Genomic DNA, 72,089 nt, shown 5'->3' with positions numbered 1-72,089 from the left:
AAGGCTAAGCTCTTTAATAATTCATTCTACGCGTCGTGTTTAGTAACAGAAAAAATGTCCTCACGGTGCCTTAGTACTTTATCGAGATCGAGATGTGATAGCCGCGTTACTCTGGCATGCTGCTGGTATGTCGATTTTATTTCATCTGCTAGTGATTTCACATTTTTTACAAAATATATTTGAATGTACGCCGTTACGTTAGCTTTTCCGCAGAATTCTGAACTGCGTCTTCAAGCGGCCGTTCAAAAATAGCGAAGGAAAACTGAACGCTGATCCATCCTTTTGATAACCACACCACAGGAACCGGAATAACTACTGGTAATGAAAAGATAGGTTATAAGGTTTTCAATCCTGACTGCCTGCATATTACTCTTGTCCTTAATGGGAGCGTAATGCAACTTAAAAGGAAATTTTATCATTAAATCAGCGCTGTGAACGATAAGAATAGCCATATAGTCCAGGGGTCAGCATTAATGTCAGCCCACGGGAGTCCAGTATAACTTCAGTAAAGGTTGGTTAATACACCTCAATTGTATAAAACATTACTTGGACGAAAAAAATACCCAGGACATGACTCGGCGACGAAGGCTGCAGGAAAAATGGGCAAACTAAAGCTGCAGAGCGACGCGGACGCGCGGTAGGTCGTCGTCTCTCAGCTGTGCGTCTTTCTTAGTTCGAAAACACCACATGACAAAGTGTAATGGAATGACAATTCTCTGGGTCGTAGATTTGGTAGGTGCTTCCAACTGGGCCTTGCCATTAAAATTTTAGGTTGAGATCCAACGCGGCGCTCTGCGTAAAGACATAAAAATTGTGGTTAGTAATAAGGCGACATATGAAAAAAGAAAGCTGAAGATCGAAATGAGTATGGTTCCCAAAACATTAATGAACAGTGACGTCATTTTTCGTAATTTGTAAACAAATGATGGCTATTATCGTCGAAAGATACTCCAAGGCGAGTAATGCGGCCCAAAATGGCTCTCATATCTTGGAGCCTAACATGGCTACAGCGCAAATGAGTCGACCGAACAATAGAGTTCTAAATCTCAATTTCAGTTTACCTCCAATGCGCTATGCGCTTTGCCAACAATAGCCACTAGCATACTCTCCTAAAGTATCAGTGTGTCAGAATTACTAGGCCATTTCATACCGCCCTCTAATGTCGAATGCGCCTTGCCTGCAGGTGCTAGTACTACTTCCCTCATAATTGTATGTGCATTGTTTGTGCGCATTACGAAGAGAAAACGTAAAGCGCGGTGAGCTCCAATGGCCAGCTGTTGCCTTCACACCAGGAACCAATCACAGTAGGGTTACGGATGACGCATCATACGGATGAAGTGGAGCACGCGAGTAGTCAACCAACAAACAATGAGCTGCATTAGCCTAACCATACGATGCCGCTGCTAAACATTGGAGTGCCTATATAGCTAAAGGTGGAAATGTCTGGCCCGTATTAAAGAAAAGTAATAATTGACGTGTATAATTTTGAAGCGGCAGCTTCACTACTTGGGGTCTCTTCGGCGTTCACTGCCTATGAACGTCAAGGCTAAGTCAAGGTCAAACCTTAAGTTTATATGTTTGGAGAACTACTGGATGGTCAAAGGTCAGGTCAATAGTCAAAACATTGCACATATCAAGGGCCGAGGTCAAAGCCAAAGTTCAAAGTTCAAGTTAATTTTAAGGTCTAATCAAGGCCAAGCTGGAGACGTAAAGGTCACTTCAAGGCCACTTTAAGGTCAACCAAAATCTGTTAATGTGATCGACTCTTAGCTCGCTGACAAGCCGAAACGTGGCATTTACGTGATAGGGCGTGACATCACGACATGCTATTTGGAGTACATGACAGAAGGACCGCCGGCGCCTAGGAATAAATCGACACCTGGTGTTCACATGCTAGGCCGTGCCGTCAAGGCCTAAGCGGCGGCGCCCCTTCCGACGAAATCCACATGTGGTGTTCATGCGCTAAGGCGTGAAGTCATGCGTTAAGGCGAGCATAAATAGCAGCTGCTGAGATGCCTAGCAGTCAGAGCCATGGAGTAAGGTGGTGAACAACTGTGTCACCACGCGAGATACAGCCGGCGCTTAGCCTCGTCTGACGATTCGGACAGCATCGGGATTCGCCAGGAGAGCCTACGGAAAGTTCATGAACGGAAGAGGGTGAAGAGAGCAGGAAGAGTCAGAAGAATGTCTCGCTAATCGACGCAGCTAGGCGGGAACGCCGCACGGTAGAATCGATGGGCGCTGTCTCTACATCTGAGACGCCGCCTGAACAGCAAGGAAGTTCCGAACGAGAGTTGAATGAAGAGCAAGAAACTAAGGGGGAGACGGTACGCAGGACCAACATTGCCATCCCACGTAGGGAGTTCATAGCCTCTTGAGACGACATCTCGATAGCGAACAACATAAGAGGACTTTGCAAGGCTAAACCATCGCGAAGCTAGCGTTTCCCACCAAGTTTAACCGAATCTGAACCACCGCTACCTTTTCTTTTTTTAAACACTACAAGAGAGCTGATTCATACTTTAGTGGTGGTAAACTGTCGTTATCTTTGTATATGTCCTTTGACGACAACTCTCAGACGCCGCGCTTTGCTACTGTTTCTAGCTTCAAAGCAAAGGTTATCTGTTGGGATAAAAAAGCTGTACAACATGGTCTTGGGCAAGCAGCGAGTGGTCCCAAGTTTTTTCCCCTTCTCAAAATAAATGTGGAAAGAGAGATATAATTCGTTCTGTGATTTTAACCCCTTCCAATTTATTTACGTTTCAAGCGTATCGAAGTATAAGTGCACAACGTAAAAGCTTGCAACAAATTTCCCCATAAGGCGTGAAACTTCGCCTGACAACTTTTTCAAAGCTCGGTTACGTCGGTCCCCTCTCAATATATTTGAGTCTAAATTGAATCAAGATAAACTAATGATGTGGGGCAGGGTCTATCATGAAGTTGTTCTGAAGAGCTCGTCGACAGGGTGTTTGTTGTGTGTAGATGATGATGCCAGTGCTGCGCACAAGCCTAATCTCCCGTCGGCTTTCGGGCCGCTCCTCGGGGCTCAATCCTATTAGTCAACCAGCCGTAAGGCGAGATGAGCAGCTCTACCAGCCGTGCCGACGAATCAATAGCCTCGTGCGATTGCGTGAACGAAGGTGACCGGCGCCGCCTCGGGGCCCCAGATCCGAGGCCGGTTGCCGATGCTGGAGGAGAGACCGGAATAGATCCGGTTGCTTCGAACCTACGCCACGCTCGACCGGATAGAGTGCCGAAAGATAGGGACGAACGAAAGCCTCCCACCTAACGACCCTACGTTTTCACCGACCGCATGACGTGCAGTCGATGTCTGCGAGCTCCAGTTCCGGGCTCAGCTAAAGCTTCGGGACCAATATCGAGAAAGAGTGCATGGATGCTGGTCGAATAAGGAAGCATGTCAGTTGGGAAAACGCAGAGGCAACGATGCTGATGAAGTGGTTCAGCCAGACAACATAGGCGCCTTGCTGCTCGTGTTGAACACGTAGTAGGGGCTATTTGCTGCCCACCGGTCAACGAATAGATTTCATTCTATAAAGGAAACGTTTACCTGCAATGGTCAGCTTAGTGTCATTTCCCTTTAACTACTGTTATGAGCAGTTTGCTAAACCTAAAACATCACCATAGAGCTTTACTGTTTTATCTACTTATTTGTTGTGTCCTGTTATGGCCTTAGACATTAGAGAATGGAGTGCCTAAAGACATGAAAGGAAACGTAACAGAAACAAAAATGAATAGCGGAAATGGTATTAAACTGTCACAGACGTGTCTACTCAAAGAATATTTACAAGGACGTTCATGAAAAGTTTGTAATATTTGATGGTTGCGGTCTGTGCTGAAAGGCGATTCCGCACACGACTCAAACAGGCTTGAGGAAGCAGGCTAGAAGAATGCAGATCATGAATGTTGAGAGACAGGAAGCGTACTGAATGGGTGAAGTAAAAAAAAAAAAGCGATATACTGGCATTCTGGTCGAAATCAAGAATAACACACGACAGGGGCAGGGCATATAATCAGAAGACGAGGTAACCGATAGCCGCCAAGGGTGATAGAGTGAGACCCAAGGAAGCAAAATGTATCAGGGGGAGGTAAAAACTTAGGGGGGAGGTTGAGATCGGGAAACTTGCGGGGGTAAGTGGATGCAGCAGGCACAGAGCAGGGGATATTGGAGAGGCATTCACACTACATGGATGACGTGAGACACATGATGATGATGATGATGATGATGATGATGATGATGATGATGATGACTCCAAACTCTTCAGCCAGAAAAGGTAGACTGATTGAGTGGATATTTAATACTTTATTATGGTACGTTTAAGCCACACGGCAACTATCGCAAACCTAAGAAAAGGTGTAGGTGAACGTCCAGGGATTATTCTGTTCCTGCGGTCGTTATTGCCAACTTCCGTCGCATTCCTTTACTATTTGTATGTGGCTAAGCGTAGAAAGGACGTTTACCACCTTACAAAACCACGATCTCATGGCAAAGTAGCTTATTCTCCCTTCTTTGACGATTTCGGTCCTGCTGCTCCTACACAGAGTGAAGACAGCAACACAACCTGTATCCATACCATCCGCCCCCAACACAATCGTTGTGTGAGCCTCGAATCAGCTAACAGACCACTTGGCTTCATTGACTGTGACGCCGGACTTCTTAGACTCATCATGCCGATTAATTATTTATTAATTTTTTTATTACCTACAACGCTTTGTGCGGACTTGAGGCCAGGAAAGAAGGACAGCTTAACAAATTTTACACTTGTCCACTTAAGAAATTGACGACAAAACAATTATCAAAAAATGCAGAGAAAGAGCATCAACAGACATAACAGGAAAGGACAAAAGCGACCTCTCTAGCCAATATGAAAAAAAAAAATAAAAAGGTCCACCAAAGCATATCCAAATACAGCAACGTGATAATACGCCGAGAAAACACGGTACTGGACAAATATACATATAAGAAAACATCCTTACTCCACACTGATCTGTTTTGTCCGACATTTCCACTGACATAGGCGAAAAACTACGAAACAATATATCCCTTTATCTTCCTCTCTGTGTCGCTCTGTCTTGTTCAATTTCCAACTTTGCCACAATTTGAGACGGATTTTTTTTTTTTTTAAGAATTCTATGGTCTTCTTAGTGTGAAGAAATGCAGGTACCATGCGAAGACTCCGCAGTACTTAAACAAAATCATGACATGCGGACTCCTGACAAGGCCTTTAGAAAGCAGCTAATCGCTTCTACAATAATATCTGGGCTCGCATTATTCGATAACCGTGATAATCCTTGTTCACCAGGTTGACCAAACCAAGGTCATCGTTAACCCAACTTGTCGACCGCACGTTGCAGTGTTAGCTGATGATATAGCAGCGTCTGTTAGCGGAAAGTTCGAGTCGGCTTCCAAATGCAAAAAAAAAAGCACACGATGCGGTGAATTTCAATAACGTACACTTTGAGCACTAAATCGCGATCTAGAGCAACACATAAAATTCGCAGTACCTAGAGACCCGTTCGACGAAGCTTTTATATAAACTTGGCGTATCGCCTACAGACGCCTCAACAGTGTACTGAACGTCCATGTCGTCTTTGTAGCTCCATTCGCGTGGCATGTTCGATATAATTAGAAGCAGATTCAGCCTAAGCCGCGTCATGAACATAAAAAACCTCGCAGCATCTGTTGCACTGAATTTACCGCTGCAGACGACGGAGCTCAGGTCGCACGCTCTACTATCCTGTATAGTTGCTAGGTCTAAATTTATTTCGCATTGAATCCAGGCTAATTGGCGCTCTTGAATTCGGTGTTGTACTAGTAAATGGCTACATGGGGCTGCTGTAACAGGAACCCATTTTCTCATAACAGAATTAAGATGTGGATGAGTTAGCAATGCCTCAGGAACAGAGGTATAGCGTAGAAGTTGACCGGGTGAGCCTCGCAGCACCGGCAGCAGCTGCTATGCGGCTGTGAGCAAAAACTTTCCCGTACTGTAGCTCCCAGTTTCTCAGCTACTCGCTTTGAATCAGCGATCCTCAAGTAAGATTCATTTATTACTCTACTTTTTCCAAGGGGTTCTTTACGAGAACTGCAAACTGTATGTATATACCGCGCTTTCCCTACAACGCCGCGTAGAATAAATGTTGACTTGACGTGGATGGCCTGTTAAAGGCGGTGCAAAAGAGGCCGTGCTTCTCTCACACGCACTACAGTGCCCTGTTGTCGAGCTATCAGATGGCTTTCTAAACATAGCGCTACAAATAACTATTTTAAATAACTTGCAAAACAGTTTTCCCTCCGGCGATGAGCGTATCAGTTCGTCTGTTGCATCCAAGGGGCCATTGGTTGGACCAACCGAGAACGGTTGTGGTCTGTGTGACAAGAGCGCACCACGATTGGAAAATACCGCTGTTGAGTTCGGTAGCAGAGTATAGATTGCTCTGAGGTATGACTAACCTCGCACCGGCAGCACGCCAGCATCAGCAGCTGTGCTACGCTACAAGTGATTTGCGGTACATGGCATGTCTGTGCCCACTGGCGCCGAGGTTCACACTCTCGGCCAGTGTATTTTTCTTGCCCCGCTCCAAACATAAAGCGGCCTGATTATTCGCGAAAGACAAACTCGGTCCGATCAATTAGCGGGACAGCGTCGAGGGAATTAAACCCCGCGGCGTGGACACACTGAAAGCACCGTGGTCTGCTCCCGCGCGGCCTGCCCTTGTTCCGCCAAACAGCCACACTTGAAGGGGGAGACAGAAGGTATTTGAGCGTCTTCTCAACGTTGCAAAAATTACCGTAACCGCAGTGCACCTGTCTGACAGTGCGAAAAAATGCACAGTGCTTGACCGATCGCATATTATTTTTTTTAAACGAAGAAACATCGCAGGTGCATACCTAACTTTGCTCTCCCTGTTTGTTCATACGCGACCGTGAGGGCAGTGAGGCCAACTCGTGCTGTATTTTATGACTATGACAAAGTAGTTATCACTGCTTAGAAAATCTACATAGGCAACGATATGAGTGTAACATGTGTGGCAAAAATTGAAAAATAAAGTAAAGCGTGTGAAATATCTATGAACGTCCCTGCAGTTGTTAACAGAACTTCTCGATAGTTCAGAAGAATGATATCGAGCTGCACTTAAAAAAAGCCCACTTCATTACATACTTCAATGGTGTGATGAGCTAGCGCAAAAAAAAAACGAGGACAAAGACAAAAGAGGTCCAACTTCCTCCGCATTTTTTACTCTGTTTCATCAAAGAGAACCAAGTAGCTAGCCCGCCATGCAACCCTTGATGTGATGATCGAGCAAGTGGAGCCTACCAGCAATCGGGAATGAGATAATCGGTGTTCCTGGGTCGGGAAAATATTATGTGAAATCTATAAAGGGCCCTAAATCTTGCCTGTAAAAAAAAGCGCTCTTACATTTCGCTGCATGTCTCCCGCTTGTGTTTCCCAGTTTTCACGGAAATATATTTCAGACGTGGCTTGTTCGTATTTGTTATCTGAGGGAAGTATTGGAAAAAACGCAAAAAAAAAGGAAGATGACGCAGATATGAATGAAATGTGATTAAGCAGGCCGTTAACGAGTGTGTGAATAGAAGCTACCCGTACGAACAAGCTCGGCATTAATGACGGCATAAGAAAACAAATAGTCTAGTCGCAAATCTACCGAAAGGGCAGCCACGGGAACGTTCAAAGGAACAGCGCTTCCGGTGGCAATAGAAAATGACAAACATCTCCCGTCCCATTGTCACGTTCGCCAACGGCGCTCATCTGAGTGGAACGGCCATGGCGAACCGAGCTGGTGTCGTCCAGAGAATGCCCGGCTTTGCGGAGAGCACGCGTAGAGGGAGGCCCGAGGGGAAGCAGCCTCGTTACGCCGTTCCGTCGTCACGGGCTGGCCCTAAGCTGTGGGCAGCCGTGCACGACCTTAAAGTGTGCAGGACAGCCGCAGGGTGGCGCCATCGTGGCGAGGAGGGAAATCCGCTCGTTGAGACCATGAGGAACGATGGTGGCAAGCAAGTGGTGACAGCTGGTTACGCTCCACGAAACGGCGCACACCAGAGCGCCAACTATAGAGTGTTTAGAGTTCTGTCTGTTGGCATTACCCTTTGGCCACAAATCTAGACCGTACGTCCAGATTGTGGTTGCGTTGCGTTTTTATGCCAACAGAGTAATTAGGTGTAATTAGGGAGTAATTAGACAAACAGACCGTCCAGCGGAAACGTAGACCTATGTGTCGTAAATGAAAAATCGCAAACGAGAGGCTCTACATGCGGCGGCTCATTCCAGAAGAAACGGTCATGTTTAGGTTTCGCTTTACAAGAGCGGTAATTGTGACTGGGCTACGCTCACAATCGTTCTGTGTGGCACAAACTCTCCGACGTGCGGAAAGATTGCCGGCTTGTTTTTAAAGCTTTACAATCTCATTCACCATGGGGATGATAAACTTTCTCGTTTGTGGGTAGTCATGAGTACATTGGAGATGATAAAACTATCCTCGTTTGTGGATAGTCATGAGTACATTGCCAGAGAGCCCTTGATTAAGCACTTTTTTCGAAACCTCCATGGACTTTCGAAACTACTGCTAATCCCTAAGTGGAAAACGCAGAAAAAGAAAGATGTGGTATAGGTGGTTCAGCTTCCCAAGGCTACACTAGCTATAACGTTGTTGTCTTTGTCTGAAGGACGTTGTTTTGGGGTCCAACATTAGGCAGCCAAAATCTGAGACGTTTAGCTGGTCAAAGAAAACCACTTCTGGTGCACAGTTCCCAGAAATGGTCGCGAGAAGGCTCAAAATAATACTGATGATCGAATACTGACAATTTATCAGAGCAGGACTAGTTTTAGTCTTTCTTCAGTTTCGCTTTATGTAGAAGCTACGAATTCATGTGAACACACCCCCCTCCTCATCCCACTATTTCCGAGAACAGCGGGATGAGAATGGGGGTACCACTTTTTCGTACACACAGGATCATTAAGGCGCAAGATATATATACGCATAAATTACTTTGCACCTATAAACGGGCCATTAAAGGTACCTTAGACCTATTTTTATATTTAGCCCAACTAACTAAATCTTCCAGTAACTATTGTTTTTGTAATCCATCAACTTGGCTGGTTCCGTCAACACGAATTAATTATGGAAATATTATGACTCAACATATGTTACCAACACTACTAAATCAGTACGATGCGCTTCAGATTGATTTCGCACAACTGTTGTAAAAGGGTATTGCTGAACTGTTTATATAGTGTCGTTTACTGCCCCCGTATATAATCTATTGTGCTATAATATACTATGTGTGTCCTAGTAATTCGAGTCTTTGATCATGTACACCTTTTTACTTATGTATTTTGCATGTTCATTTTTCTGTATTATGTATAATTAATGTAGTAAAATTATGTATAAACGCAAATAGTGCATCGTTCGTCAATGCTTCTGGGCGACTGGAGCTGTCAAGCTGCAATAAAAGCAGCTTTTTCTCCTGTCACCCTTTTCCGCTGTACATTGTATGCGAAAATAAACTCATTGATTGATTGATTGATTGATTGATTGATTGATTGATTGATTGATTGATTGATTGATTGATTGATTGATTGATTGATTGATTGATTGATTGATTGATTGATTGATTGATTGATTGATTGATTGATTGAATAGGCTCCGACAGCCGAGCCTGGCTAACCCAACCAACTAGTTGAGGCTGATCGGCTGAGCCAAGCAAAACGTGGAGGCTAGAGGGCTCCTGTACCGCTGAGGACACTTCGTGGGTATTACAAGAGCGATAATCGTTGAACGCTGTTCTTTCTCCTCTTTTTCTCTCTCTGCAGAGACAGAGTTAAGGCTATGTGCATGCCTCTCAACTTAAGAAGCAGCTTTTCACTTGTATGAGGAACCTCAGAGCTCCAAGGTGGTGTTCTTTATTCTTCATCTCCTCATGTTTTCCGCGTGATGTACTGCCTCCAATACCAGCAGACACTTCGACTTCTATCCTTGCTTACATTTCAAATTATGATGACTATGAATTTCTGTGGCCGAATTCGGACAGCCTTGGTCAGTGACTACCTGACAACCGGCAATTTTCTTTGCACAGAGTGGGGCAGAAGACTGATGTCAGACTCACCTCAGATAAGCCGAGCAGGCCTGGAAAAGCTTGGGCCCACTGCAACACCGGTGGCCACGCGGCATGGCCACCCGGCATGCAATCAATGCGTGTATTAACTTTATTTCATGCAATGCGTTTCCTCAGCGGGAATGCTCAAAAGTAACTCATTTCGCAAACGGCAGCTAGAACAAAAGCGACAGTGTGATACCCACTTTGGCTTCGCACGTCGTTACTCTGCGCGGATTATCTGAAACAAAGCTTGTTGGGAATATTGGATTACTGAGATTGCAAGTTCTTTGCATACCTTAACACCTACACTCGTTTCTAAATTGCTGGATTCTAAATTGCCGAAAAGACGCTTCACGCCAGCCAAATGGTCCATGTAAAAATCGCCTTCTAATTTCATGGGGAGGCTAGCCTACTCCGAACACCTGCTTAATTTTATTGTATTGAAGGACAGCTTGCGACTCAAGTAATGGTTCGATGCACGTCCGAGGGATACAGGATTCATCGTCCTCAAGTGCAACACTGATTGCGTAAATATTTTAGGACGCCATTTCCTTCCTTTCAGCCCTTAACTGCGCACGAATTCCGCTTAAATTGCCGTTCCTGTTCTACGTAATGCTAATACATGATATATTTCACACCACCTGAAGCCATGCCTAGAAAAAGACGCTTCAGCTGGCTCTTCAGGGCCTGGGCATTACACTCACGCCATCGAGACGTTACAGAGATATACACCCTTCAAGAATACACGTTGCTGCAATAAATATGTGATCCCCCACTGAGCGGTTGCGCCGAGTACGGTCTTTAGTAGCCAGCGTGCATATATATTGCCTGAGTCGGATGGTGCTGAGGAATGCGTCGACGTATAAGCCGGAACGCTTGTTATGCGGAAGCCTGCGGAAGCCATTGGGCCATTCCGAGTTGTGGCACAATTCCGGGAAGCTGAACCCAATAAGACATTGCCATTTTTCCCTTCCTTCGAGTAAAGCGTTGCTAAATTACAGTTCCCATCCGCCAACAGATTAATGTCCCAGTCGTTACCGGTGCTCGTGCACAGATAGCAACGCAACAAAAGAAAATGAAATGTGAGTATTATATGCGAAAGTCTAAACCAACTGTACCGGACGTAAGGCGCTCCTCTCAAGAGCGCGAACTTATGTGCGTACGAACAATGATGTTCACGAGCGCGCAATTCGTCTCATGCTTCACAAGCCAATTATAAGTTTTAGGCTTCTCGCTTGCCTGTACATCTGATCATATTAACTCCTTAAGGTGTGCAACAAAGCCACCATGTGAGAGGGCTGTACAACCCGGGCACATACGTATGAGTCGCTCTTGAAGGAGATGCTGCATATGAACCATCTGCTATTTTCTTTGAGGGAGAGGAGGGGGGGGGGGGGGGGGGGGTTACGTTTGAGGAAAAAAAAAAGATGTGCTACGAGCGCTTTTTTCTATGTTATACTTTTTAGCTTTAGGAGGCTTACCGCTCCTCCTTAATTCAGCCGTCTCCTTAAATCTGTTTCTCTTAAGATAGAGACTTGCATTAGATGGTTAAAACTGCACTGGTCTGATGGTTGCCCCACCAATCATGTGACAGCTTACACAGCAAGTAATGCACTTCTGGGATGAATTGTTATATATTTGTAGCATGCCTTAAGAGTAACGTGATGATAAGTGACGAGTTCAGCCGTATAATAATTGGGCATGAGAAAACGGCATCGTCCTCCATACGGAAAGCATGGCACTGAAACAAGCCTTTTCTATGACAATGGACGGAGTTTGGCCCTACAGCTCACGTTTTAGTTTTTTGACAGTCTCGACTGCTGAGCTTCTTCAAGAACTCCAGTGACTTTTACCTATTAACTAAATACGCTTTTTCTCAGGCCATCTACAACGACATGCTGAAACGGGTACAAAACAATAGAACCCGATTTCTCGCGCAACATTATAACCTTATTACTGCAGCGTTTGTGCTCAGTGGTTGGCTTTGTCAAATCCTAAAGAGACCCCGGAAAGATAAATCAATTTAAAACTGCTTTTTCAATCTCAATTCTGAAGACTGAAGCTAAAAAGACAACTCTTTCCCCTGTGCTGCATATATAACCCGGATTAAAGTTCCATGAGAGTACTTTATAGAACTACACTGCGCAAATTCTATTTGTTTATTTGGGACGTGCTCAAATGTATAAAGTAAAATGAATTCTATAGATAAGAGCAGTAAAACATTCCCGCGTGCCATCAGCCAGCAGGACAAATTAAAGCAACATGGCGCCGAGTTTCTGTCTGGGATAAAATTACGGGATTGATGTTAAATGAATACCGCTTTCAGTAGCTGCCGCTTTCTATCAATATTCAATGCTCCCGCCCGCCTCTCCCCTTCCTCCACCTCCTTTTTTTTTTGTCGTTGCATTGGCATTATGCATGTGTTATGCATATTTCCTACCACGATCCTACTTTCGGCATTTGCAGGCATTTCTGAAGAAAATTCAGAGGGGATCAGAATGATTGTCGGGAAGGAAATGCGGAAGCATACGTTTTTTCTGCTCTCTTATCAGACACGGCAGTAATTGAATTACAGTATTGAAATTACTGTAATTTATATACCTTTTTTGGTAATTTGTAATGTAATTAATTACGTTTTTCGTTTTGTAATTTAGTAATGTAATGAATTACTTTTGGTAGTGATTTCGTAGAAAAAGTAATTAATTCCTTTCGAAATTACTTCTACTGAACTGCGTCTGGTCTGTTCCGGTTTTTGCAATGGCAAGTGTTATAGGAAAGAGGGAAGGAATAGCTCTCTGGGACGAAATTTGGCGGAAAGACGAAAGAATGTGTGTGCTTCGCGTCTGGAGAACAAGTTGTTTTTTTTTTTTACTAGGCTTACTTAGTTTTTGCCTGGATGAAAACTAGAAAGTAATTTAAAAATAATTGAATTACTCAGTAAAAGCAATTGTAATGTAATTTCATTCCTTTCTGGGAGAAGTAATGAGTAACGTAATTTAATTACTTTTTGTAATTTTAATCAAAGTAATTAGTAATGTACTTTAATTTCTTTTCAAAAGTAATTTTGCCATGTATGCTCTTATGCAGCCGTGAGGAGCAAAGCATCGACTCTTTGACAACGTTTGTTTCAGAAATGCTGCTGTAGAATGGCGTTGCATAAGAAGCGTAAAGGGGCGTCATGAAGGAACATTTCTGAGTGTTTATAAAAATGAAGTGCCTTTGGTAGGTGTTTCTTAAATTTTCTCACAGTACGTGTTTTCTCAGAGTACCCGTAGACCGTCTCCGTGTGGGCACTGCCATATTGACGCTCGTCACATACGCCAGCCAGCGAGCGGAGGAAAGGGCACGCTACTGCTTTCCTCCTTGGCCGTGATAATGGTCTGTAGAGCCAATCTATCATTCTCATCGAGCAGATGAAAAAAGACGGAAACGTTATCTCCTGCACCGTTGTATTGACAGCATTATATCTCTTTTCTAGACAGCAGTGTACTAAAGCAGGTGGAGCAGATGTCTGCCCATGGGCCCTAAAACTGGTTCTTAAAATTCACACGCCAATCTTAAGTGTCAAAACGCGAGTTTGTGTTCAAGAGACGTTTTGGAACATGCTTCCTGTGTCAGCAGTCGGAAATACTGGATGATTTGTTTAATTTTCTTTTTTTCAGGATGTCTATACTCCTCCTTCTTTTCGGGGGTGAGAGAAGGGGTGACAGTTTTCAACGGGTTCTCAAAAAGGATACTAAGACAGCGCCTTACAATATACCAATAGCACCTGACAATATACCATGCCCGCTTACAATCAAAGTTTTCATAGTTGTATGCAATGTTTCGGTGCTCATGACCGTTTATCCAGACGTAGAGCCGCATGATCGACTGGCACGCACAGTCGCTGCATTCATCGCAGTCTGTTCACAGAGCATTGTATTTGAGTGCGGATGGCGAAATATGCTGTCATGGAAGGCCTCCTGTCTGCCAGTCGTTATTTGATGCATACATGCACGTGTCTTCCGGAAATTAATGTTTGGGCAAACCGAGAGGAATATACTGGTGTGACTGTGTGGATGGTTTGTGAAATTAAATATTGGGAAGAAAGACTTCCAGCCTGTCACTATTGCACTCACATGCGATAAAGGAAACAATGTTTAAATATTCCACTCCCTGCCCGATCAGGTCTTTCGATTCGATGGACTTGCTTTCTTTCTTTTACATATGCTTTCCGTTTTATCCAGACCATGAAGACAAACAGCGTTCATGTAAGGATCTCCTTATGGTTTCGCACTACATAAAAAATAAAAATAAAATAATCAAGGTCGCAATTTTTACCAAGCAAAATACAAATAAATTGCCTAGTAGGCAAGGCGTAATATATAACACTCATTTCACCTTACGTGCACCTACCTGTCTATATTCAACGCACAGCTACGAAGGTGCATAGGCTGTACGCTTCTTCGCTGCTGCAACTAACACTTAATTCTGTAATCCTAAATACCCCCCGTTTCGACGTGCTTGCAATCATTATCGGGCTAGCTTGCCTCTTTTGTTTTTTTGCATTCGTAACTCTGAGAATCTTTCTCTACATCATTCTTCACTGTTTACTGTCCACCGCCCCTCCCCCCACCCCACACACACATACTTTCACATTTCGTGAACAGTATTTTTCAACAATATACAGTCCAAGTGCTTTGATTTAATCACTGAAACGGGTCCGTTGCTCTTCTCCAGCTTTTGTGATCTCGCAGGTGACGATTCTCATCCTTCTACAGATCGAAGTTTTCAAGAGTGCTTCTAGGAGCCCCATTACAGGGCTTAGACAAAATTTCACGGGTTTTATATTTTTGACAGAGACTGCACTAGTCAGCTGTGGACGAAAAATCTAAATCTCAGTTGACATCTTGCCACATAACTCAATTCGACGATGTTGTGTAGACGGGAACAGTTGTTTAAACTGAATTACATATCAGGCCTAAGCTTTCTTGAGGCGAACTGCCCATAGACATAAAGGTAAAGGTACGGAGCAGCACTAGTCTTTCTGCTAGGTATCCTGACAACTCGTTCTAGGGATCGTCAAGCGTTCCTCCTATTACCGGCTAGGCGACAATGTCGCCTTGGTGAGCCAGGCCAAACATAAGGTCCCCGCCAACTTAGTGAGGTGCTGTCGGTGAAGTTGTTCTCCCTCCATCTCTCTCTCTCTCTCTCTCTCTCATCCTGCGTGCATCGAATGTCTTGACGTTTGGGCGACAGAGGACCCCTGCACGCGACACATCATTCTGCCTGTCCCGAGACGGCCGAGAGGCGTTCCAGAAATGGGAACGCTGCAACTGTAGTTGCCACACAGCGGGACAGCTCAAGCTAAAGTAGAAAAAGAAAAAGTTGGTAGATGTACTACGAACGCATAAAACGAGCGAAGAATGCCGTTGTAGGCGTCCTGAAAGGACACACGTTTTAGCGCACTTTTTATGGATGCCTTCATTATTATTTTTCAGATTTTTGAAAATCCAGGCAACACATTTTACGCCTCTTTAATACTTTTTTCTGTCTTGTTTCACCTCTTGCTTTGACATTTTATTTCTCTAGGCGCTGCGTGGATTCCCGGTGTATTTTCGTGTATGTTGGTTGCGCCCTTAAATGACGATGACTTCATTCGTCTCCTGAGACTCCTCGCGTCTGGTGTAAAAAGCGTCCGGGCTTCTTTTCTTTGTCTTTAATTTCCTACAACCTTTTTACCCTTCAGTCATTGATCACACTCTCATCTACTAATGTTTACGCGAACTACCCCTCCCTCCTCAACTTCAGTGACTCCGTCGTTTACCCATTCTAATACGCGCACACTCCATACAGAGCGTAACTGTCCTCTCATTGGGCGCGTGGCTTCAATGGAGTCCTGCCTTCTCCTACAAAAACGAAAAGAGTTCAAAAGAAACAGCCTTATTTTATACCGTGAAATTTTTTCAGCAAATCTCTTTTCAAGCTGCAAATTTGTGTCATGGCCTCTTGTGTTGTCAATCCTTAGCTTCGGCTTCCTACAGAACGGCCCGCGTATTTTTCTTTGGGTGCATCATAAATAGTTTGAGTTCGGCATGAAATTGTTTCGAGTAAGAACGTCGAAGCGTGAAACAAAACCTACTTGAGAAGCAAGGCTCCCTGAGCCGATGTTGCGCTACCAAGAACGAACATAAAAACGCATTGTGCATAGATTATACACCTTTGCGAAGTTCCTTAGCAGCGTACTCTGAATGCGCAGCTGATTCGTGCGTGCCTCGTTGCGACTCACGTTATATTTAGGTACCTATGATTAATATCACGCACTCTATGGGGTAGCACATGCACGCTTTCGTACGGACAAGGTATGATTCCTGTTTCACCCCTTTTTGACATCGTTCGGCAGCGTATCTATAATAAAATACGATTGCTGACCCAGTTGGAAAAGGGCGAGGAGAGTGATTCATGCAGCATAGAAAATTTCATGGGATTCTTGTTTGCAATGAGCCTGAAAAACGTGGCGCTTCAGTTTAAAAGGTGAATATAATGTGGCATAATTGTGTAGTTAAATGAGAGTCAACGACACCATTTAGAGATAAACACTTGGTTAAACTTACGCCGTTATGGTACGTAATAAAAACATCTGTTTCCTGAAAATGTTAAAACGTTTATGCTAAAGTGTTAACCTGCTAGCCCGTGCAAACCTCCTTGCGTCGTACGCTGTAATTAATTCAGTAAGTACAGAAGCACCCTCTCAGCGTCTCGACATAGGCTCATGCACAAAGGCGATACTCTCAGCCAGGCCAGGAAAGAGCAACAGCAGCTCAATTGCTGGGCGTAGTCTTCTCTGTGACTCAACAGACACGTCATGGTTTTTCCGCAGGAGACGATCAACAGTGGCCTGGGGAAGATTACTTCGTTGTGCCATCTTCGGAACGAAGAAACACAGCTCTGCATTTCCCCATGTAGAGCCATTTAAGAGGAGGGATCAGCGTGGTCGAAAGCAGATGGCCGTTTCATTTCGACTTCGTGAAAAAACAAACAAGAAATGCGGTGGTTCGAGAAGCAGAATTCCCTCCTTCCTTCTGAGGGAAGGAAAGAGTAAGCCAGAAGAAAGGGTTGAAGTACGCTACTCATCTACGTCTCAGCGCGCCTAAGCGTTGTCAGCGAGGGCAGACGAAGAGCAGACGATCTTGCTTAGCGACAGCCCACCGGCAAGACACAGATGCGCCGGCTAACCGTTACTTTGAAGTCTACGCGGAACAAAGCATTGCAATGCTCAGCTGTTGCGTGTCGATATGGTGGCCGCGTATGCCACGAAAAAAAAAAAACGTAGACCGCTACTTTCGGCCTGAAACCGCACTTACCCTCTTTCATATATTGTATATCCGGAACATTAACGGAGTAATAGTACTGCGCGGAATTATTCACTCTTACTTATCCGGGCGTTGAGTGACTAGAAACATATTGATGTGTTACTTTCATAAACTCTAACTCCAAATTCTATATGTTGTATTGATGTTTAAGATTGCCAAATAACGTGCTGCTCCTCCTCTTGATCTCAATAAAAATGTTCACCCACATATGCATTCAGCAGAGCAGTTAGGTTTTCCTTCCTTCATCAGAATATAGTGGAATGGAAGGGCTTCTTCTGCTCTACTGCCAACATTTCAACCTCAGCACTCATATGTAGTCTGGAACTGTAGGCTCACAATGTTTCTCTTTGATTTGGTTTGTTTTCTCGCGTTTGCTTTGTTTAATTATTTCCTGGAAACTCGTGCTATTATAAATTTTCTTTTGTTACTTTTTAAACCTTGTTTGCAATGAATTACTAGCAAGCTTTTTTAGATGCTAGTGTTGCGTATTGTGCGGAACTGGTGTACTGTGTTCAACGTTTACCTGCTTCATGATCTGCTCCTCTCACCCCGGATTTCCATTATTTACCGACAAGGCCCACACCTCCAGGCTAATTAAAGAAAGCAGCAGAGAAACACTTGATAATGTAAAATGCATGACCAAAGATAACAGCGTAGCTGCGCACACCAAGCCTAGCAGACGAAATCAGCTGTAAACTTCCTAAACGTGCGTTTCCGGAGACATCCGAATCAACATGACATGATAGAGTGAGGGTAAAGACGACACGCGGCTTTGCAAGTTATGCGGCACCCGCAGAGCACACGGATTATACTAAATTCATAATTGTAGGGTCTCAGCAGGCACAGCTCTGAATACGCGCGATGCAGACACCGTTGACATGATTGCATTTTATTGTGTGTCATGAAGTCTCAGGCTTCCTTACTCAAAACACGTCACTTCCGGCCCGTTTTGTGTTTAGGAGTCCGCAAGCTGGAGACACTACTACGTTGCTCTTCACTTGTGTGTCTTCCTTATTTTTTTATGTCTTTACTATGCTGTGTATGTAAGGGCTTGCATTGCAGTCCATGCTGTATTTGTTCTTTTCGGCAGGTTTTGAAAAGGTCGGATTAGGAGCCCGTTTTTTTTAGTCTTTAACTAAAGTTCATATTAGATTGCATAAGGTGGAAGGGGGTAAAGGTGCAAAAAGGTGAGCAAGAGTGCAAATAAGAATAAACATTTCTGCTAAAGGCAAGTCTTTGAGTCGCCAAAATATGAATAAAAGCATTCACACACAATAGATCGCAAAACATCGCCTGCACAATGTCACTTTACTGATTGCTTTGAGCTCAGCTATATATTGCTTTCATAGTACATACACCAGAATATATTTTGTGTTTTCTTAGCACGGAGATTAAGTAATAGAACTAATCAATGGCTGAGTGACAGCTCTACAGATTTGCTATTGGCAGAATGCAGGGATTTGACATAACGGTTGTTCCTGCGAAGCAACTCAGACGGAAAGGAAGAGACGCGCGAATCTCCCAAAGAAACGAAGCTGTTTCAATACGTCCGATTTTTAATTCAGCATAAAAATGAATGCCCATTACAGGATTCGGTATGGAAATTTCACCAGTTGAAAACACATCGAATAGGTTTTTTCCCAATGCCCGCCCTATGCGAAAGATATCAAAAGGACCTTCAGCAGAAGCCTCATAAAATGTTGTGGACTTCACCGTAAAGGCAAACGTGACATCAACGCAGTGGACAGAGAGTTTTTCCTGGAACGAAAACAGCATGTAGTCACAGCTCTAAACAGATCCCCCTTCCCCCTACCCCCCTCCACGGCGCTCGCTCTCTCTCTCTCTCTCTCTCTCTCTCTCTCTCTCTTTATACCTCGTGTGAATATGCTGTTTTGATTTGAGATCTTTCGTGTTTCACACGAACTTCTCTCTCCTTTCATTTTTTAATGCCGGCTTCTTCCTTCGAGCTCTCCATCTATGACGCTCTCTTTCTCGATGCACGGTGCGGGCGCGAAGCATCTCGCATTTTCAACTTCCCAAATCCTGGTCCTGATGGGAGATTTGAAGAGAAGCATTAGGGCCCGCCACGCTCTACCCAGCGATCCCTGTTTTCCGCTGCCTTCCCCGGAGCTTCACTTGCGGGAGGTTCCATTAAAACTCTGCGGGTGAAAAGCGACGAAAGATATCGTCTGCGGGACAGTGAGCTGCCGCGGTTTGACGAACTAATATTAGCCCCGGGGCTTTGCCTCTTCCTCGCCGCGCCTTTCATGGTTCCCTATTATTATTTTTATCTTTGCTTGCAGCAGCTCCTAAAGCTGACTTCTACATTTTCATGCAATTCGCAAAGTTATACAATGGTTCTAACCTTTTTTTCCCCGTCTATGGTTCGGAACTTGTCTCCCTATTGCATCGGGATGGGAGACTGCGGCTCGGGAAAGAGGGAAGTACCGCTGCATTACTTTTTTCGCTTTTTTTTCACCGCTAGTCCACGTGCGTGAAATTAGAATCTCTTCAGCCGCGAAAATGGCTTTCGGAAAGGGAGAGTCAGCTGGCTTGTGCCGCATGAAGGCTTTAACCGGGGTCCCGACACTGCGATGCCTGGACATAGTCCCTGCCATGGCCACTCCCCATCACTCCCGCTGGCCAGGCGCGCTTCCCTTAGAGTGTCCCCCCCTCTCCATTCTTCCCCGGGGACTGAACGCCACAGCCGTGGAACTCACCACGAGCAAACGCCACCTTTGCTCCGCTCCGACGCCGCCTTTCCTGCGAACTCAGTTGGAAAGGTCTGCGAGCTCGTTTAACTTCCCACCTCCATTGTGGCGCCTTGATGGTCGCTGTTTAATGCATCGCGCCACTCAATCTTTTTTCTTTATATTTGCCCATAGAGCGGCCATGATTACGGTTGACCCCTGCTTTTTGTATTCGTCCCTGTCCTAGCTACCCTGCCGAGCCATTACTCTTGGAGGCAGGAAGTACATCAGGCGAGGTCGAAATGCTGTAACCAGTGTGGATATCTTAGTGGCACTTGCAGTCTTAAAAAATTTTGCTCACTTCCTTTTCTTTTAACTTTTTTCGTCTGGTATCAGGGATCAGGCTGTGATGACATCAAGAAGACAGGGAAGGAGACCACCCGTCTTTTCACGCTCAATCACAGCTAAGAAATGATAGCGGTGACAATTTAGTTCCCGTGGATCGGTAAAGGTAAGGTTCGCTATGATTCACCTGTGTGAACCAAACACTACATCACTACGACAGACCGCATCAGAGGAGACCCTTGTGAAGCTATAGAGTGAAGGCACCCATGCCGCAGTGCCTATAATCGTACCAGACGTAATGATATGCTCCCAAACCTGACTGCGCACAATTTTTTATGAGCAGAAACTTGTAGTGTTGTCACACTTCAATAGTGGGACCCTCAAGGTAGAGTAAATAAATGTCTGGCATGAACGGTGCTATACCAGTGTCGTAGAAGAACTTTGGGATTATACAAGGTGCTAATAAACGGACCTCAATGCTGTCCTGCTACAGGTATTTTCTTTTTGACCAATGCATTTTGCCATGAGTATTGCCAGTTAGATGGTCTCTTCGAAATGAAACTGTGAAAAACATGGAAACATGCAGGAAATGCTGCGGAGTCCGTACTTTGTCTCCATTGTAATTTTGCGGCAGGTGTTAACCACGTTGCAAACGGCCAGCCGGCGTATTATGGTGTGGTGCGAGTAGATCTGGGGGGAGCCTCCTACCAGCAATCGTAACGAAACGTGAGTGAATATGTAAGGGTGTTCACGCTCAGCTGGCAGAAGATGCCAGATAAAGATAAGGTAGATCTGAAAGGCTAAACAATACTCACAAGGTGCTTCTAAATAAAGAAAAAAATAACCAGAGATATTTTAAAAAAAGAGCAAGGGTGTTCACAAAACTGGAGAAGTTACCGGCGGTAATTCACGCACGGCTTTCCTTGGAGTGAGGATGACAATGTGTGAACTTGGGCCGTCTTGAACTGTTGCTGATGACTTATAACAAACAATAATTTTCCCAAGTCCCAATAATGGTCCATTTCATGTTTAGAAACATTCTGACCGTAAAACAAATCTTGCGCTGCGCATAAGGGGTGGTGTCATCGTTAGTAGTATTGAAAACGACGTCTGGAAGTCAACAGTAATAGCTTTACGTAGTTAAAACCGAACTGGGACATTTGCCGATGTAAACAGCGTGGGATTCCAGGCTGAAGAAGTCTTCGCCGTGATTACCAGCGCTCACCCGCCTCTGTCAATGAACAGTCACTTATAAGTATGGACTGGCAGCATTATTTCCTCAGATGAGAAGAGGGGGGGGCTTATACACTTGAAAGTGCGAGGCACAGGCCAGCATGTTCATTGTATGGACTGCGAACGAAAAGATTATTTGTGGATGTTATCTGTAGTGTTCACCATTGCGCAGTGAAGAAATGAAACACGGCTAAGAGCAGGAACGCGTGCTTTAATAAATGCCGTTTGCGCATTGCTTCGGCTGCTTGCCATGCAAATAGGTGCATGACTACGTACTTCTCTTGACCTCACAATTTCTGTAAATGTCTCAAAATGGCAGAAATGCTTGCTGGTTGGATTGCCGTTGCATTGAGGATGAGGCGAGGATAGTGTTGCAGTTACTAGAGGCTTTTATTTTAGCGTTACCGCTCGTCGTTACTTTCTAACCCTACCGCATATAGTCAGCCACACACGCACTGATTGGCACCTGCGTGCAGAATCTGCCTGTTGCACTTCATATTCTCACCGAGTGTTGTCACCCATGGCACCATCAGTCGGATTACACGCTCAATTCTCACTGAACTTTGTCGTGTAACAGTGGTGCATCTCGATGACCCTAAAAAATTTCAATGGCCATTCACCCAACGGGAATTCAGACTGCCCGTGTGACAAAGGTATGCATGTAAATGCCTTTACTGATGTCATCTATTTCTCCGCTGCACCTGGCTAAAAAAGAAATGGGCATAAAACGCACTGTCCATGGGGGCTAAGATATCCGAAAGTAGCATCGCACTCTCGCTCCTCTTAATGTGCCCACCATCAGGAAACGGTACTTTAGCGGCGTAGTGCGCACACGCGTCTGATCTGATTCGGCTGCGCAGAAAACTCTCGCGCACATGGCAAAATGACTATCGCACCAGGATAAAATATCGTCTGTCATCGATGAAGGCAAGCACTAGGCCGTTTGGATATTTCACACCTCACAACGTAGGTGCTGAACAGGCAATAAAATAGTTTTGAGGGTCACTTTGTACGGTTCTTGGATTTCGACTGAATAGCGAGAACACGTAACACTACAAATAGAAAGTCATTCCTGTTTACCACTGAATAACCATTTTAAAAAGATTATAGCACACGGATAAAGTCAGCCTAGAGCTGCAAATTTCCGTTGTGGTGTTACATTCCTCACAGTTCTCGCTACCACTGTTTCCCTTCCTTTCTCATTTCCTTCCGATGAGAAGGAAAACAAAGCCATAGCCAAAAAGGCGCTCCACAGCCCCAGGCAAAGTCGTTTAGATCCAGGAAAAGTGCGATAAAGAGGGCTTATTTCCAGGCTCCTGGAGGCTCCGCTTGTCCCGCCTTCCCTATGGTGCTCGGTTTCCCAAATCCCTATTTTCTCCTTCCCTGAGCTAGACCTTTGGCCTCGCAGCTTTTTGCCTTAGTGTTTGTCGTCCGCTGCCGGCTTTACTGTGCTTTCTTCGTACAGAAATAAAGAAAAAAAAAATAACGATGAGGGGACATTTGCTGTTTGGCAGCGATCGTCGGCTTACATACGCGCTGAGCGGAAGGATATCTTATCAAGCACCCAAGATAATCTAGAATGGCAAGAAAAAGAGAATAAATCCTTTCATATTTCTTGCGCCCCTTTCACTCCTACATTCTGATACCATGAAACCGGTTTGGAAGTGCCGATGTCCGGATTTATTTTATGCTAGCTAGGAGCCTGTAATTTTTCAGCATTTCAAGGCCTATTTTATTGATCAGTTCTAGTTTTGTGAGGGCGGTCGCATCGGTTTATCCCGGTCTGTGAGGTGACCACAAAAGGCTTGAGTTAGAGTTTTTGCAAGTCCGAAGTAGTGTTCACCATAATGGGTTGCAGCCCTAGCCACCTAATAGGGCGGCCATCCTCAGTTTCACATTAGGTAACCTGATTTCAGGTAAGATGGCGGCTCCCATAGTTCAGGCAGAGCTCTTCAATACTAGCAGGTAGATAATAGGGATGAGGATGGAAGGCAGCGATGTTAACCAGAATGACCTCCGGTTGGCTAACTTACACTGGGGAAAACGGATAAGGGGATTAAAGAGAGAAGAGAGTTGCGAAACTTCCCGTAGGGCCCACGTATCAAAAAACGGAGGGTTTTGATTGGTCAAAATTCGCCGGTATATGAATTGGAAGATATTGAAAATAAGTAAATAAATAGTGGCGGCGCCCGCGGTCGTTCGAAGAAACTTTGTCTAAGTTGCAAACTTTCAGATTGTTGATAAATGTGCAAGCAACTGGAAAACAAAATTAGTTGAATACTTACAGTAGCAAAATATTTAGAGATAACAGCCGTAGAGTTAATCATTTTGGAATTGAAGAAAGAAAAAGGAATTTCCAAAACGCAATGAAGGCAATAGCAGAAAGCTTTTAGTGACCGCTTCTAGTGACGCGGCAATTTATACGCACATATCAAAATTAGTAACTTTTTGAAGCGGAGTTTCCCAACGGGTTTCATCCAAAAGCTTTGCAGGTCACATGATGATGCCGCCCAAGAGGGCGGCCGCCCTAAGGCCACCCTGGACCCATGAGTGCGCCCAAAAAGCGGAAATAAATATAATGGACAGTAAACTACGGCAATATATATATATATATATATATATATATATATATATATATATATATATATATATATATATATATATATATATATATATATATATATATCATCATCATCAGCCTGATTATACCCACTGCAGGGCGAAGGCCTCCCCCATATTTTTCCACTTAACCCGGTTCTGTGCTAGCTGCATCCACTTGACCCCTGCGAACTTCTTAATCTCATCCGCCCACCTAACTTTCTGCCGCCCCCTGCTACGCGTTCCTTCCCTTTGAATCCAGTTTGTTACCCTCAGCGACCATCGGTTATCCTCTCTTCGTACTACATGTCCTGCCCATGTCCATTTCTTCTTAATTTCTACTAGAATGTCTGTAACTTGAGTTATTTCTCTGACCCACTCTGCACGCTTTCTATCTCTTAATGTTACCCCTACCATTTTTCGTTCCATAGCCCTCTGGGTTGTCCTCAACTTAAGTAGAACTCTCTTGGTTAGCCTCCACGTTTCAGCCCCGTAGGTGAGTACAGGCAAGATGCAACTGTTGTATACTTTCCTCTTGAGCGATACCGGTAAGCTGCTAGTCATAATCTGCGAGTGCTTGCCAAATGCGCTCCATCCCAATCTTATTCTTCTTGTTATTTCCTTTTCATGGTCCGGATCTGCGGTTACTACCTGTCCTAAGTAGACATATTCGCCTACTATTTCCAGTATTTCGCTACCTAATGTAAACTGCTGTTCCTTCCCGAGGCTGTTGAACATTACCTTAGTCTTCTGCATATTGATTTTCAAGCCTACCTTTCTACTTTTCCTGTCTAGGTCATCAATAATTATTTGCAGTTCATCCCCCGAACTGCTTAGCAAGGCAATGTCATCAACAAATCGCAGATTACTGAGGTATTCTCCATCTACCCTTATCCCTAACTGCTCCCATTCCAAGTCTCTGAATACTTCCTCTAAACTAGCTGTGAATAGTACTGGGGAGATTGTGTCTCCTTGCCTAACACCTTTCTTTATGGGAATTTTGTTACTTGCTTTATGCAGAACTATGGTTGCTGTGCAGCCACTATATATATCTTCCAGCACTTTCACGTACGGCTCGTCTACCCCCTGATTTCGCAATGCCTGCATCACCGCTGAGGTTTCAACTGAGTCAAATGCTTTTTCGTAATCAATGAATGCTATGTATAAGGGCTGGTTACATTCCGAGCATTTTTCTATCACCTGATTGATGGTATGGATATGATCGATAGTAGAGTACCGTTTCCGGAACCCTGCTTGATCCTTTGCTTGATTGAAGTCTAAGGTTGTTTGATTCTATTAGCGATTACCTTAGTAAATACCTTATACGTAACAGACAATAAGCTGATTGGTCTGTAATTTTTAAGGTCCTTAGAGTCCCCTTTCTTGTGAATGAGGATAATGTTTGCATTCTTCCATGGTTCCGGTACCGTCGATGACACCAGGCACTGCGTATACAGGGTGGCCAGTTTTTCTAGCACGATATCCCCCCCGTCCTTCAGCAAATCTGTAGTTATCTGATCCTCTCCAGCTGATTTCCCCCTTTTCATAGTTTCTAGGGCTTTCTTGACCTCGTCCTTCGTCACTGGTGGAACGTCTGACTGTTTTTCCCTACCGCCAATCTCATTACGGTCCTGACTACTTTGGCTACTGTAGAGATCTGTGTAGAACTCCTCGGCTACTTTGACTATCTTTTCCATATTAGTGATGACGTTGCCCGCTTTGTCCCTTATCGCACACATCTGGTTTTTGCCTATGCCCAATTTCTTCTTTACCGCTTTAAGGCTTCCCCCGTTCTTTACAGCCTGCTCAATTTTCTCCATGTTATACTTCCTTATATCGGCCACCTTGCGCTTATTGATTAGCTTTGATATCTCGGCCAATCCGATCTGGTCTGCTGGATTGGAAGCTTTCATACTCTGGTGTTTCTTAATCAAATCTTTCGTCTCCTTAGACAGCTTACGGGTATCCTCTCTAACTATCCTACCGCCTACTTCTACCGTGCACTCAGTAATGATATCTCTGAAATTATTGTTCCTTGCCTCTAGGGTAAGGTTGCCATCCTCAGTTAGAGCTGAATACCTATTCTGTAGCGAGATCCTGAACTCTTCTGCCCTCCCCCTCACTGCTAATTCGTTGATGGGTTTCTTTCTTACTAATCTGTTGCGTTCCTTTTTCAGATTTAGGCTAATGCGAGACCTCACCATCCTGTGGTCACTGCATCGCACTTTCCCGATTACCTCTACATCTTGCATAATGGCGGGGGTTAAACATATATATATATATATATATATATATATATATATATATATATATATAGTATCGGCTCCGCTATATATACTCATACCCGACAAACGCCACATTCGGTACCGTTTGTATACGTCATTCGGCTAAAATTGTGGCCCGATGTGTGGTAGTGGTGTCTGACGATCATTGGGGTTGTATGGGTAAAATTACCACTCTAAATCTATTCTCGGTACCTTCGACCTTTGTGGGTCCAAAAGGGTCGCCGTTCAAGCATGGGGGAGGGGGGGGGGGTATCTTGGGAACCACAGGTTGTAGACACCTGCGGGTGGTACCAAACAATTTGTCGCAAGGAGATCTGTGCTGAATGATGTGTATTACGATGTTTGATACCTTTATGAATTAAGGAATAGGAATAGTAAAGTTCTCACAATGCCACATTGATGGCGCTTTACTCTTTGTTGAGTGTTGAAAGTGATGATTGCATTGTTTGAAGAAAATGATCCATTCGTGTCTTTCTGAACTTCAAAATTATCAATGTAAAATGTCAGAAATATACAGAGTCACGGTTGTAATCATGCTGTAATCTCATTGCTGCAAACACTAAAAACCCATGACCTAACTCTCTTGCGTGTCAATGTCCATCCAATGGTGCATCAGTTGTTTATTTGTCTGTGGGCAATAGGGAATAGAAATTTCAGCCTGTCGTGCTTAAATATTAATTCTAAACAAGGAAGGTTTGCAAGCTGACATATTTCACAAGAGATGTGAAGAGGATCAGATTTGTTGAAGATGAATCAATGAGCCAACCTTCGAGCCTATCCAGTTTCTTACGGCAGCCGCAAGAAAGCGGAGAGGCTTTAATATACCCTGGTTACTCGATCACAGGATATGCAGCAATTCCTTTCTTGATCGTGACGCTTCTCAGTGACGCCATCGTTGATGAAGCCTTAAAGGGAATCGGTGAGACTGAGTGAAAAACGTTATTGGGAGATAAGATGGGAAATCTGTCGGTGATATCCCTATTACGGGACGCTGGCGGCTGTCGCTTCTGTCTGCGCCCTTTTTATAAGGGCCTTTAGGGCCTTGAGTTCAGATTTCGACAGGGCAATTTACCGTCCTTCATTAGCACGGTTGACTCTACACTGCAGAAAGATGAACTCCTGAGCGCTGCTGCTGCACAGTGTGCATCACGTTTGTTCTCATTGCCCTTATCAACTAAATGCACCGTCATTATCATCGCTACTGTCTGATATCACTGTAATTAGCACTAATTGCAGCATATTGCGAATGCTCGTAAAAGGAAAGATTCACAGCGCTAACAGATAGACACTCACAAATAGACACATAAGACAGGCAGAAGTATGATATCCGTTTCACGATCCCGGGCGGTGGCGTCGTTGGTTAAAGCGCTCGGCTAAGGATTCAAGAGTGGAGGTTTGATTCCCAGTGGAGAGAGGAATTTTTATTTTCATGATGACGTCATCTTGATTTCATTTGATTGACAGCTATCCCCGCTGAGCGCTCCCCGGCACTCGTCCAAGTTTAGAAGGAGCACTTGAGTCATTCGCAAAGGTTTCCCGCTCCTTCTAGCAATTCGGAAGAATACTAAGAAAATACTGTATAGGACAGATGAGATGGTATGGTAAGCATACTTTTCATTTTCTTTTTTTGCAGCCACTTGCGGTGGGAGTAGTCTTGCGACCGCGTGTACCTGTTATGCATGTCGTCGTCGCCCTGGCCGCTGCGGCGGCTAGATTGTGCTTAACCGAGCTTTCGCCCCAGATTACCTGGTTCGGCGGAGTTGATCCACATCAATTTTTTTTTGGCTCGTATAAAGTTTCGTTTTACGCCATTGTGCTGCCTTTAATGACGCCACTCTGTTGAGGCAATTACATGCAGCACGTTGTTACCCTGATTCCTGCGCCGCAGAAGCGGTGTAAATGTAGCCTTAAAGTCACAATTTAAACACAAAGGGTGAAGGGGTGTGCACCTAATGCGTAAGCATAAGACATCTACTTCTGGAACTGTTCCCGTGAATCTTGCCTCCATATTTAATTACTGTCAACACAACTAACAGTGGCATCCCTTCATCGAGAAGTGTATATATATCAAGTTATCGCCTAGTCATGGTTGAGTTTGTGTTGATTATATTTCCCTGTAAGTTTGAGATTAGTTGCTCAGTGGCTCATTTTGCAGGTTAGATGTATTAGTTATTTTAGTTCGAAATTTCAAACTGAAATATCAAGTTTGGGCTTAAACCCAAAATATTTCATTATTTAACCCTTCTCGCTTTCCTGTTTATCCTTTCGCTTGTGCTTTTGGTTTAAATAGATACAAATATTTAAAGAATAAGCCTTTCCTATTGATTCATTACGTGCATGGATCCCAACTAGCCTGCGAGCTAGGGATCCAGATGCTTGTTGCAATGTTTCTTGTGTTGGCATTGGTGTGTTTGAAATAAAAATTGATTGATTGATTGAATATAGCCAATTAGAATAACATTCATACTTCCTTGAAAGCATGTAGTCTAGGAAAAGCATGCGCCACAAGCTATGACATAATATACCGCCCGAAAAATTAGTCCTATATGATTAGTGCCTTGCTGATTGAACAGCGCTGTTCTAAAACAAAGCAGGATTACAGAAATGAAATTAGTAATATATCAAGTGTCCGCTTCTTGGTGGATATACTAATAAATATATTTTATAATCTGACAGGTCGTAAATCTGATAAATTAGACATCGTGCGCGCGGTAAAGCAGGACACGCTGCCTACCTCACAATTCCATTATAACTTATATTTGCTGCAGCATTGGCGATAATGGCACTACAAACCTGAGCGCATTAAGGATGAATGAAATAAATGATTACTCTATTGGATCTGGCACATAACGTGATCTAAGGAGCATGAGTTCATTCACTTTTTTACTCGACTGCAGAGCAGCACATGACAGAAAAAAACTATCTAGAGTTTATCCCGATAGAACAAAAAAGCAACAATGGACGGTATCAATTCGAAACACGTTCTTTCAATCAAGGGCTCTCCCCCGCTGAGCGCTCCCCGGCACTCGTCCAAGTTTAGAAGGAGCGCTTGATACATTCGCAAAGGTTTCCCGCTCCTTCTTGCAATTCGGAAGAATACTAAGAAGATACTGAAGAGGACAGATGAGATGGTATGGTACGCATACTTTTCATTTTCGTTTTTTTACAAATCGGGATTGGCGCAGCGATATCTACAATGTGAACAGCGTTTTAATCGCATTAAAGCCATCCTCAAATGAGATCCAATGAAGAAAATAGTTTTCAATTTTGGATCGGCCGGAAATCGCGACGCTGCGCACGGGATAAGGGAAACGGCAGAGTGCGTCCAATTCACTTCAATCAAAGGCGCATAGGCTAAGGAAGTACAAAACCTTCCCATCGCTTTGTTTTTTTTAGTTTTTTTTTTTAATTTTTCGCATGTGGATATGAGAGTTCGCTAACAATATACTGAGGCAATGCCAGTTTGTCGGCACGAAAAGGAACGGAATAAGGAAGACATAAAAACATATATAAATGCAAGGACTGAACAGCTGAATCGCTTTGAATGCATTACAGTTGCTGGAAAAAAAGTTGTTCTCCGACAGCTTTGGGCTCGTGCTCTCACGCAAAGTGAAAAGTAGTAAAAATTGGCACGGAAGGAACCAATACCACTTTATTCTTGTTGCCCATCTTGTTCTTCTTACCAAATTTTTATGCGCTGTGACTTCTGGATAGGGCACTTGAATGCTGAGCCCGGGGACTTACGTTCGATCGCTGCCGCCGCGGCCGCACTTCGGTGACGGTAAAGTGCGTAGCGCGTCATGCACAATGCGGTGTCAGATTGCGGTAACCCCCCCCCCCCTCCTCATGTGGTCAAAAGTACTGCGGAGTCTTCCACTACAGTGTTCTCCGAGCTCGTGGTCTTCTAGGATGTCGACCACCACATACCACATACCTTTTGACATCTCTGTAATTTCTGGCAAGTGCTAGTGCTCACTGTTAGTTTATAAATGCTGAGTTTAATGACAACGCTGAAGTGGACACCACCTTTTCTTGTATGAGCCTTTGCAAATCATCAACCTTTTTCATTGTTGAACATGTCCACCATCCGACATTGACGGTGAAGGCAAGCATGTATCTTGTTCAGAGGAACACTGTTCAGGAACCTTCCAGACATTGTAATATGCAAGGTCTTACCCGAACACTGCAGCTCTGGCACTTGCCGTCCGCTGCAGTCGCCACTTTCAGAGTACTGGTTTTGTTCATACAAATATTTGGACAACTCGCTGTGCGCAATTTGTTCAGGTTACAAACCGATTCGCATTGAACGCGGTTTCCAACTTGAGTTCTCAGTTTTAACGTGACCCTATTAAAAAGCTCGTATTGCACAAAACTGGTTTTACTGAACTTGTATGGTCCGATATAAATTTCATACAGATGTGTCCAATCCTGTATAAAGCTTATTATACTGGACAGACTCGAACTGGACAAACAAGTTCGGCATTGAGTTTATTTCAGAAAGACCACGTCCGGTACTGGGCAGACCCTGTCCGGTATGCATTTCAAACCGGACGCACCTATTCGTTATAGATCCCGAGCCGTACGAACCGGTTCGGTATGGAGATCATATATCGGACAGCCCAGTTCCACGTTCGAACTCAAACCGTACTAGCCCCTCCCTGTCTCAACTGAAACCGGACCAATCGACGAAGCTCATTCACGACTGTGCTGGAGAATGCCAGCGCGCTGAACATGAAAACAACCACAACAAACATTACAACTTCTCTGTATATGGGGTACGTGTTTTTTCACAAATATCTCGAACCTATGAAGACATCGATGTATACGCTCATCACATCGATTTTGCGCGTTCTTCACCACGAGCGTAGGCGTTCATTACGAGCAACAACCGCTGCTACTCGTCTGTCTTATTTCATATCTGCAACTGAAAAAGAAACTTAAAACAACAAAGCGCAAGGAAGACAGTAGCATTCCAATAGCGACAACAAAAATATGCTGGAGCATAACTGAAACACAGAGCTGACCACAGGAATATGCACTGACAGCTGCATACCAGGCGATGCTTCCTCGTGTGTTTACATATGCAAAGCGCTTAGCCGGATGTGCAGTCATTGACGTCGCTGATCCGCTGGCAGCATGTAAAGGTAAAATATTCAGTGTGAGATGCAATACTACACCAGATATTTCTGTACGTAAGAAAAATTACTGTAATAGAAGAGAAGAGACATCTGGGCGAGTCGTTACGGTGACATGATGAATAAACAGCCCTACAGACTAGGCCGAAGATCAAGAAGCAAACATGACGGGCGTTCGTTCGCAACTGAAGTTTATTGAAAAAAAAAAACACACACACAATATACATATCCAAGCCAAGCCGCACTAAACCACACATTAAACAAAAAACCAAATCATGATGACCCAGCACACATACCAAGTTCAAGAAACCCAACCTCATTATCTCTTAAAGCCATTGACGGTTCACTAACGCATTTTTCACCAAATCGCATGATATACCTGGCCTCAATGATTTCCCGGTTAATCTGTGCCGGATGGGAATCTAAAATACCTGTCTGTGTTAGAAAAGGATGGCAGCCATCTTACCCCTTACAATGCGCAACCAGATTAGAGCCTCTACCAATCTCTAATGGTCTCTCGTGCTTTATGCTAGTTACCTGGGTGAGGTTTATGCAACACTCTCTCAAATGCAGTCTAACTGTTCATACCTTGATTTCGCGGCGAAATACAAGTGCGCCATCATAATCAGATCTAACTATTGGTTCAGCTGTAGGGCATACGTACGAATTGCTCGACAAAACTGCGCCACAAAGACAATAAATAAAAGAATACGATACCACATGCACATGCTATGTAGTATCTTCTCTTATATTGTCATCTTTGTGCCGTACTGTTTTGAAGTAATGAGCCAATCCTTTCCACAGGCCGTCATTCTAAAGTCAAATTTTTCCTTTATGAGAAGTCGCATGTTCTAAAAATAAAAATTTTTTTTCGGAAAAACAATCTCCTTAAGAAACAAACATACTAGAAAGTAATTGCGGACAGCACAGAGCGTAAAATTCTGAGAATTCTGCCGCGGAAGTGATATTTTTTTGAAGCCTGTATACTGAAAAGCAGTATGTAGCCTGTGAGACCTAACTGCTTAAAAATTGAAATTCTGTATTCACTGATTAAGTTGTACCAAACAATGGAAATAAAAGTAGAAAGACGAGACACACACAGTGTCACATCGTTCATGACGCTAACCGTCTTACAGGGCATCCGCAGAGTCGCCGTCGAATGAAGAGAGTGGCGGTAAATAGCGCCAGGTGACGGCTGCGTGTACCTGAAGCTCCCGACAATACGTGCTTTCGACGTGATAAGAACATCACCACCAACAAAACAGGGATTGGTAACATGAATAATTTGTTGCCTAATTATGGTTTTGCCTTCCGCGCTAACACTAAGAAATGTAACTCCATGGGAAAAGTGAAGGAATTTAGAGCGAAGTTGTCAAAATGAAAGTTGCTTTAACTTCCGCGCCTGTTAGCGAGAACGCTAACAAATATCTGGACAAATGAAAAGTGACACATTGAAGAGCTTCAAAGTTTGAACGGTACACTTTGGGCAAACAACGCGTCACTCCAACCTGGCCCACCAAGGATGAACGAACGAGTTTGTGTCGACTTGAGACCCCGTCGCCCACAGCTCCCGCTGCGTTGTTGCCTGCCCTGCTATCCTGGAAGGTGACGGGGCACAGAAAGGTTGATGCTACTGCCACTTCCACAAAGTGCGCAGCTTTCCTTGTTGACCCTAATTTGGGAAGAAGGGTTTTGTTGAATTTAAAGCTGCTCACACAGACAATCTTCTCGACAAACCGCCTCGACGACAAGTTTCCAACTTGAACGACGCGATCTGTGCTGGATGCCAGGCTGTTTCGCTGCTCCCTTGTTCAGAACAAGTTAGGGGTGGGTACACAAGAAAATGACAAAATGATTCTCAAGCCTCATGTGATAGCAACAGCAATCAAACACGCTAATTCACACAAGCGATATAATATTTTAGTCAGGTGAGCCTTAGTGGAGCTGTGGAGGCAGATGGTCGTCCTTAAGGGTTAAGATGGTTTGATGAGAAAATTCGAAAATGGCGGGGCGGGCAGCTTTATTGCTAGTAGGGTTGGGGGAGGAGGTGACTCGTAGATGTTGCTTCTGGAGGGCAGCTGGCTTTTTGGATAGGTGTATGAATTCAAGTTTAGGCAGTCAGAGGAGGCTGAAGAATGAGTAAGCGGGGTTTTGGTAATTAGAAAAAGTGGAGGGTTGGCACCTAAAATACCTAGGAAGAGCCCTGAGGAGGTGGCTGCTGACCGGTACTCCCTTAGGGCGGACGGGAAGGTGACAGTTGTCACTCAGTATCTGCTATAATGAGAACCATGTCACCGCATGCTTAAGCAGGCCAGTTGCTTGCGGCTCCACCTGATGAAGCACTACTGGTTTCATTACCAGAGCAGTGGCCACCTCACAATGAATTTGACCGATGAAAGTGCCAGTCTCAAAATTAGGATTGCTTCATCAGAGGGCGCTCGGATGCAGTCCAGTGCGGCTCAGAACACGGTGACAGTGTTTTCTACTGTTCCCGACATCACTTTGCGATCGATGTTCGCTGTTGTGTCTCTACGCTTGTCGAATGTGGCAGGTGCGCACGAAACATGCGATTCAGCTGCCGTTTTCGGAGCACTGAGTGTGCGCTGACATTAAGGTAAACGGGACAGGATATATAGAGGCACAAATATTTCCGTGCTCTTCAACCACATTTAGGTCTTGGCGCTTGCGAACCAACTCAATAATTAATACTAGACCCAGTGGTGGGGAGAAATACAGGGAAGAAATGCGGACTTGCTGTTTAAAGCCATGCTAAACGTTACGACGTTGACCTGACAGGTGCCAGTAATAACTCGCACTGACGCCTTTTGGGTTCTTGCTTCTTTTCTCTTTTCTATGACATAATGTCTTTTTTTCACAAAGACAATACATATGGCAACTTATCCTGCCGTTCATACCCGCATGCAAATAAAGACGCAGAGTGGTGTCGATGGATTGCGTGCTTTCCGGATTCTTACTATTTTTGCACGGGAGAGATTTCAGCTGGTAACCATGGCTTCCAAGAGAGAGAAATCGCCAGAATGCAATCGGCAGGCCTTGCGCGAAGTGACTTCAGTTCTTCCCCCGCACCAGTTACCGGGATGAAGCACTATTAATGTGCAACTTTACCCGGAGCGCATACATCTTGTTGGGTAGACAAGGTGGCGCCGTCGCCATAATCCAGAATAGACAAAAATGGCGTAGGAGAAAATAGGCACTTGATTTTTGTCGACATTATCAGGCCGCTGTTTTTTGTGCAGCTTTAAGGTGGGTGTCATACCATTTCGCTTCACATTAAGCATCCATCCGGGTGTCAAGTTGGAGACAGCGTTGCGATAGGGATGCAAACCGACGACGCATATGTGTCACGAATAAGTTCAGGTGTCCACTGAGAAGGGTGAAATATATTCCGCCGTCCTCTCGCTGACACCCACTTAAGCAAAAAATTAGTTCCTTAGATGTTTCTTAAGAGGAGAATGGCGAAAGCCTACCTTTCCTCTTCTACCAATTTCTCTCATCATTTGCCTCTTATCAGCATTCGTTGCAGTGCTACATATATAACTATAATTGGTTTACAGGAAAGAAAACACGCATTCTCCGGAATGTGTGAGTGGATGGAACACCATCGCTTCTGTACACCATCGGTACACGTTCAAGTGTGACATTGGAGATTGCAGGAATGCTATAGAAGAACTAATCTCGTGAAATCCTGCGGAATATGACAGATCTCGCGCACAAATCTCGGGCACAAGTCTCGCTCACAAGGTTTCGTTCCATGAGCCTACAAAGGCTTTCGCTTTAAACATATAAAAGTAAACGCAGAATGAAAGGGCGGTTTGAAAGGCGCTTAGCATTTACCCTCAAGGCAAGACTTGTGCGCTGTTGCAACAAATTGATATAAAAAGGTTCCTGAAACTAAGTTCATGAAAAAGAATATTATTGCAATACTCATTATTCACCTTGACCTGAACGGGGCCAGCGCCTTCTACGTATGTGAAGACCAATCTTACCGTCCGCCACTGTTAACATGCATTCTCTTGACTCCATATTTGCTGCATTTGACAAGTGAAACAGGATCCACAGAGAAGTGGAGGCAGCCAAGCTTGCCCGTGGAAAAATATCTACGAAAACAGCTGAAAAAAAATCGTAATCACGCGCATGCTTTCTGCCATAGCCCGGAGTTTTTAACTGGTTTAATGACGGCGCTAAATACAGCTAGATATCAAGAACGGACCGTTCCCTCGACAAGGCGAGAGAAGGTTATTAAAGATGATGATGGCGCATTGGGAACGTTGTGGAATGTTTCAATGAAGTCGAAGGTGCTGGGGTGGCAGTTGGGGGATAGGGGGTAATCTTTATAGTGATGGCTTCGCTGTGCCACCATTTTTTGCAGTAATGACTTCGTTAAGACGTTTCGAAAGCTGCTGAACATAGCGCTAATGGGAGGAGCGTCATAAAAATAGAATGGGTGTACAAAACGCACACAGCCACGCCTTGCGTAGATAGTTTGAAAACGCTCTTCCAATCCCTAGGCATATGAGAAGGAGAGAGCGCGAAAGAGGAGTGGCATTCTGGAAAGAAGATGGGGAAAAGCAAGAATGTCGTCCGAACCAGTGAGCGCGTTGCGAACAAAAGCAAACAAGCAGAAAGCATGGCGTAAAACAGAACCTAAGAAAAATATGCGCAAGAAGTGAGTTAGGCCCCACCAGTGAAATATAGAACGGGGCGAAAAAGAAAATACAGAGTCAAGCAAAACGATAAAAAAGGTGAGCTGCGCTCCAAAGCCAGCAGAACGCGGGCTCATCCCTTAATGGTGGCACTGCCTCCGGCGTGGTTGCGCGCCCCGAATGACAACAATGGTGCATGCCGCGAATAGCCCGTGATGATGACGACATGCTTGCTCAACAACAATGATGTGCCCGGTGTTAGTGAAGTTAAAACAAAAAAGCAGCAGTGCGAACACACCTATTTGTGCTTTGTCTTCGCGAGCAGTCTTTGCGTGATGGCTTGAGGTCCTCGCAATGCGCTTCCAGAGCGCGCAGTGCACGTGTTCAGTACGACGTGATTATTATATATATCCCTACTGAAAAACCAAAAGTTCTGCGGGGCAATAACCTCGTGAAATTTCATGTAATCACATAGACTCTGATACTGTGCATATCATTATCATAAAATATCCTACATAATTTATGATAATGTACAAGAAGCTATGAGACCTTATGCAATTATATGCGACTTGTATGTGATTTCTTATGTGAATTGGGTGAGGTTGTGTGAGAAAATGTGAGGTTATTGCCTCATACAATTTTTTCAGTAGGTTACGCTTTCGTAAACGGTTGGTGCAGTTAACCTGGCGCGAACACGTATTCTACGAAATGTTGGCTGCTAAGAAAATCATCCAGGGTTTTCAGTTGTGGTTGGGAGTTTGATGCGTGGATTCTTCTTGAGTCTTTTATAGGGCTCCGCAGTCCGGCTTTGGAAAAGCCGCCGAGACGAAGAAATCATAGACGAGAGGCTACGGCGTGCAGTGCGTGTGCCGCAGCTTATTTCATGTTAGGCACTTCCTTGCAAAGTGCTGCAGCACAGAGACGTTACACCTTCTCAAGCACTTTAAATACAGGATATATATTTCTGTGATTTTTGATAACTTTGAGTTTAGAAGGATGCAATATGCAAGAAATCAACGTTGACCTATAATGTGACCTTTACCTTCTCCTATTAATCTTGGGTGACGCTTTCTTTTTTTTTTTTGCGGTTAAAATGAGTATAGGCTCTACTCTCCTCTTTCCTGACATGCTTAGCCTGCCGCTAGCCTCGGTCGAAGAGAACGTAAATAGAAGTGCAGACCAGTTCTGATAATGAATTCAGAAACCCTAAGTCTAAGAAAAATATCCGAATACTCATTAATAATTTTAATAATTTTCGTATGCAGGGACTCAGCAAGGCGGCTGTTATAATTTCGTCCCTACCGTATAACTTACAATACCGACAAAATTATTGTCGACCCTAATGGCCCTGCGTCAGTTACCGGACGGAGTCCACGCCACAAAAAGAACACCATAAGAATACAGGCCTATCTCAGGTAAATATTTATGCTAGGATATAAAAAACTAAAAAGAAGCAGATTGTCGGGTGCACGTTATTCGAAATCAAAGAGTGCAGGTCGCTTTTATGGGAAAACCAAACTGGAGGCGTCACAGGGGTTTCCAAGGTAACTTTCTCGTAGGAGAACGAAAATGCTGGGAGGAGCACTTGAGCGAGCATCAAGGACCAGAGTGAAATCTCGATTCTTGTTAATGAACCCGGGCGGATCAACCGGCGGAAGCCACCCTATTTTTCATCGAGAATTTATCCCTTCAATGCCTTTCAATTGAGCACATCACCAGCGCTGAGTTTATAGTTTTGCTTGCGCGGAGGCCATGGCATCGCAGACTAGCCGTTTGCACAAGCCGACAGATTACTACACTGCTCCCAGCACGAGCATTGTTAATGCTTCGCAATCTACTCACCACGCCACCTCCCACGGAGGCGTGTGTTCGCACAAATATTGCGTGACTACAAAGGTGGGTATTACTTTAGTCACTAATAGGATCAGGGAAACCTTAGCCTTCAATCAACTCATGACCAAGCATATTTTACTTACTTTGCCTTCTATTTTAATCATACTATCAACGAAGTGATACAAAAACGTTCGACCCCGCCGGGGTGGCGCAGTGGTTACGGCGCTCGACTACTGTTCCCAAAGACGCGGGATCGAATCCCGGCCTCGGCGGCAGCTTTTCGATGGAGGCGAAAGGCAAGGCGCCCGTGTGCTGTGCGATGTCAGTGCACGTTAAAGAACCCCAGGTGGTCGAAATTACCGGAGTCCTCCACTACGGCGTCTCTCATAGCCTGAGTTGCTTTGGGACGTTAAACCCCACAAACCAACCAACCAACCAAAAACGTTCGGAATGTAACCAGCCCATTTACGTAGCATTAATTGATTGGAAGAAAGCGTTTGACGAGGTTGAAACTTCGGCAGTAAGGCAGGCATACAGAAATCAGGGTGAAGATGAGCCATATGTTTTGTACTGGAATATATCTATAGTGGCAGCACAGCAATCATAGTTTTCCATAACGAAAGTGTGAAGAGGAAGCATGGCCGGCATGGAAGTCGCGGCCGAGTGGTTTGGGCGCCCGTCTCCACTGTGGGAGGTGGCCAGTTCGAACCCCGCCGCCGGACACCCACCGGTAAATTGGGTACAAGCGTCCCCCGGCCCGGCGCCCGACTATCTCAGGGGTGTGCGTTTGGAAGAGGCTCTGCTAACCCTGCTGTGCTCCTTCGAGGGCTTAAAGTTTCGAACAAACTAATGACCTGCAAAGGTCAGGTTGACAGAAAAGAAAAAAAAACAGAAATTCCCCGCAGTCCAGAACAGGTCGGGTTTCCAGCATGGCTGATAGGGCTAAAAAAATCTACTACTCAACTTAGTTGAGTAGCGCCTGTGTCTCGTCTTCTTTCTTGTGGTGTGTTTAGTTCGGCGCAGTTTTTCACAATACAAGTATGAACTAACTAGCCCAAGAAGCGGTGTTAATGCGCTATACTGTGGTCACCAACAACGCGTGTATTACGTGGAAGTTAACGGCGCACACCACGTGGGCGCTACACGGCTGCAGTCGTACACACACAGTTAACGACCTAACTTCGAAGCTCACAGCACAACCCACGCGGAAGAAATTATCGCTCTGGATCTCAGAATTTCCAAGTCGAAACACATAGATCACTGACTCGCGAGGGGTCTGTCAGAACTATAGGCTGGGGTAGTCTCCCTCGTTTGCCCGGCGTATACTGCTATCTAGCTACCTATACATACAATCAACTCCGCATAACCTCATTTGGGTACCCGGTCACCAGGGACTGAAGGGAAGCGAACAGGAACACCAGGCCTCTTCCCCGGGCTATCTCCGGAATCCCTCAATTCCAGGCCACCACCGGAGGCCAATTGATTCGGGCCGACATCTAGGGGGAAGATGGACGGTGAAAGGGGGAGCTGCGTCTCACCCGATCACCGAAGCTCCCGGACGGGTACAAATAAAGTGCTTTCTCTCTGTCTCCCCGGATATCCCCGCGATCTCTGCCCAGGCTATCTCAATGACCTTGGAGGCCTACTCCCAATCAGACAATTTTTTTATTTATTTATTTACACGAAGGGAAAGGCGCGGTCACTGTCTCACTTGTTTTTCTGTGGACACCGCAACCGAGCCGTAAGGGAAGGGAGGAAGGTGGGAGTGAAAGTGGAAAGCGAGAAAGAGGAGCCGTAGTGAAGGGCTACGGAGTAATTTCGACCACCTGGGGATCTTTAACGTGCGCTGACATCGCACAGCACACGACGCCTCTTCGTTTCGCCTCCATCGAAACGCAGCCGCCGAGGTCGGGTTCGAACCCGGGTACTCCGGCACAGCAGTCGGGCGTCTTACCACTGCACCACTGATTTATTTATAGGAAGGGAAAAGCACGGTAACTGTCTCACCTGTTTTCTGTGGACACCGCAACCGCGCCGTAAGGGAAGGGAGGAAGGTGGGAGTGAAAGTGGAAAGAGAAAGAGGAACCGTAGTGGAGGGCTACGGAGTAATTTCGACCCCCTGGGGATCTCTAACGTGCGCTGACATCGCACAGCACACGACGCCTCTTCGTTTCGCCTCCATCGAAACGCAGCCGCCAAGGTCGGGTTCGAACCCGGGTACTCCGGCACTGTAGTCGGGCGTCTTACCCTGCACCACCCTGGCGGGCATCCCGATGGCCCACAAACTAACACAAATCCCAAACCTCTCCCATACCCTCTATACGGATGACATTACACTGTGAACAACCACGGGAGCCCTGCCGGGGAGGTGGAGTGGTGAGACGCCCGACCACTGTGCCGGAGTACCCGGGTTCGAACCCGACCTCGGCGGCTGCGTTTCGATGGAGGCGGAACGAAGAGGCGTCCGTGTGCTGTGCGATGTCAGCGCACGTTAAAGATCCCCAGGTGGTCTAAATTACTCCGTAGCCCTCCACTACGATTCCTCTTTCTCTCTTTTCACTTTCACTCCCACCTTCCTTCCTTCCCTTAAGGCGCGGTTGCGGTGTCCACAGAAAACAAGTGAGACAGTTACTGCGCCTTTCTCTTCCTATAAATAAATCATGTTTACAACCACGGGAAATGTAGGAAACACAGAGGAAACTTCTAAGCAGTAGCGAACGTACTGGCAACGCACGCAGCATCCATCACCCCAGCATGCTCACCCACCAAATCCGAACTCCTGTTGCTCCACCCAAACTGCCGCCTTACCAAGCAAAACCATACTTCAATACACATCACCATAGATGGGCTCCAAGTACCCGAGGTCAGCACACTTATTTTATTTATGGCACTGAGTTCTCCACACGGCATAATAGGTGGTGGTAGAGCGCGGTAGGCAGTAAGTTATGGCTGCCGGTGGATTGAACGACCCTCTTGTAGCATCCTGCGTGCAAAAGTAAGGTCAGCACACTTCGAGTTCTGGGAATGCTCCTGCAAAACAATGGACTCAACACAGAAACTATCCTGAAACTGACTATCACTACCCATCAAACTATCAGACTCATCAAACGAATAGCGAACCGGCACAGAGGCATGCGAGAGCACGATCCCCGGCGGCTTGTACAGGCATTCATCATCAGCCGAATTATCTATTCACTCCCGTACATCTATCTTACAAAGGCAGAAACGAAGAATGTGGACGCACTCATTATTCAGGCATACAAAACAGCGCCTCACTGACCGAAACATACTTCTACCATACTCCTCCTAAACATGGGAGTACAAAACACAATCCAAGAACTAGTGGAAGTTTACCGTACTGCCCAGATCAACAGACTTTCCTCCACAGAGACGGGCAGATTCATTCCCGCCGCGTTAAAACTCCTACCAATTGGTCCACCCACTGAAGACAGCCACCTAGTCACCCAAAACATTCGGTACAACCTTACCACAAACCCCTACCTAAAATATGCACCCTGTTCAAAACAAGGCACGACGAGAAGCTCGATCCTAGGCGTTACACAAAGCCCACGCGACTGACACCGAAGCGGCGTACGTAGACGGGGCAGAATATAGTCACCCTACAGCATATGTCATCACTGTGATTTCTTATAACTTCAATCACATAGTTTCTGCCTCCGTCAAGGCAAAAACGTCGACAGACACTTATTTTCAGCGATTCAAAACCCGCCATATCAAATTTCGCAAGAGAGAAAATACACCCAGTCGACCATCAAATATTGCCCTCCGGCTCCACAATTCCCCGACCCATTCACATCGTTTGCGTACCAGGCCATGCAGGCAACCCCGGTAACGAGGCAGCCCATTCAACTGCTCGAGCGCACGTCTTGAGCAGGGCATACCGAAGACTGGGGAAGCACGCGGGGCACACTTCTCACCTATCTTGACCTAAAACTTTACTACTGGGAACAACGACGCTTATATGCTGACCACATACCTCTCTCTCAAAACCCTATCAATAATTTGGCGACAGCTAGAAAAGATTTCCCTCCCCAGCTTGGTTGGCATTGGCACAAAAAAAAACTGATTTATTTATTGGAAGAGAAAGGCGCGGTAACTGTCTCACTAGTTTTCTGAGGACACCTCAACCGCGCCGTAAGGGAAGAGAGGAAGGTGGGAGTGAAAGTGGAAAGAGAGAAAGAGGAGCCATAGTGGAGGGCTACGGAGTAATTTTGACCCCCTGGGGATCTTTAACGTGCGCTGACATCGCACAGCACACGGACGCCTCTTCGTTTCGCCTCCATCGAAACGCAGCCACCGAGGTCGGGTTCGAACCCGGGTACTCCGGCACAGTAGTCAGGCGTCTACCACTGCACCACCCCGGCGGGGCTGGCATTGGCACACCTGGGCCGGTTCCTCAAGGAAAGAGAGGAAGGCAGCTGTGAAAGCGAAAGAGAGAAAGGGTTCTGTAGGGGTGGAGGGCTCTGGAATAATTTCGACAGCCTGGCAATCTTGACGCCAGCGAAACGCAAAATATTGTCGGTGTGTCCCCGTTGTGGTGGCTCAGTGGTGAAAACGCTTGGCTCTTTATAGGAGAAGCGGGGTTTTAACCAGTGCCGCTGCAAACAGGTTGAAAATGAAGTGAAATTGTTGAGGAAGACGCCCTACTACTGTGCCGGAGTACCCGGGTTCGAAACCGACCTCGGCGGCTGCGTTTCGATGGAGGCGAAACGAACAGACGTCCATGTGCTGTGTGGAGGAGGAGGAGGAAAAACCTTTATTTCACGAGCGAGTTTGGACCCTTCAAGAGCCCAGGGCCACAGCACGGCCCTCACATTACGCGCATGTGTCCAGGTCACGTAGGGCCATGGCACTGGCACCCCGATCCACACAGCGAAGTTAGATGTCCAGGTCCTGCGACGTAAGGAGGGCCTCCCATTCCTCCCATGATCAGATGGCGGGCTGTCCCTGCGGGGGAGTATCGGCAGGGCAGCCGAAAAGAATGCGGTCCAAAGTGGCGTGCAACTCTCCACAGAGAGTGCACTCAGGGGAAACGGGTCGGTAGTAGGATAGGCGTTGAGGGGTGAGAAGCGTTCGGTTTTGAAGACGCCTCCAGAGGATTTGTTTGGAGTGAGACAGCTGGGAGAGGGGAGGGGGGTAGAGTCGACGGGCAAGCCGGACTTGCTGTGTGAGCTCTGAAAATGTATGTGCCCGCTCCCTCGAGAAATCCCGGCATGGGTCGCCATTTGCCCGGCTAATAAGTCCTCGGGCTATGTTATCGGCGGCCTCATTTCCGGGATTGCCAGAGTGAGCCGGCACCCATATAAGCTCAATACACCTGTCAGAATTCAGAGTGCACATTCTCAATATTTGCCACGCGGGAGTATGGACGCGTCCGCGGGCAAAGTTAAGTATGGCTGTTTTGGAGTCGCTAAGTATGTAAGCCGCATCTGTTTGGGCGATTGCTAAGGCTATAGCCACTTCCTCTGCTTCTTTCGAATTACAGGGAGGGTCTATGAAGTGAGTGAGTGGGGGGGGGGGGCTGCTTGATTGTAGGCCACAGCTACCGAACGGTCTGAACCACATGCGGCGTCCACCCAGCGGACATCCTCTGCAGTCCCATAGTGTTTATGGAGAGCTTTGACTCGCGCGACGCGGCGGGATTGACAGTGTTCTGGGTGGACGTTCTTAGGAAGCGGTTTGAGGATAAGCGCTGAATGCACGGCCTGAAGAAGGCTTCTCTTCAGCATGTGCAGGTATGCGAATGCCGACACACTTACAGATCCCCAGGTGGTCGAAATTACTCCGTAGCCCTCCACTACGGCCCCTCTTAATCTCTCTTCACTTTCACTCCCACCTTCCTCCCTTCCCTTACGGCGCGGTTAAGGTGTCCACAGCAAGCAAGTGACACAGTTACTGCGCCTTTCCCTTCCTATAAATCAAGCAATCAATCAGTGGTTGAGGAATGCCCCGCCGGGGTGGTGCAGTGGTAAGACGCCCGACTACTGTGCCGGAGTACCCGGGTTCGAACCAGACTTCGGCGGCTGCGTTTCAATGGAGGCGAAACGAAGAGGCGTCCGTGTGATGTGCGATGTCAGCGCACGTTAAAGATCCCCAGATGGTCGAAATTACTCCGAAGCCCTCCACTACGCCTCCTCTGTCTCTATTTCCACTTTCACTCCCACCTTCCTCCCTTCCCTTACGACCCGGTTGAGGTGTCCACGGAAAACAAGTGAGACAGTTACCGCGCCTTTGCCTTCCTGTAAATCAATCAGTTGAGGAGGCATCTAGCGATTAATGTAATGAGTCATGTATGCATCTTTTAAATCAGAAGTTTAAGTTACCTCGTTTCCAGAATAAAAGGCGGATGCTGCACAAGAAACAAAATGTAGCTTATGCAACATTCTTATAAAAGATGAGTAACCCTTAAGTAAATAAGAGACCTTTTTAGATTTAGCTGTTAGTCCTAATTGAGTTTTGTGACAGGACACAGGGCACATTTAGCCTCAGAGTCCAGCGTTTAAGCAGCATTCCTGGTGAGTTGTGCGATTGCGGCCTCTACCTTGGTCAACATGGTCATCAGGGATGGACGGAAACCTGCATCCTTCTCAGCAGGACGCATAATTTTGATCCCCAAAGAAGGAGCATCGCCGTCATCTCCAGAGGCATGGCGACCAATAACGTTATTAAATAGTGATTACAAGTTGGTTACTTCTCTGCTTGCCAAGCGCCTCCGGCCCTTTTTGGCAGATTTAATCTGCCCCTATCAATCGTCGGCGGTACCGGGACGCTCCGTATTTGCAGCGCTCACGTTCACCCGGGACGTTTTCGCATATGCACAGGAGAAAAGAGTGAGCGGAGTGTTTGTTTCACTGGATCAGGCTAAGGCCTTCGACAGGGTCGAACACCCATATTTATATCAAGTTTTAAGGTCCTATGGGATCCCAGAAGAAGTCATAGGGATCATAAAGCTTCTGTATGAAGATGTGTCGTGTGACATGTTATTGAACGGGGAGTTGCTCCCCAATTTTGCGGTAACCCGAGGAGTGCGGCAGGGTTGCCCATTGTCTCCAGCACTGTTTGTCCTGTCACTGGACCCACTGCTGCGGCGCGTCGTCAGCGAGCGTCGCATCCGCGGCTTTCCGGGGATAGGACAAGACGAGGTGAATATAATGGCGTACGCCGATGATATCTCCCTGTTTGTGCGTGATGGACAAAGCCTGCAGAGGTTCATGACAGTCTTTAGAGAATATGCATCGCTCTCGGGAGCAAAACTGAATGTAGGAAAAAGTCACGCTCTCCGCTTTGGCAGCTTCCAAGAGGCACTACCAGAACCGATCCCCTTGGTAGAAGCTGTTAGGGTACTGGGAGTACTCTTTCAAGAAGGAGGAGTATCCCCAGCTACTTGGACCCTGAGTATCGACAAAGCCAACAGGGTTTTCGCAAACGCTGCGCGGTTTGACTTGTCAACGGCCGCCAAAATTGCGGTAATTAAGAACAGCGCGCTTGCCTTTGCGTTCTACGTGGCAAGAGTGGCAGTGATGCCAAGGCGCACGGCAGGGAGACTCTCCTCCCTTGTAGGCACTTTCCTCTGGGGAGGACAGACAGCCCTAGTGGGGCGACATCTTGTGCAACTTCCCCGTAGTAGAGGAGGCCTCGGTGTACCGTGCGTGCAAACGGTTGCGCGGACTATGCTGACCAAGCTTGTCGTCGGCCTTTTGGACCAAGCAGATTACCCAGGACGGCCCCTGCTCTTGTACTGGCTAAGCACTGCGAGGAGGGCCTTCACCCCTCAAAGACATTTGGGGCCGCGAGCAGAAACGCCGCACCCTTTCTACCAAGCGGCCGCCAGGTTCCAGGAAACGCTTAATGTAGAGCTGCCAGAGGTAAACATAGAGGAAGTGCCGCCAACCGAGATAAGCGCCCTCATGGCGTGTGCTCGCCTCAGCGCAGAAGAGGCGGAGCGAACCGATTCTAGGAGATGGAGAACATGGGCCGCAAGCACAATGCCAGACCAAGTTAAAGACTTCGAGTGGCGACAGCGGTGGGGCGTACTCCCGACCCGGGATCGCCTCTATCGATGGGGGGTTGTCCCCAACAATCAGTGCCCGCAGTGCGGAGCACCGGAGATTGGCGATCATTTCGCTTTTGAGTGTCGGGTGTCAAAGGTTATGTGGCACCTAGTACACCGTATGTTTTCGGTGCGGAGAAACCAACCGCGGGGTGCATTCGCGCGGCTAGTTGTGGCATGTACCCTTTTTGTCTTGTGGAAGCGCCGCTGCCTGGCGGAAGCACGCAGGCAGCCAGTACGAGCCATGTACCCGGCGCTGCAGAGCCTGCGCCTCCTGCTCTGGGAATACCTGTCAGAGCGGCTCGAACTAGACGGGGAGGCGCGGTTTCTGCAGCGTTGGCACACACGGTTCTTTGTTGTGAGACCAAATGGGCTAACGATGCCGACATTGTTGTATTGATGACCACATGTAACGCGCGTTGGATCATAACATGTATGCATGTACATCCCCCCCCTTTTTTTCCCTTTCCCCTTCTAGTGCATTGGGATGGAGAGATTTGAGTGGTTCTCCCATTATTATTGTATATCCCTTTTTTGTACCAATTGATTGAAATTGTATAAAGGATAAGCAGACTCTGATACGAAGATAAGACTGTTAATGTAAAGTGACTTACAACATCTGTATTGTATTGGCACATTATTCGGTATCCTTTACATATAAGTGTATGTATATTGTGGTTCACATTGTCAATGTATCGTGCTCTATCAGTTTGGAAGTCAATAAACTTCTCTTTGTGTAGATTACTTTCGTACTTTGGAAGCGGAGATGATATGCGAGCCTGGGGGGACGCCCGCAGAGAGCCATGTTCCCTCTGCTCCATCGTTTCAGAACTCTTTTATTGAGGCATCAACGAAGAACTTGTAATGCTCGGGAAGGAGGCCTTCCTCCTGCATTGGTCAACGCGGTTCATTTCCATTGTTAATGGAAAAGTAACCGCGTGCATCCTTCCTTACTAGGAAGGTGTACGAGTGTTTGCCTGTATTTTTGTCTACTTGCATATCCTCTCCTTGCGTTATACGCAAGATGCTGCATAATGTCAACATGTGTAAAACACCAGTAGGATGTAATAACCAAATAGCACATTTGTATGCCTGAATGCTCATTGTATTCTTGTAACATTTTTGTAAGTGCCCTTTATTGCTGTGTCAAAAGATCATCATGAAGCTTTGTCCTGTACCAGAACCTTCAGTACCAATAAAATTATCTTAAACAGATTGCTTGATTACTCTAAGATACAGTACTGTAGGATTTCTTCCTGTCGCTGGCTCTTCATTAATTTCGTCTGCGCTGAGTTTGCTGTGGAGGATGCTGCGCACCGAAGTGTTCCTGCACACCCCTCGGAGGATCCGCCTGTCCGGCGCCACGTTCCTGTCGCGGCAGCCCGGGCCCTGGATCGAGTCATGGAACGACCTACCCCGACAATGCACCCGTCCAAGGCGAAGTGCTTCACATTCACGGTGCCGGAACCTCTTCCGGTGGACAGCCTCATCGACATTATCGAGGAGGTTGTCGGAGTAAGGGGGCTGCAGTACCTGAATCACCTTGGAGGTCTTCGTTTCCTGGCCGCCGAGTCCTCCATGGCGCAAGCGACCAAACTGGTGGCGAGAGGTGTGCTGCGTCTCGCCGGAAACGAAGTGCCGCTGGAGCACATGGGAGCTCCGGTGGTTTATGTGACGGTTTACCGCCTGTCCCCGTGCGTCAGCGACGAGGCTCTCGTTGCGGCGCTTTCCCCCTACGGAAAGGTCCGATCCGTCTCAGAAGTAGTGTCCCAGTCAAGGAGCCACGTCCGGAACGGGCCGCGGCTGGTCAAGTTGGAAATGACGCAGTCACCCCCCAACTTTTTATGGTAACTGGGACCCGCGCGATGCTGGAGTATGGAGGGATGAAACACGTGTGTTCCAGGTGCGGCGTTTAGGGCCACATTGGCGCTGCTTGTTCTGCGGTGCGCCGTGGTCGCTGCAGCGCCTACGGCCATGATAGTGCGAGTTGTCGCTCCGCGTGCAAGCGCTGTGGTGGTGGTGGGTAAAACATTTATTAACAAATAAATGGTTACATAGAGTTGTTTGGGTTAGAGACATATCGGTCTCCTCCCCTCACAATATTAGGTGGAGCCCCTATTCCGGGGCCCCCTTGGCAAGCAAAGCCGCCCGCGTCCGTTGAACCAAGATCTTTTGAGCCTTGAGGTCTTGACAGCCGATCAGAGCCGCCTCCTAGTCGTCCTCTCTAGTTGGATTGGGGTTGGGGGGAATGGATGGGTTTTACTGAGACGCCCAGACCATGTGGAAAGTGTCAGCCACCTCCACACAGTATTGGCACGCACCATATAAGGACGGGTTGAAATGTTTAAGCACCGCCGGGCACAGTACAGTGTTAGTAAAACTTTTGATGAGGAGGCGCTCGTCAGCGCGATCCAGTCCCTTACAAGGAGCCGGGTAGCGCTTGTGCACCTCCTTGTAATAATCGGTGATGTCTTTGAATGTAAGGTTGGTTGCTTCATAGGAAGGGAAAGGCGCAGTATCTGTCACACTTGCTCTGTGGACACCTGAACCGCGCCGTAAGGGAAGGGATGAAGGTGGGAGTGAAAGTGGATAGAGAGAAAGGGGGCCGTAGTGGAGGGCTACAGAGTAATTTCGACCACCTGGGGATCTTTAACGTGCGCTGACATCGCACAGCACACGGACGCGAATGTAAGGGCCAGATTGTCTGATTGGGAGTAGGCTTCCAAGGAAAAAGAGATAGCCCGGGGAGAGAGTGCGCTGGCGGCCTGATCGGCCTGTTCGTTTCTCTTGAGTCCCTAATGACTGGGTGCCCAAATGAGGTGATGCGGAGTTGGGTCTATGCAGTATACGCCGGGCAAGCGGGGGAGCCTATCCCAGCCTATAGTTGCGACAGGCCCCTCGACAGTCGGTGATGACGTGTTTTGACTACAGAATACTAAGAGCCAGAGCGATAGCAATCTCCTCCGCGTGAGTCGTGCTGTAGGCTTTGAAACAGCCCATTAACCGTGTTTGTATTGTGTACGACTGCAGCCTTATACCACCCCCCATGGTATGGTCCGGCAACATCCACATAATACACGAGTTGCTGGTGACCATAGTATCGCTCCAACGCTTCCACGCGTGCCTGGCGACGACCGTTATGGTCTTCTTTGCACATGTTGCGGGGAAGGGGTCGGACCTGGAGGGCGCGTGTCCAGAGTTCTGGCACTCTTACTCTTTCCTCAATGTGGTAATCGTGTTTGATGTGTAGTCGGTCCAAGCGGTGGCGACCGGACGTGGTCTGTGTAAGACCCGTGTATTGCCTTAATAAGCGGGCTTCTCGTAGCTCCCGGAAGGTGTTCACCAAGCCCAGAGCCAGAAGTCTCTGGCTGGACGTGCTGACCGGAAGGTCGAGAGCCCGCTTGATGACTTTCCTGTGGATAGCCTCCAATCGATCATCGTGTTTACACAGGTGCAAGTAGGGCGTCGAGTAGAGAATTCTGCTCGTTACAAAAGCATGGGCAAGCCGCAGTGCATCCGTGCTTCGTAATCCGCCTCGCTTGTTGGAGACTTGGCGAACAATAAGGCCCACCTGGTCTTCCACCATGCGAAGTTTGGCCAGAGTGGTGTCAACCCTGTGTTGATGGTGTATGAAGAGGACAAGGACGCAGATCTCTTTGGCCTTCCAGATCGGTCCCGAGGGGAGACTGATGCGAAGCTGAGTTGTGTCTCGGGGGAGGGGACGTACGTGCACAAATTCAGGTTTAGCTGGGGCGCACTGGAGTCCGCAGTAGGTCCCATAGTCGTCGACTACGCTCGCCGCTGCCTGCGGGCAGGACTCCATGTGGCCCAGGTTACCTTGCGTGCCCCAGATTGTGATATCATCCGCGTAAAGTGGGTGATGTATCCCGCGAAGAGAAGCCAATTTGGAGGGAAGCTGAAGCATGGCTAAATTGAAGAGGAGGGGAGACGAGACACCGCCTTGAGCTGTTCCCCTCAAGCCGATGGTGTGTGACCCGTGTTCTGCACCTTGTATGTGTATGCAGGTTTGGCGGTCTGTAAGGAAATGTTTTATGTAATTGAATGTTTTCTGACCACAGTTGGTGTGACTGAGGCGATCGAGGACTACTTTGTGCTTCACATTGTCGAACGCGCCTTTAAAGTCCAAGGGCAGGACCACCTTGTCATTATGGGGGCATTCGACAGGGTCTAAGATGCCGTGATGGAGCTGAAGGAGATATTTTGTGTTGATTTTTGAGGGTGGAAACCGAACATGGCGTCCGCGAAAATGTACTGTGTTTCGAGAAATTTGGAGAGTCTGTCACGCACCATTGTCTCCATCAGCTTGCCGACACAAGACGTGAGAGAGATGGGGCGAAGGTTCTCCACATCAATAGGTTTGCCGGATTTCGGGATAAAGGTGTCGAGAGCCGACTTCCAATCGAGAGGGAGAGGAGTGTCTCCGCCCCAAGTACTATTAATGTATTTGAGAAGCACAACATCTGCTGCATCGGGATGGTTGGCCAAAAGCTTCACCGTAACCTTGTCGCGTAAGGTGCAGTGCCGCGTTTCATCTTGCTTAAGGCCGCCCGGAGATCGTGGAGCTGGAACGGAGTGTCCAGCTTCGTGTTCTGTTTGCCTGCATACGAGTAGACAACCGCCCGGGGGTCCTTGGTAGTGCACAGGTCCCTGAGCGTGTGCGCTAGCTGTGTTGTCGTTCCTGTAATGTGCATGACTTTATGTAAGTGGCGTTGCGTTTCTATAGGTGCTTGTGTTGGATCGATGAGCGCGCGGAATAGGCGCCATGTATTACGACCAGACATCTGGCGCGCAGCCGTGTTGCACCTGTCTATTCAGTTAGTGTCGACTAGCTGAGCAGCATATTCCGCGGCTTGATGTGTGAGTTCGAGGATGCGTTTTTTAGGCGTTTTTTATGTTTCTGTTTTTTTCTATCTTTCGGTGAGGCTGCGGCGGGCCTCCTAAAGATGTAGGAGGTGGTTGGCTACGTCCGCTTGCGTTTCCGTGAGCTGTATCTGCCTTTCGTGTTGTTTCAGTGCAGACGTGAGTGATTTGTACCAGGTGTCATATCCCGACTGGTGGGGGTCTAGATAGGCAGAGAGGTGCGGAATTTTGTCCAGTCCGGGACACATGCTTGTGTTTGTGGGCGTTTCAGTGGACGCGTGTTGATGGTTGTGTAGATTATAGAGTGATCGCTACGAAGAGTTTCCTCTGTGTTCAGCCAGTCGGCATGGCATATGTTCCGTGTAAATCTGAGGTCCGGGCAAGTGTCGCGTTGAATCGAATTTGTCACACGTTTTGGGTTGGTGGGGTAAGTGTGGAAGGTGAGTCCGAGTGTAGAGAGAAGTTCCGCGAGATTTCTCCCACGTGTGTTCTCCCGGGGGTACCCCCAGAGCCTGCTCTGAGCATTAAAATTACCGACAATCAGAAGTGGGTCCTTTCCCGCTACCTGCATAGCTTGCGTAAAAATTTCGCTTAACGTAACAGTAAGTTTCGGGGGACAATAAATGTTTAGAATGTGTACAGGTGGGTCAGGCCACCTTAGGGGCAGTACCGACACCATCGTGTATGCGAATGGTGATGTTGTGGGGAGTGTGACTTCCTGTGCAGTATATTGCCTGTTAACAAGTATATATGTATGCGGGTTGTGTTTAAATGTATAGTTTGTGAGCTTGATGCCTGCGCCGAGTTCCTGAAGGGCAACCACAACAACGAGGAATTCAGAGGTCTCAAGGTAGAGGCGGAGTTCATCCCGCTTCTTGCTGTTTCTTGAGACCTCTGCAATTCCACTGCGTTAGTGTAAGCGGCTGAGTTGATCTGGCTCTAAACTTAAGGTAGGGGGCCATGGTCGGACACGGAAGGCGGGATTACGTTGTTAAGACCTCCCAGTCCACTAGTGTCCGGCGCAGACATGCAGGAGTCTTCAGAAAGGTCACACTCATCGGGAATGACTCTGTTTAATTTTTAAGAGCGGTTAACGTCCCTCATTGCACACACGCGTTTAAGGACGCAACGATTTTCCTGTATCCATTTTTGTATAATGTGAGTTACAGCTTGTATCACCTGTGTGATGACACTGTCCATCTGACGCGCGATTGTGTCATGGATAATTTTGGGAAGATCAGCCAACTGCGCTTCAATCGCGGTGACTCGGGTCTCCAGGGTTCCGACGCAACTCTCCATGTTATTAGGAATCTCCCTGTCATGTTTTCTTCCTCGTCGCTCCAGGAGGGTGGAGTAGAGATTTTGTTTTTCAGCGAGTTAAGCTCGCTGGCTAGTTTTTCATTTTTGAGCTCGCAAAAGGGCGAGCTCGCGTTTAAGTTCCTGCGTCTCGGCGGTGCTGGTGAGAGGAGGAGGAGGAGAAGAAGAGGAGGAGGTGACCCTCGCCCAGCTGCCTACCTTGGATTGTTTACAGGCGGCGTCGCCACAAGGAGGCTTTAGAGCTGGGAACTCCGCGTCTCTTGGTGGTGGCGTTGATCCCGCTGTCTTGCCATTTGGTGGCGTTCCGCCGCGGTTTTGTGTCTCCTGTTGGCGTTTCTGTTTTGCGGTGGGGGGGGGGGGGGGGGGGGGGCGATGACCTGGACCTTGGCCGTTCAGGCCTGATGAATTTCCTCGTGCATTCGAGGGAGCTGGTGAGTTGCGGTCCCACGCAGATTATACACACTGGATTTCATTTGTGGGCGGCCATCCCCTCAGTACCAGCCCCCATGTTTTGGCCACAAAGTCCGCATCTTTAATTCACTAGAGTAGGACAATTATCAGCCCGGTGACCCAGGTTGCCACAACGGTAGCACACTGCCACTGTCTTCTTGTATCCCCTTACGGGAGTCAGTTCTGCGTTGTAGTGCACGTGCCGCGGAACGTTACGTCCCACGAAAGTGAGCACAGCTACGTTGCGCACATGGACGAGTTCTCCACCACGCCCCTGCACACTATGTTTCAAAGAGTCACTGGTTTCTAGGTTGTGCGCAGTTATCACTCCGCGACACACATCACCGCTGAGCTTGAGGTGTCCGTGAAGCGGCAGCGGTCCTTTGCTGGTGTTTAATTTGAAGTTCGTGAGCAGCTTCTGAACTACATTGGCGTTCTGCGTGCCACGGACGATGATGTTTTGTTCCCAATTAGGAGAAATTGTTATGGCGTTCATGTGCTGCCTACCGATTATTGGGAAATGGCAGCCCCGAGCTCACCCTGTTGAAACGCTGTCTTGAAGTCGACCGTAGTACTTGGCTTGATCACGATCACGATCAAAGTGCTTCACTGATATACGCCGAAAGTTGTGCTTGTCTGTGGCAGCAGTTAGTGGCATAACAGCTGTTACCTGTGACGCGCTGAAAACACGCTGGCGCGATGTTCTTGTGTATGCGGGGAAGACGCGGCGTGTCCGCATTACGACCATGCTGAATGACGTTTTGCGCCGTATGCGCATCGTACGTGGCGGCGAAACGCTTACGTTGGCGATGTGCGAATATCTCGAGATGCTGCACGAGCGTTATCACCGCATCTTCGAAAACAATTCATGCGCATCACTCTCATCAGGATGCCGCAGACCACGGACACGCTCAACCCGTTGGCCAACGCAGTAGCAGGCGAACTCTTGTGGAGAGCGTCACGCTTGCGGACAGTACGACGTCTTCGGAACCCGCGGACATCCGCAACTCGTTTACAGGGCATTTCGCGATCCTCTTTACGTCGTGAGGCCTCGTTCAGGACGAGCATTTTCAAGAAGCTGTCGGCTCCTTCTGTGGGCCTCTTGCTCAACTTCCCGAAGACGCATGTTCGCCACTTAAGGAGCAGGCGACTTTGGAGGAAGTGCGTTGGGCCTTAAGCGCCATGAAGCAGTCGACCGCCCCCGGTCCTGATGGACTTGTTACCGGTGTTTACTCCACTTTCTTTGACATCCTCGGTCCTTCTTTACTTAGGCTCGTAAATTGTTTCCTCGAGAGCGGCACCAAGCCACCCTCGTTCAGTGTCGGCCGTATCGTTCTAATACCGAAGGAGGGCACGACGCCGTCGAGTCCCTCCTAATGGCGATCGATCACCCTCCTTAACACCGACTATAAACTTGTAGCCACATTCCTGGTCCGTAGAGTGCGAATCTACCTTCAGGACTTGGTTAGTCCATACCAGTCCTGTTCGGTACCTGGACGATCGGTGTTCGCTTCGCTGACACTGACGAGAGACGTCTTCGAATACGCCTGTGCTAAACGGATCACTGGAGCTTTTGCTTCCTTGGACCAGGCAAATGCCTTCGACTGCGTAGAACATGGTTACTTGTTCGCCATGCTCCGCTCATTTTGTTTTCTTGAATTCGTTCAGCTCCTACGCGGCCTTTACACAGATTTAGCCGTTAACTAATACAGAATGGCCAAATTACCGGCAGCTTTTCTATTACCCGGGGAGTGCTTCAGGGTCGTGTCCGCTCTCGCCGGTACACTTAATACTTTCGCTGGACCCGCTGCTGCGTAGGGTTGCCGCGGACAGGCGCATTCGTGGTTTTCTATCAGTAGGATAGAAGAGGGTCGTTGTATCAGCATACGCGGACGACATTTCACTTTTAATGCGTGACAATGACAGCTTCATTGTTTTTTGAACATCTTTTAGAATACGCAGCTGTATCTGGAGGTCCTTTAGCCGCTGCCGTACCATTTGCGGGCGCCGTGTGTGCACTTGATGGGCTGTTTGAGCCAAGCGGGGTCTCTCCCCGCACCTGGGACGTAGTTATCTCGAGACCAACTCACGCCCTTTCAGACGCAGCCTGTTTCAACCTCATGCTCAGTGCTAAAGTCAGTGTCATCAAGACACGAGCGCGCGCTTTCATCCTTTATGTGGCGCCTATCGCGACAATCCCGCGCCGTGTGGCGAACCGACTCGAGTACCTTATAGACATTTTGTTTGGGACTTTGGGACAGTGCTAGTCGCCCGTCACATCCTATCCCTTCTGAGGTGCAGGGGACGCCTTGTCCTGCCGTTCATCCCGACAGTGACTCGAGTACTCGCGTTAAGGTTGGCGGAGAGGCTATTAGCCGACGAGTCTTAACCCTGGTCGCTCGTTCATCCTGTACCGAATGAGCGCTGCGCGTCGTTTGCTTACACCCGAACATTACCTCGGTCCACAAGCGGAAAGACATCTACCTTTTTACGGTGAGGTTGCCGAGACAAAGTCGACCCTCGATACTGACCTGTCAGATGTTAAAGTTGGCGACCTACCAGCCATACGCATCAGCCAACTAGTTGCCGTTCGCTGGATTTCAGCTGATGAGCAACGAGAGACCGCTGTCCACAAATGGCGAACGTCAACAGCTTGTCGGCTGTCAAATGAAGTGCGAGAGCTTGACGTTTGACTGGCTTTGGCGATGGGGCGTCCTCCCCACGAGATAGCGTCTTGCCAGATGGGATATTGCACCCAATGACCAGTGTGCCAACTGCGGTGCTCCCGAGAGCCTCCCGGCTGGTTTTTTTTTTTCGAGTCTGTAGTTGCGAGAGCAATGTGGCGGCTCGCATATAGGATTTAAAGCGACACTAAAGGCACCCAAATATGCTATAAAAATCTAATAAACGGCATTTCGTGATATTTTCACCGCATATTCGACAGAAAATAATGAAATTACTGATGAGATCTTGCGATAAGAAGTTGAGTTTTTTTTTGTCCCCGCCGGTCGAATTTAAACTGCTTTCTCCTGCAACGTAGTAGGGTAGAACGACGCACTCTATGACTCCGTGATTTCTGGCGAGTGGAGAGCGGAAAATACATCGCAGACATGGAGGTAAAAAAAAACTAAAGAGAAAGCGTGACGTCACGCCAAACTTCGCAAAGCTAGCGCTGATGAATCCGTTCCCTCCTCCGTTTTTTCGCTCTCCCAGTCTTAATGCGGGCATCTGCCTTGGCGCGGGCGCGGGGCTGTCTGCTGTGGCGAGCTTGAGTTGTCGCGCCGATTCCCTAGTGCTGCCGCATGGCAAAAACCACGCGGCGCTGATTCGCGCGTGCGCGATGCGCAGCGGTAGTAAATATCATCACATGCATGCTATCGCGTGGACTAATCACGTGGAGACCGACTCGATACCCTTTATTTCTTATGCCTAGGTTTCAAGAGTATTGCCGCGCGCTACCTCCTTAGTATTCTTTCCTCCATGTTCGCAAGTGCGGGCCAAGTCAAGATCTTCATTTGATAAGCACTTAGGGTAGGCCCCTCTGCTGTGCAAGCTCGTATTTCAGGCGCCGTAGTTCCGAAACGAACCTATCCCAGCACGCAAGATGTGCTCGAGCAGGAACATAACCGCAACTAAAGCGGCCGCCTGTGGCGCTTCCAAACCCCCCCCCCCCTTTCTATTGTTTCCCCTCTCCGGGGAATCATGTTTTATGCGAAGCATATTAACGTAGGTTTCGGACCTTCGCGCGACGCCCGGCGGTGGCCACCGTTGACCCTGAAGTGGGGTCACGTGACATTACGTCACGTGATGACGTCACACCGGCTGCAGATAGGGCCTTATATCGCGCCGTCGGACGTCGCCCGGCGGAGGCCTCCATGCTTCGGTCCGCGCCGTCGTGCGCGACGCGGCGGCGGCGCCACCATCGCTGCATCACGTGATATGTGACGTCACGCCAAGGATGAAGCGGCGCGCGCCCGCAGTCGCGTCAGTCTCTGTGCCCGCAACCGCGCCAGCGTCTTTGCGCCGGGCGTGTATGCGTAAGTGACGTGCAAACCAAGAGTCATGCATTTACGGACCATAAGAGTGTGTTTGTCGGGCTGCAAGAATAAAGTACGACGATTAACCTAAAACCTCATCTCCGTTACTTAGCCCCATCCACACTGAGGCAGCTGCTTAACATGCTTCGCATCCACTGGGCTTAACCTTGATAAGCCTCCAATTTTTTCAGTGTAATATATATAAGTACACAATAGTGTTCTGTATAGTGATTTGGTCTGTGAGTAAGGTGCGTTTTTGTATGTATGTATGTATGTACGTATGTATGTACACAATAAAATCTCTTTGTATCGTGGATTCCGGTTATTATCGATGTATCAGTCATGTTTTTGAGAACATAATATTTCGTACTGAGGAAGAACATTGCTACTTCTGCTGTTTGTCTGGGCACTAAATGTGGTATCAAATGAAGATGATATTTCAAAGCTATCATGGGTCTGAGTGCGTTTTCTTCAAAATAAGGCATGTTTATTAGCTAGTAACGAAAAACATTGCCACTTCTTCTACACCTTATTATTTATAGCATTTAAAGGCATTCTGTTGGATAGAAAGCCTGTGTCTGACACAGTGCAGGTTCACTCTCATTGGAGAATTCGGCAGTCAGAGCGAAAAAAATCCGCCGTCGCGGCAGAAAATCTTCTGGAAATCTCGAAGGAAATTTAGTTCGATCCGGTACCAAATCTCACCGCCGGGAATATTCCGCAAATTTCCATTAGCCAATGGGACGGTGGGAACGTTTCGTCGCTGCGGCCCCCTGTGTAGCATTCCTCATGGGTCACGATGCGACGGTGTGCTCGCAAGTGACCATGAGCTCAACAGAAATGACGGTCACCGCAGGAATGCTTACCGAAGCCGTGAAGTTATGTCCATTTGTGCGTAACAATCCCCACCACTAACAGAAAAACAACGTGTTGAAGGATGACATTTGAAATACAATCGGCGCTTCTCTTGACGTGAATGGTACCCCATATGGCTTTTTGTTTACTATGCCTTCAAAAAGCATGCTGACGGGGATGTTGCTACAGTGTATGGGGGAGATGTGGCATTTCTTAGTCAAGAAGTGAATGTTAATGCATTTTCCTTACGCACGTACCATAGCTGGATGCTGTTTGGTGGCATACATTCCTTCAGCCGAGTAATCAGTTTGGGCTTAACGGAAGTTCACATTCGAAGTGGCGACGGCGGCGATGTGTTGGCCGAGAATGTGAACAAAGGAGCCTATCGGCGAAAAATTTCGGTCGAACTCACCGTCGAGTGTTAAGTGTGTATGAACCATAAGACAGAATCCCTGGTTCGGAAGGCCAAAATTTGCTTACATCGGGGAAAGTTAGTATTCGATAGAGGGCGGCACGTATTTATTATCAACTAAAGCCCCTTGACAATTGGTAAGCAGCGGCACTATCGTTGTTGTTGTTGTTGTTCTCTTCTAATTTCATGACACCCTATCGTCCGCACAGCGCTTTTCTCCTTGATACTCCTCTTCTCGCGCAGCGGCTGCGAGCTCTGTGCACGGCATGCTTCTCCTTGACAGCAGCCGGCCGGTAGAGGCGCGTTTTTTTTTTGGCCAGGTAAGTGCTATGTGGATCAGGAGCTTCCGGACGTACAGGCTGGGTTTCGCAATGGCAGAGGAACTAGAGAGCAGATTGCCAACCTTCGCTGGATCATGGAAAGAAAAAGAGAGTTCCAGAAACCCATCTACTTCTACTTTATTGATTATGCGAAAGCGTTTGACTGCGTAGATCCCAACAGATTGTGGCAAGCTCTCCAAGAGATGGGAATTCCAATTCACCTCATATTTCACTTAAGGAACCTGCAAGAGGCCACAGTAAGAACTGGGCATGGTCTTACTGATTGGTTTCCGATTGAGCAAGGAGTGAGACAAGGCTGCATACTGTCGTCCTGCCTATTTCCCCTATATGCTGAGTGCATCATGAGGAAGGTCGGTCCAGACAAGTCTTAGCTGCAGTGAGGATTGCTGAGAAACCTGTCAACAACCTAGATATGCGGATGATACCACTTTAATGGCAGAAAGTGAAGTGGAACTCAAGAAACTTCTGATGCGTGTGAGAAGAGAGTGAGAAGTTTGGGCTTAAACTGAACATTAAAAAGACAAAGATCATGGCGTCTTGCCCTATCAAGTTCTGTAGCATCAAGGGACAAGAAGTGGAAGCTGTGACAGAGTTTCTCTTATTGGGCTCCAAGATTACTCCGGAAGGAGACTGCAGCCATGAAATCAGGACATGCCTGCTTCTGAGAAAGAGAGCCATGGCTAGTCTTGACCGCCTAGTAAAGAGCAGAGACGTTAGACTGCCAACCAAGATCCGTAAAACTTGTGCTATGGTCTTTCCAATCCAGTTGTGATGTATGGATGCGAGAGTTGGACTTTAAAGAAGGCTCACCGCCGAAGAATTGACGCGTTTGAATTGTGGTGCTGGCGGAGACTCTTGAGAGTTCCTTGGACTGCCAGAAGATCAAATCAGTCGATATTGTCGACCATAAACCCTCACTGCTCATTGGAGGGTCAAATTCTAAAAATAAAGCTCAGCTACTTTGGTCATCTGATGAGAAGAGAGGAGTCGCTGCAGAACTGATTTGTTTAAGGGAAGGAAAAGGCGCGATAACTGTCTCACTTGTTTTCTGTGGACACCGCAACCGCACCGTAAGGGAAGGGAGGAAGATGGGAGTGAAAGTGGAAAGATAGAAAGAGGAGCCGTAGTGAAGGGCTACGGAGTAATTTCGACCACCTGGGGATCCTTAACGTGCGCTGACATCGCACAGCACACCGACGTCTCTTCTTTTCGCCTCCATCGAAACGCAGCCGCCGAGGTCGGTTTCAAACCCGGGTACTCCGGAACAGTAGAAAGATTTGATGTTGGGAAAGGTTGAGGGTCACCGGAGAACTGGTAGGCAGCGAACGCAATGGTTAGATGGCATCCTCGAGGCGCTGCAGATGAAGTTATGTGATGTTAGGAGGATAGTGAGAGACCGGAAAGCGTGGCGTGATATAGTCCATAGGGCCACGAAGAGTCGGACATGACTGAACGACTGAACTGAACTGAATTGAAGTGCTACAGAAATGCACAAAGCTTCCACACTTGCGATAAAACCATTTTGACTGCCTAAAGTAACGTTTAAAAAGACGTTCGTTTCTTCCCACAGCTGTTTAAAGGACGAATAATGCTGTAAACTAAGCTTTGAGGCGAGTTCTAGACTCCACACATTTTTCAAGCCACAAGATAGGAATTGTGCTTTGCGCTCCTGACCTAGTGTTGCCTTCGTTTTTGTCCATGTTTGTTCTTTCGGAGCATTGATTCTGCTCACCGAGGTAAAAATATAGGAATGACTCAAGCAGGTACTTTGAACGTCAATGTCAGAGAAGGTCGAAGCAGGAATTAGTCTGCTTTACAACTGTCAAGTTATGAGCTACATAGTATGTGTGATGGTATCATACATGAGTTTGTACGATTCGCTATTATACGCTTATGTTGGGCAATTATGAGTTAAAATAATTGGTGATATTAGTCAATTCCTTTTAAAACCTAAATCTGCGCTCCAGCCAAGCTTCAACACCGTTGAAAAGCTTTGGCCCAGCCTAATAGCACTGTGCGCATCAACGATCCGCATTATCTGCGTTGATTGATCAACTGCGTAAAAAAACTGAACTTTGAGATATATAAGATCAAGTCATATAGACTTTTACATCGGACGAGGAGGATGTCAAAGTGACTCCTCTTTGGATTGCTGCGAAGTGGTTCCGTTGCCGCTTGCACCATTTTAGCATCATGCGCTCACTTCAGCCCAGCTAGCATTATGGCGACGCCCAGAGAGGCCTAGTTGCAAAGGTACATACAGTTTAAAAGCTGAAGATGAGAGAAAATGCTCTGTACTAGTTAGCGAGCCCATAAACTAGAATAATTGGCTTGTGCAATCCAAACAACCTTTTGCGATATATCATCGAGTCAAATTCCTTAGGAACGCCCAATTTGAGTGCAAATGAGCAGTGCTAATTTTCGACTCGAAATTATCACTGTTAATTAGTGAATTGTAGCTAAACCAAATCTTTGCGCTCTAGATTGAAGTCGTTTCCACAATAAAAAGCGGGTGCTGTGCAAGAAAAGAAATGTAGCTTATGCAACTTTCTTATAAACGGTGCATAATTATTAACTACATCAGAGCACTTTCCAGACTTAAGTTCTAGCCCTAATTGCGTTTTGTGACAGGACATAGGGCACATTTGGTCCCAAAGTTCGCCTTTTAACCAGCAGTTCGCAGGAGCCTACCTTCCTGTGGGGAATCAATTTTCTGAACCCATTGGGCGCGAGGATGTACCGTGGCGTCACCTCGCGGAAGCGCCTGCATGACGAAGTAGGTGGGATAACGAACGTTGAACTGCTGCTTTGGCATGTTTTCCTATGAAGTTCAGTTGCGCGTTAAAATTACGATCATTTATTTATTTATTATACACCTCCATCTGGGCCGGCAAAAAAGCACTTCACCGAATCAGAGTTATCATAGTTGCCGAGCTTTACTGCTACGACGACGCGCATTAGCTGCAGCATTGCTGCTGCTATATATATATAAAGCAACGATAAGTGAACCTGCCACACAACCATTCAGGTACAAGCAGTCAGTACACACGTAATAGGAGTCATTTGCAAAAGCAGAGGACTGTCAGGACCCTGACAGATGCTGAGCGCCTTCGCATAGCGCCGGCCGCCGCGGCATCCTTCCCCTGCTCCCTTGAACCTAGTAGAGCAAACACATTTGACTGTTGGGATGAGATGGATTCATTTTTTAGCAAGCGTGAAGACGTGCATTCCACGCAGCGAATTTTTGCACATTGACCACAATTGGCACTCTAGGTAGAGCGGGTTTTTTTCCCCCGCGTAAAGTAGTTCTTTTTATTTTTTTGCAAATATCTCGATCAGCACATCACAACATGCATGCAATGCTCTATCTTTCTTTTATTCACGGACGCTGTCATTTGAAATTACGACAGTGCTGAAGACGCTGCCTGGGACAACTCACCATGTATACAGCTGCCCGAGGCGGCAGACTCTTCTAGTTCACTTCAGTGAAACTTCAGTGTCGGCGTTCAGTTGGAACAATTTCAGGCCTTCTGGCCTTCGCACGATCCCTGCTTTCATTAGGAGGGTAGAGTTTCATGAAGAAGCCAGCATCTTCTCCATCCTCTCAGCTATAGTATCGTTAGCATCACAAGTGATCAACACAAATTAAAACACGCGTGCCGTTTCTTCTGCCACTTAGCGAACTCTTAGCGCCAACTCTGTCAACGAAATCTCGCTCCCTGAAATGCCTGCTGCGCACATCATGATAATAACGACTTGTTGATTTGCCCGTTCAATTTTTGAATAAGGAACGCTCTGTGAGCTTACGTTTTGGGCAGAAATGGGAGCTTGCGCCGGGTTCCCTTGCCCACGTCCGGGTACAGAGCAGTAACGGACCATAGCAACAGCTTAAATAAACTTCAGCAGCCTCAGTAACGATGCAAGAGCAAAACGTGCAAGACTGGCAATCTATATCAACGCAAACTACAGAAATAAACGCTACTCTTAGCTTTTCAAACGCACAAATTTAATCGAGCGTCTGCTCCAGCGGCAGTTAGAGGAGCCACATGATCCCACTTGCTCCCCTAGGGCGACGCTAGTGCCGTTCGCTCCAGTGGTGGCGCTTAATGCGCGTTTTTGTATGTATGCACGTACACAATATATTATCTTTGTGTGGATTCAGGTTAATATCGATGTATCATTGATTTTCTGTTTTTGCTGTTGTCTGGCCACTAAATGTGGTATCAAAAGATGATCAGATATCAAAGGTATCATAACCCTGAGTGCGTTTTCTTCAAAATAAGGCATGTTTATTGGCTAGTGACGAAAAACATTGCCACTTCTTGTAAACCTTATTATTTATAGCATTTAAAGGTATGCTGTTAGATAGAAAGCCTGTGTCTGATTGACATAGTGCAGGTTCACTCATATTGAAGCATTCGGCGGTCAGAGCGAACGAAATCCGCCGTCGTGGCAAGAAATCTTCCGGAAATCTCGAAGGAAACTCGGCTCGGTCCGGTACCGAATCTTGCAGCCGGGAATATTCCGCAAATTTCCATTAGTGAATGGGACGGTAGGAACGTTTTGTAGCTGCGGCCCCCTGTGTAGCATTCCTCATGTGCCACGATGCGACGGCGTGCTAGCAAGTGACAATCAGCCCACAAGAAATGACGGTCACCGCAGGAATATCCTTATCGAAGCCGTGAAGTTACGTCCATTTCTGCGTAAAAATCGCCACCCCTAACAGAAAAACAATGTGCTGAAGAATACCAATTTTAGTACAATCGAGCGCGCGCTGACAGTTACCGCGAGAGAAGAGAAGGTATACAGCAAACGAAAAAAAAAAAAGGGGGGGGGGGGGGCGAAATGAATTGATGGGAAAAAAAAGTGAATGGCAACAAAAATCGTTTTCTTTAACCACACGCGGGATCTTTATCGGTAATAATGTGGTAGGGTTTCAATGTCGTTAAACGTTGTAGGGTCCGCGAATGCTTTTGCGCTCTGATAGAGCTTGATGGAGAGAACGACGTGCAGTGCACAGTGCTAGTGATTGTTGCTGTTTAACCCGCGGGATAATCGGTCCAAGCAATAATTGTCGTAGGGGCTTCATTGCTATCGCTTGTAACGATTATCCCACGTGTTAAACTGCGACAAACACTAGCACTGTGCACTGCGCGCCGTTCTCTCCATCAAGCTCCATCAGAGCGCAAAAGCACTCGCGGACCCTACAAAGATTAACGACATTGAAACCCCTACCATGTTTTACCGGTAAAGATCCCGAGCATGGTTAAAGAAAACGATTTTTGTTGCCATTAACTTTTTTTTTTTTTTCAATGAATTCATCTCGCGCCCATTTTTTTTTTCTTGTTTGCTGTATTGCTTCTCCTCTCAAACGGTAACTGTCAGCGTGCGCTTGATCGTACTACAATTGTTATTCTTCAACGCATTGTTTTTCGCTAAGGGGTGGCGATTTTTACACAGAAATTGATAAATTCTAAATAAAAAGCTAATTTCACAGCTTCGATAAGCATTCCTGCGGTGACCGTCATTTCTTGTGAGCTGATGGTCCCTTGCGAGCAGCTTGAGGACTGCTGTCGTCTGACCACTAAATGGGGTATTAAAGGAAGTTCATATTTTAAAGGTATCATGTGTCTGATTGCGTTTTCTTTAAAAGAACGCATGTTTGTTAGCTAGTGATAAAAAACATTGCCTCTTTTGGGTACACCTCATCATTTATAGCCTTTAAAGGTATTCTGTTAGAACCCTTTCGCGTAGTGCACACTCACAGACATTGGAGCATTCGGAGGCCGAAGCGAGCGAAATCCGCCGTCTCAGCAGAAAATCCTCCTCAATCTCGAAGGAAACTCAGTTCGGCCCGGTACTGAACTTGCCGCCGGTAAGATTCCGCAGGTAGTCAATGGGACGGTAGGAACGTTTTGTAGCTGCGGCCCCCTGTGGAGCATTCCTCATGGGTCACGATGCGACGGCGTGCTCGCAATAAACCATCAGCTCACAATAAATTACGGTCACCGCAGAAATGCACAAAGCATTGAACAATTGCAGTAACATTATTTTGACTGCCTAAAGTAACACTTCCAAAGACGTTTGTTTCTTCCTACAGCTGTTTAAATGGCGAATAATGCGGAAACGTAGGCTTTGAGGCGAGTTCTAGACTCCACACATTTTTCAAGCCACGTGATAGTAAGTTTGCTTTGCATCTATGACCTAGTGTTGCCTTCGCTTTTGTCAATGTTTGTTCTTTGGAGTATGACCTCTGCTCACCGACGTAAAAATATGGAAAACGACTCTAGCAGGCACTTTGAACTTTAATGTCAGAGAGAGAACTGAGTAAAAAAAACTGAACTTTGAGATATAGGATCAAGTCATATAGACTTGCACATCGAGCGAGGAGGATATCAATGTGGCTCCTCTTTGGACTGCTCCGAAGAGGTTCCGCTGGCGTTTGCACCGTTGTAGAGTCTTGCGCTCACTTCAGCCCAGCTAGCATTATGGCGACGCCCAGAAATTCCTAGCTGCAAAGGTATATACCGTTTTAAAGCTTAGGATGAGAGTAAATGCTCTCTACTAGTTAGAGAGCCCATAAGTTAGAATTATAGACCTGTACAATCCAAACCCCCTTTTGCGTTATATCATCAAGTCAAATACCTTAGGAACGTTCAGTATGAGTGCAAATTAGCAGTGCTAGTTTTCGGCTCGAAATTATTACTGTTAATTAGTAAATTGCAGCTAAAACCAATATTTGCGCGATAGACTGAAGTCGTTTCCAGAATAAAAGGCGGGTGCTGCGCAAGAAACGAAATGCAGTTTAGCAACTTCCTTATAAGAGGTGCATAATTTCTAACTAGATCAGAGCACTTTTCAGACTTAGGTTCGTGCCCTAATTGCGTTTTGTGACAGGATATAGGGCAGATTTGGTCCCAAAGTTCGGCTTTTAACCAGCAGTTCGTTAACTTTTCCTTTGTGTGGGGAATAAATTGTTTGAGTTTTTTATTTATAAGTACCCTATAGTGTTTTGTATTGGGCGCGTGGACGTACCGTGGCGCCACCTCTCGGAAGGGCCCGCATGATGAAGTAGGTGGGATAACGCACGTTGAACTGCTGCTGTGGCCTGTTTTTCTAGCTAGTTCAGTTGCGCGTTTGAGTTACGATCATTGATTTATTTAATATACACCTTCATCGGAGCCTTTATAGGCCTAATTTGAGATATGGGACCCTCTCATTCAGCATAAAAGCACTTCACAGAATCCGAGTTATCGTAGTTGCCGAGCTTTGCTGCTACGACGACGCTTATCGGCTGCAGCATTTCTGCTGCTATATATATATATATATGTATATATATATATATATATATATATATATATATATATATATATATATATATATATATATATATATATATATATATATATATATATATATATATATATATATATATATATATAAAGAAACGATAACTGAAGCTACCACACAACCATTCAGGTGCAAGCAGTCAGTGCACACGTAATGGAATTCCTCTGCAAGAGCAGAACTCTCAAGAGCTTGACAGATGCTGAGCTCCTTCGCATAGCGCTGGCGGAAGCGGCACCTTTCCTTCCCCTGCTCCTTTGAATGTAGTAGAACAAAATTGGGATGACTTGGATTTAGTTTTCAGCAACTGTGAAGACGTGCATTCCACCCAGCGAATTTTTGCACACTGACCGCTATTGGCACTCTGGGTTAGAGCGGATGTTTGTTTTCCCCGCGCAATCTAGTTTTTTTTTTTTTTTTTTTTTCACATATCTCGATCAGCACACCACAACATGCATGCAATGCTCTATCGTTCGTTTATTCGGGAACTCTGTCATTTGAAATTATGACAGTGCTGAAGGCGCTGCCGCAGACAACTCACCATGTATACCGCTGCCCGAGGCGGCACAATTTTCTAGGTCACTTAAGTAAAACTTCCGTGTATGCGTTCATTTGGAACAATTTCACACCTTCTGGCCTTCGCACGATCCCTGCTTTCATCGGGAGGGTAGTGCTGCCTGAATAAGCCAACATCTTTTCCATCATCTCAGCAATATTATCGTTAGCTTCACAAGTGATAAACACAAATTAAAACGCGCGTGCCGTTTCTTCTGCCGCTCACCGAACACTTAGCGCCAGCTCTATGAACAAAATCTCGCTCGCTGAAATGCCTGCTGCGCACATCATGATCATAACGACGCATTGATTTTCCCGTTCAATTTTTAATTAAGGAACGTTCTGTGAGCTTATGTTTTGGGTAGAAATGGGAGCTTGCGCCGGGTTCCCTTGCCCAAGTCCGGGTACAGAGCAGTAACGCACCGTAGCAACAGCTTAAACAAACTTCAGCAGCCGCAGTAATGATGCAAGAGCAAAACGTGCAAGACTGGTAATCTATATCAACGCAAACAACAAAACTAAACGCTACTCTTAGATTTTCAAACGCACAAATATAATCGAGCGATGGCTCCAGCGGCAGTTAAGAGGAGTCACGTGATCCCACTTGCTTCCATAGGGCGACGCTAGAGCCGTTCGCTCCAGTGGTGGAGCTTAATTCGTGTTTTTGTATGTACGTATGTACACAATAAATGATCTTTGTGTGGATTCAGGGTAATATTGATGTATCATTGATGTTCTGTTTCTGCTGTTGTCTGGCCACTAAATGTGGTATCAAAGAAAGATCATATATTAAAGGTATCATGTCCCTGAGTGCGTGTTCTTCAAAATAAGGCTTGCTTATTAGCTAGAGACGAAAAACATTACCACCTCTTGGTACACCTTATCATTTATAGCAATTGAAGGTCTTCTGTTATATAGGAAGCCTGTGTCTTATTTGCGGAGTGCAGTTTCACTCATATTGGAGCATTCGGTGGCCAGAGCGAACGAAATCCGCCGTCGCGGCAGAAAATCTTCCGGAAATCGGGAAGGAAATTCGGTTCGGTCCGGTACCGAATTTTGCTGCCAGGAATATTCCGCAGAATTCCATTATCCAATGGGACGGTAGGAACGTTTTGTAGCTGCGGCCCCCTGTGTTGCATTTCCTCATGGGTCACGATGCGACATCGTGTTTGAAAGTGCCCGTCAGCTCACAATAAAATGCGGCCATCGCAGAAATGCTTATCGAAAACGTGAAGTTATGTCAATTGCTGTGTGAAAATCGTCACCCCTAAGAGAAAAACAACGTGTTGAGGGATAACACTCGGAATACAATCTGCGCTTCCATTGACGCACGTGAATAGTACCCTCCACGGCTTTTTGTTTACTATGCCTTCAAATAGCACGCTGAAGGTGATGATGCTACAGTGTATGGGTGATATGTGGCATCTTTTAGTGAAGAAGTGAATGATAATGCATTTTCCTTACGGCACGTACCATAGCTGGATGCTGTTTGGTGGCATACGTTGCTTCAGCCGAGTAATCAGTTTGGGCTTAACGGGAGATCACATTCGAAGTGGCGACGGCGGCGATGTGTTCGCCGAGAATGTGAACAAAGGAGCCTATCGGGGAAAAATTTCGGTCGAACTCACCGTCGAGTGCTTAAGTGTGAATGAGCCATAAGACAGAATCCCAGGTTTGAAAGGTCAAAATTTGCTTACACCGGAGAAAGTTAGTTTTCGATAGATGGCGTTTGAAATTAATATAAACTAAAGCCCCTTGATAATTGGTAAGCAGCTGCACTATCCTTGTTGTTGTTGTTGTTCTCCTCTAATTTGATGGCACCCTATCGTCCGCACCGCGCTTTTCTTATTGATTCTCAACTTCTCGCGTGGCGGCTGCGAGCTCTGCGCACGGCACGCTTTTTCTCTTTAAGTGGTTGTTGGTTGTTTGGTTGTTTCACAGGGAGGGAAAGGCGCAGTATCTGTCACACTTGTTTCTGTGGACATCTGAACCGCGCCGTAAGGGAAGGGGGGAAGGTGGGAGGGAAAGTGGATAGAGAGAAAGAGGAGCCGTAGTGGAGGGCTACGGAGTAATTTCGACCACATGGGGATCTTTAACGTGCGCTAACAACGCACAGCACACGAACGCCTCTTCGTTTCGCCTCCATCGAATCGCAGCCGCCGAGGTCGGGTTAGAATTCTCTTTGAGTGCCGCCGGCCGGCCGCAGCAGTCAATAGAGGCGCGTTTTTGGGCCAGGTAAGTGCTACAGAAATGCACAAAGTTTTCAACAATTGCGATAAAACAATTTTGACTGCCTAAAGTAACGTTTAAAAAGATGTTTGTTTCTTCCCATAGCTGTTTAAATGGCTAATATTGCTGTAAACTAAGCTTTGACGCGAGTTCTAGACTCCACACATTTTTCAAGCCACATAATAGAAAGTTTGCTTTGCGCCCATGACTTACTGTTTCCTCTGTTTTTGTCTATGTTTGTTCTTTGGAGCATTGACTCTGCTCCCCGAGGTAAAAATATGGAAATGACTCAAGCAGGTACTTTGAACTTCAGTGTCAGAGAAGGTCGAAGCAGGAATTAGTCTACTTCACTACTGTCAAGCTATGAGCTACATAGTATGTGTCACGGTATCATGCATGAGTTTGTACCATTGGCTATTATACGCTTATGTTGTACAATTACCGTGCAAAATAATTGGTGATATTCAGTCAATTGTTTTTAAAACCTTAATCAGCGCTCCAGCCAAGCTTCAACACCATTGGAAAGCTTTGGCCAAGACTAATAACACTGTGCTCGTCAGCGATCCGTATTACCTGCGTCAATTGACCAACTGCGTAAAAAAACTGAACTTTGAGATATAGGATCAAGTCATATAGACTTGTACATCGGGCGAGGATGATGTCAAAGCGACTCCTCTTTGGACTGCTGCGAAGAGGTTCCGCTGCCGCTTGCACCGTTGTAGCGTCACTTCAGCCCAGCGAGCGTTATGGCGACTCCCAGAGAGGCCTCGTTGCAAAGGTCTACACCGTTGAAAAGCTTAGGATGAGAGCAAATGCTCTGTACTAGTTAGCGAGCCCATAAACTAGAATTAATGGCTGCTACAATCCAAGCCCCTTTTTGCGTTATATCATCGAATCAAGTACCTTAGGAACGCCCAATTTCAGGGTAAATTAGCATTGCTAATTTTCGGCTCGAAATTATTACTGTTATTTATTTATTTGCAGCTAAAACCAATATTTGCGCTATAGATTGAAGTCATTTCGAGAATAAAAGGCGGGTGCTGCGCAAGAAACGAAGTATAGTTTATGCAACATTGTTGTAACAGGTGCATAATTCTTAAGTAGATCAGAGCACTTTTCAGACTTATGTTTGAATCGTAATTGTGTTTTATGGCTTGATATAGGGCACATTTGGTCCCGAACTCGGCTTTTAAGCAGCAGTTCCCTGGACTCTGCATTTCTGAATCAATTTTTAAGTTTATTATGTATAATTACGCTACTGTGCTTTGTATTGGGCGCGAGCACGTACCGTGGCGCCACCTCTCGGAAGCGCCGCCATGACGAAGTCGGTGGGATAACGCACGTTGAACTGCTGCTGTGGCATGTTTTCATTGGCCGTTCAGTTGCGCTTTTTAATTACAATCATTTACTTATTTTTTATACACCTCCATCTGGGCCTTTACAAGCTTAATTTGTGGTACGAGACCCTCTCATTCGGCAAAAAAGCACTTCACCGAATCAGAGTTATCATAGTTGCCGAGCTTTACTGCTACGACGACGCGCATTAGCTGCAGCATTGCTGCTGCTATATATATAAAGCAACGATAAGTGAAGCTGCCACACAACCATTCAGGTGCAAGCAGTCAGTGCACACGTAATGGAATTCCTCTGCAAGAGCAGAACTCTCAAGAGCTTGACAGATGCTGAGCTCCTTCGCATAGCGCTGGCGGAAGCGGCACCTTTCCTTCCCCTGCTCCTTTGAATGTAGTAGAACAAAATTGGGATGACTTGGATTTAGTTTTCAGCAACTGTGAAGACGTGCATTCCACCCAGCGAATTTTTGCACACTGACCGCTATTGGCACTCTGGGTTAGAGCGGATGTTTGTTTTCCCCGCGCAATCTAGTTTTTTTTTTTTTTTTTTTCACACATCTCGATCAGCACACCACAACATGCATGCAATGCTCTATCGTTCGTTTATTCGGGAACTCTGTCATTTGAAATTATGACAGTGCTGAAGGCGCTGCCGCAGACAACTCACCATGTATACCGCTGCCCGAGGCGGCACAATTTTCTAGGTCACTTAAGTAAAACTTCCGTGTATGCGTTCATTTGGAACAATTTCACACCTTCTGGCCTTCGCACGATCCCTGCTTTCATCGGGAGGGTAGTGCTGCCTGAATAAGCCAACATCTTTTCCATCATCTCAGCAATATTATCGTTAGCTTCACAAGTGATAAACACAAATTAAAACGCGCGTGCCGTTTCTTCTGCCGCTCACCGAACACTTAGCGCCAGCTCTATGAACAAAATCTCGCTCGCTGAAATGCCTGCTGCGCACATCATGATCATAACGACGCATTGATTTTCCCGTTCAATTTTTAATTAAGGAACGTTCTGTGAGCTTATGTTTTGGGTAGAAATGGGAGCTTGCGCCGGGTTCCCTTGCCCAAGTCCGGGTACAGAGCAGTAACGCACCGTAGCAACAGCTTAAACAAACTTCAGCAGCCGCAGTAATGATGCAAGAGCAAAACGTGCAAGACTGGTAATCTATATCAACGCAAACAACAAAACTAAACGCTACTCTTAGATTTTCAAACGCACAAATATAATCGAGCGATGGCTCCAGCGGCAGTTAAGAGGAGTCACGTGATCCCACTTGCTTCCATAGGGCGACGCTAGAGCCGTTCGCTCCAGTGGTGGAGCTTAATTCGTGTTTTTGTATGTACGTATGTACACAATAAATGATCTTTGTGTGGATTCAGGGTAATATTGATGTATCATTGATGTTCTGTTTCTGCTGTTGTCTGGCCACTAAATGTGGTATCAAAGAAAGATCATATATTAAAGGTATCATGTCCCTGAGTGCGTGTTCTTCAAAATAAGGCTTGCTTATTAGCTAGAGACGAAAAACATTACCACCTCTTGGTACACCTTATCATTTATAGCAATTGAAGGTCTTCTGTTATATAGGAAGCCTGTGTCTTATTTGCGGAGTGCAGTTTCACTCATATTGGAGCATTCGGTGGCCAGAGCGAACGAAATCCGCCGTCGCGGCAGAAAATCTTCCGGAAATCGGGAAGGAAATTCGGTTCGGTCCGGTACCGAATTTTGCTGCCAGGAATATTCCGCAGAATTCCATTATCCAATGGGACGGTAGGAACGTTTTGTAGCTGCGGCCCCCTGTGTTGCATTTCCTCATGGGTCACGACGCGACATCGTGTTTGAAAGTGCCCGTCAGCTCACAATAAAATGCGGCCATCGCAGAAATGCTTATCGAAAACGTGAAGTTATGTCAATTGCTGTGTGAAAATCGTCACCCCTAAGAGAAAAACAACGTGTTGAA

The sequence above is a fragment of the Amblyomma maculatum genome, chromosome 11, assembly GCF_055883805.1.
Source record: "Amblyomma maculatum isolate TAMU_Amacu chromosome 11, ASM5588380v1, whole genome shotgun sequence".
Taxonomy (NCBI): Eukaryota; Metazoa; Arthropoda; class Arachnida; order Ixodida; family Ixodidae; genus Amblyomma; species Amblyomma maculatum.
This window is presented reverse-complemented; position numbering follows the sequence as displayed.